General features: G+C 40.4%; 1 long non-coding RNA gene across 1 annotated transcript; it reads right to left on the bottom strand.

Annotated features, from left to right (window-relative positions):
• Positions 1-25985: 25985 nt before the first annotated feature.
• LOC139748607 (uncharacterized) lies at positions 25986-70715 on the bottom strand. Its single transcript, XR_011712783.1, has 5 exons — positions 70598-70715; positions 31744-31886; positions 27994-28178; positions 26884-26979; positions 25986-26502 (listed from the first exon to the last, which is right to left on the bottom strand). It is a non-coding gene; the product is annotated as an uncharacterized lncRNA (long non-coding RNA).
• Positions 70716-72089: the final 1374 nt, after the last annotated feature.

The raw sequence follows: 72089 nt of genomic DNA, 5'->3' as shown, positions 1-72089 counted from the left end.
CCACTGACAGCACGTCAACCCCGGTATACCACATCGCTCCAATTCACTCTATTCCTTGCCCTCCTTTCACCCTCCTGCATGTTCAGGCCCCGGTCACTCAAAATCTTTTTCACTCCATCTTTCCACCTCCAATTTGGTCTCCCACTTCTCCTCGTTCCCTCCACCTCCGACACATATATCCTCTTGGTCAATCTTTCCTCACTCATTCTCTCCATGTGCCCAAACCACTTCAAAACACCCTCTTCTGCTCTCAACCACGCTCTTTTTATTTCCACACATCTCTCGTACCCTTACATTACTTACTCGATCAAACGACCTCACACCACACATTGTCCTCAAACATCTCATTTCCAGCACATCCACCCTCCTGTGCACAACTCTATCCATAGCCCACGCCTCGCAACCATACAACATTGTTGGAACCACTAGTCCTTCAAACGTACCCATTTTTGCTTTCCGAGATAATGTTCTCAACTTCCACACATTCTTCAAGGCTCCCAGGATTTTCGCCCCCTCCCCCACCCTATGATTCACTTCCGCTTCCATGGTTCCATCCGCTGCCAGATCCACTCCCAGATATCTAAAACACTTTACTTCCTCCAGTTTTTCTCCATTCAAACTTACCTCCCAATTGACTTGACCCTCAACCCTACTGTACCTAATAACCTTGCTCTTATTCACATTTACTCTTAACTTTCTTCTTTCACACACTTTACCAAACTCAGTCACCAGCTTCTGCAGTTTCTCACATGAATCAGCCACCAGCGCTGTGTCATCAGCGAACAACAACTGACTCACTTCCCAAGCTCTCTCATCCACAACAGACTTCATACTTGCCCCTCTTTAAAAAACTCTTGCATTTACCTCCCAAACAACCCCATCCATAAACAAATTAAACAACCATGGAGACATCACACACCCTTGCCGCAAACCTACATTCACTGAGAACCAATCACTTTCCTCTCTTTCTACACGTACACATGCCTTACATCCTCGATAAAAACTTTTCACTGATTCTAACAACTTGCCTCCCACACCATATATTCTTAATACCTTCCACAGAGCATCTCTATCAACTCTATCATATGCCTTCTCCAGATCCATAAATGCTACATACAAATCCATTTGCTTCTCTAAGTATTTCTCACATACATTCTTCATAGCAAACACCTGATCCACACATCCTCTACCACTTCTGAAACCACACTGCTCTTCCCCAATCTGATGCTCTGTACATGCCTTCACCCTCTCAGTCAATACCCTCCCATATGATTTACCTGAGATAAATATAAAATATATATATATATATATATATATATATATATATATATATATGTACAGAGCATCAGATTGGGGAAGAGCAGTGCGGTTTCAGAAGTGGTAGAGGATGTGTGGATCAGGTGTTTGCTTTGAAGAATGTATGTGAGAAATACTTAGAAAAGCAAATGGATTTGTACGTAGCATTTATGGATCTGGAGAAGGCATATGATAGAGTTGATAGAGATGCTCTGTGGAAGGTATTAAGAATATATGGTGTGGGAGGCAAGTTGTTAGAAGCAGTGAAAAGTTTTTATCGAGGATGTAAGGCATGTGTACGTGTAGGAAGAGAGGAAAGTGATTGGTTCTCAGTGAATGTAGGTTTGCGGCAGGGGTGTGTGATGTCTCCATGGTTGTTTAATTTGTTTATGGATGGGGTTGTTAGGGAGGTAAATGCAAGAGTCCTGGAAAGAGGGGCAAGTATGAAGTCTGTTGGGGATGAGAGAGCTTGGGAAGTGAGTCAGTTGTTGTTCGCTGATGATACAGCGCTGGTGGCTGATTCATGTGAGAAACTGCAGAAGCTGGTGACTGAGTTTGGTAAAGTGTGTGGAAGAAGAAAGTTAAGAGTAAATGTGAATAAGAGCAAGGTTATTAGGTACAGTAGGGTTGAGGGTCAAGTCAATTGGGAGGTGAGTTTGAATGGAGAAAAACTGGAGGAAGTGAAGTGTTTTAGATATCTGGGAGTGGATCTGTCAGCGGATGGAACCATGGAAGCGGAAGTGGATCATAGGGTGGGGGAGGGGGCGAAAATTTTGGGAGCCTTGAAAAATGTGTGGAAGTCGAGAACATTATCTCGGAAAGCAAAAATGGGTATGTTTGAAGGAATAGTGGTTCCAACAATGTTGTATGGTTGCGAGGCGTGGGCTATGGATAGAGTTGTGCGCAGGAGGATGGATGTGCTGGAAATGAGATGTTTGAGGACAATGTGTGGTGTGAGGTGGTTTGATCGAGTAAGTAACGTAAGGGTAAGAGAGATGTGTGGAAATAAAAAGAGCGTGGTTGAGAGAGCAGAAGAGGGTGTTTTGAAATGGTTTGGGCACATGGAGAGAATGAGTGAGGAAAGATTGACCAAGAGGATATATGTGTCGGAGGTGGAGGGAACGAGGAGAAGAGGGAGACCAAATTGGAGGTGGAAAGATGGAGTGAAAAAGATTTTGTGTGATCGGGGCCTGAACATGCAGGAGGGTGAAAGGAGGGCAAGGAATAGAGTGAATTGGAGCGATGTGGTATACAGGGGTTGACGTGCTGTCAGTGGATTGAATCAAGGCATGTGAAGCGTCTGGGGTAAACCATGGAAAGCTGTGTAGGTATGTATATTTGCGTGTGTGGACGTGTGTATATACATGTGTATGGGGGGGGTTGGGCCATTTCTTTCGTCTGTTTCCTTGCGCTACCTCACAAACGCGGGAGACAGCGACAAAGTATAAAAAAAAAATATATATATTTATCCCTGGGGATAGGGGATTAAGAATACTTCCCACGTATTCCCTGCGTGTCGTAGAAGGCGACTAAAAGGGGAGGGAGCGGGGGGCTGGAAATCCTCCCCTCTCAGATTTTTTTTAATTTTCCAAAAGAAGGAACAGAGAATTGGGCCAGGTGAGGGTATTCCCTCAAAGGCCCAGTCCTCTGTTCTTAACGCTACCTCACTAATGCGGGAAATGGCAAATAGTTTGAAAGAAAGATATATATATATATATATATTTTATTTTATTTTTTTATTATACTTTGTCGCTGTCTCCCGCGTTTGCGAGGTAGCGCAAGGAAACAGACGAAAGAAATGGCCCAACCCCCCCCCATACACATGTATATACATACGTCCACACACGCAAATATACATACCTACACAGCTTTCCATGGTTTACCCCAGACGCTTCACATGCCTTGATTCAATCCACTGACAGCACGTCAACCCTGGTATACCACATCGCTCCAATTCACTCTATTCCTTGCCCTCCTTTCACCCTCCTGCATGTTCAGGCCCCGATCACACAAAATCTTTTTCACTCCATCTCTCCACCTCCAATTTGGTCTCCCTCTTCTCCTCGTTCCCTCCACCTCCGACACATATATCCTCTTGGTCAATCTTTCCTCACTCATTCTCTCCATGTGCCCAAACCACTTCAGAACACCCTCTTCTGCTCTCTCAACCACGCTCTTTTTATTTCCACACATCTCTCTTACCCTTACGTTACTCACTCGATCAAACCACCTCACACCACACATTGTCCTCAAACATCTCATTTCCAGCACATCCATCCTCCTGCGCACAACTCTATCCATAGCCCACGCCTCGCAACCATACAACATTGTTGGAACCACTATTCCTTCAAACATACCCATTTTTGCTTTCCGAGATAATGTTCTCGACTTCCACACATTCTTCAAGGCCCCCAGAATTTTCGCCCCCTCCCCCACCCTATGATCCACTTCCGCTTCCATGGTTCCATCCGCTGCCATATATATATATATATATATATATTATATTTTATTTTATTTTGCTTTGTCGCTGTCTCCTGCGTTTGCGAGGTAGTGCAAGGAAACGGACGAAAGAAATGGCCCAACCCACCCCCATACACATGTATATACATACACGTCCACACACGCAAATATACATACCTATACATCTCAATGTACACATATATATACACACACAGACACATACATATATACCCATGCACACAATTCACACTCTGCCTTTATTCATTCCCATCGCCACCTCGCCACACATGCAATACCATCCCCCTCCCCCCTCATGTGTGCGAGGTAGCACTAGGAAAAGACAACAAAGGCCCCATTTGTTCACACTCAGTCTCTAGCTGTCATGCAATAATGCCCGAAACCACAGCTCCCTCTCCACATCCAGGCCCCACACAACTTTCCATGGTTTACCCCAGGCGCTTCACATGCCCTGATTCAATCCACTGACAGCACGTCAACCCCGGTATACCACATCGCTCCAATTCACTCTATTCCTTGCCCTCCTTTCACCCTCCTGCATGTTCAGGCCCCGGTCACTCAAAATCTTTTTCACTCCATCTTTCCACCTCCAATTTGGTCTCCCACTTCTCCTCGTTCCCTCCACCTCCGACACATATATCCTCTTGGTCAATCTTTCCTCACTCATTCTCTCCATGTGCCCAAACCATTTCAAAACACCCTCTTCTGCTCTCTCAACCACGCTCTTTTTATTTCCACACATCTCTCGTACCCTTACATTACTTACTCGATCAAACCACCTCACACCACACATTGTCCTCAAACATCTCATTTCCAGCACATCCACCCTCCTGTGCACAACTCTATCCATAGCCCACGCCTCGCAACCATACAACATTGTTGGAACCACTAGTCCTTCAAACGTACCCATTTTTGCTTTCCGAGATAATGTTCTCAACTTCCACACATTCTTCAAGGCTCCCAGGATTTTCGCCCCCTCCCCCACCCTATGATTCACTTCCGCTTCCATGGTTCCATCCGCTGCCAGATCCACTCCCAGATATCTAAAACACTTTACTTCCTCCAGTTTTTCTCCATTCAAACTTACCTCCCAATTGACTTGACCCTCAACCCTACTGTACCTAATAACCTTGCTCTTATTCACATTTACTCTTAACTTTCTTCTTTCACACACTTTACCAAACTCAGTCACCAGCTTCTGCAGTTTCTCACATGAATCAGCCACCAGCGCTGTGTCATCAGCGAACAACAACTGACTCACTTCCCAAGCTCTCTCATCCACAACAGACTTCATACTTGCCCCTCTTTAAAAAACTCTTGCATTTACCTCCCAAACAACCCCATCCATAAACAAATTAAACAACCATGGAGACATCACACACCCTTGCCGCAAACCTACATTCACTGAGAACCAATCACTTTCCTCTCTTCCTACACGTACACATGCCTTACATCCTCGATAAAAACTTTTCACTGATTCTAACAACTTGCCTCCCACACCATATATTCTTAATACCTTCCACAGAGCATCTCTATCAACTCTATCATATGCCTTCTCCAGATCCATAAATGCTACATACAAATCCATTTGCTTCTCTAAGTATTTCTCACATACATTCTTCATAGCAAACACCTGATCCACACATCCTCTACCACTTCTGAAACCACACTGCTCTTCCCCAGTCTGATGCTCTGTACATGCCTTCACCCTCTCAGTCAATACCCTCCCATATAATTTACCTGAGATAAATATAAATATATATATATATATATATATATATATATATGTATATATATATATATATATATATATATATATATATATATATATATATATATATATATATATTCCCTGGGGATAGGGGAGAAAGAATACTTACCACGTATTCCCTGCGTGTCGTAGAAGGCGACTAAAAGGGAAGGGAGCGGGGGGCTGGAAATCCTCCCCTCTCCTTTTTTTTTTTTTTTCTTTTTTTTTTTTTTTTTTTTTTTTTCTCCAAAAGAAGGAACAGAGAAGAGGTCCAGGTGAGGATATTCCCTCAAAGGCCCAGTCCTCTGTTCTTAACGCTACCTCGCTATCGCGGGAAATAGCGAATAGTATGAAAAGAAAAAATATATATATATATATATATATATATATATATATATATATATATATATATATATATATATATATATATGGGGAAGAGCAGTGTGGTTTCAGAAGTGGTAGAGGATGTGTGGATCAAGTGTTTGCTTTGAAGAATGTATGTGAGAAATACTTAGAAAAGCAAATGGATTTGTATGGTGCATTTATGGATCTGGAGAAGGCATATGATAGAGTTGATAGAGATACTCTGTGGAAGGTTTTAAGAATATATGGTGTGGGAGGCAAGTTGTTAGAAGCAGTGAAAAGTTTTTATCGAGGATGTAAGGCATGTGTACGTGTAGGAAGAGAGGAAAGTGATTGGTTCTCAGTGAATGTAGGTTTGCGGCAAGGGTGTGTGATATCATGGTTGTTTAATTTGTTTATGGTTGGGGTTGTTAGGGAGGTAAATGCAAAAGTTTTGGAAAGAGGGGTAAGTATGCAGTCTGTTCTTGATGAAAGAGCTTGGGAAGTGAGTCAGTTGTTGTTCGCTGATGATACAGCACTGGTGACTGATTCATGTAAGAATCTGCAGAATGGTGACTGAGTTTGGTAAAGTGTGTGAAGAAAGAAGAAAGCTGAGAGTAAATGTGAATAAGAGCAAGGTTATTAGGTGCAGTAGGGTTGAGGGACAAGTCAACTGGGAGGTACGTTTGAATGGAGAAAAACTGGAGGAAGTAAAGTGTTTTAGATATCTGGGAGTGGATTTGGCAGCGGATGGAACCATGGAAGCAGAATTGAATCATAGGGTGGGGGAGGGGGTGAAAGTTCTGGGAGCGTTAAAGAATGTGTGGAAGTCAAGAACATTATCTCGGAAAGCAAAAATGGGTATGTTTGAAGGAATAGTGGTTCCAACAATGTTATATGGTTGCGAGGCATGGGCTATGGATAGAGTTGTGCGGAGGAGGGTGGATGTGCTGGAAATGAGATGTTTGAGGACAATATGTGGTGTGAGGTGGTTGGTCGTGTAAGTTTTGAAAGGGTAAGAGAGATGTGTGGTAATAAAAAGAGTGTGGTTAAGAGAGCAGAGGAGGGTATTTTGAAATGGTTTGGGCACATGGAGAAAATGATTGAGGAAAGATTGACCAAGAGAGTATGTGTCAGAGGTGGAGGGAACAAGAATTGGGAGACCAAATTGGAGGTGGAAAGATGGAGTGAAAAAGATTTCAAGTGATCGGGGCCTGAACATACAGGAGGGTGAAAGGCATGCAAGGAATAGAGTGAATTGGAACGATGTGGTATACTGAGGTCGACTTGCTGTCAATGGATTGAACCAGGGTATGTGAAGCGTCTGGGGTGAACCATGGAAAGTTCTGTGGGGCCTGGATGTGGAAAGGGAGCTGTGGTTTCGGTGCATTATTACATGACAGCTAGAGACTGAGTGTGAACGAATGGGGCCTTTGTTGTCTTTTCCTAGTGCTACCTCGCTCTCATGAGGGGGAGGGGGTTGTTATTCCATGTGTGGCGAGGTGGCGATGGGAATAAATAAAGGCAGACTATGAATTATGTACATGTGTATATATGTATATGTCTGTGTGTGTATATATAAGTGTACATTGAGATGTATAGGTATGTATATTTGCATGTGTGGTCGTGTATGTATATACATGTGTATGTGGGTGAGTTGGGCCATTCTTTCGTCTGTTTCCTTGCGCTACCTCGCTAATGCGGGAGACAGCAACAAAGCAAAATAATAAAATAAAAAATATATATCTTTCTTTCTTTCATACTATTCGCCATTTCCCGCATTAGCGAGGTAGCGTTAAGAACAGAGGACTGGGCCTTTGAGGGAATATCCTTACCTGGCCCCCATCTCTGTTCCTTCTTTTGGAAAATTAAAAAAAAAAAAAATGAGAGGGGAGGATTTCCAGCCCCCCGCTCCCTTCCCTTTTAGTTGCCTTCTACGACATTCAGGGAATACGTGGGAAGTACTCCTTCTCCCCTATCCCCAGGGATAGAATATATATATATATTTATTTATTCATTTTGCGTTGTTGCTGTCTCCCGCGTTAGCGAGGTAGCTTCGTAAAGGGTAAAGGGGAAGAGTCTTTTGGAAGTGTCTTAGGAGTAAAGTCAGGGGTTGGTGAGTGGACAAGAGCAAAGGAAGGAGTAGCACTACTCCAGAAGCAGGAGTTGTGGGAGTATGTGATAGAATGTAAGAAAGTAAACTAGATCAATATGGGTAAAACTGAAAGGGGATGGAGAGAGATGGGTGATTATTGGTGCCTGTGCACCTGGTCATGAGAAGAAAGATCATGAGAGGCAAGTGTTTTGGGAGCAGCTGAGTGAGTGTGTTAGCAGCTTTGATGCACAAGACCAGGTTATAGTGATGGGTGATTTGAATGCAAAGGTGAATAATGTGGCAGTTGAGGGTATAATTGATGTACATGGGGTGTTCAGTGTTGTAAATGGAAATGGTGAAGAGCTTGTAGATTTATGTGCTGAAAAAGGACTGGTGATTGGCCAGAGAATATTGGATTACTCGTTAATAGATAGGCAGGTAAAATAGAGACTTTTGGATGTTAATGTGCTGAGAGGGGCAACTGGAGGGATGTCTGATCATTACCTTGTGGAGGTGAAGGTGAAGATATGTAAAGGTTTTCAGAAAAGAAGAATGTTGGAGTGAAGAGAGTGGTGAGAGTAAGTGAGCTTGGAAAGGAGACTTGTGTGAGGAAGTACAGAGACATTGAGTGCAGGAGGGAAAAAGATGAGAGCAAATGACGTAAGGGGAGTGGGGGAGGATTAGGATGTATTTAGGGAAGCAGTGATGGCTTGTGCAAAAGATGCATTTGGCATGAGAAAGGTGGGAGGCGGGAAGATTAGAAAGTGTAGTGAGTGGTGGGATGAAATAAGATTGTTAGTAAAAGAGAAGAGTGAATGTTGGGGTGAAGAGGGTGGTGAGAGTAAGTGAGCTTGGGAAGGAGACCTGTGTGAGGAAGTACCAGGAGAGACTGAGTACAGAATGGAAAAAGGTGAGAACAATGGAAGTAAGGGGAGTGGGGGAGGAATGGGATGTATTTAGGGAATCAGTGATGGATTGCGCAAAAGATGCTTGTGGCATGAGAAGAGTGGGAGGTGGGTTGGTCACAAAGGGTAGTGAGTGGTGGGATGAAGAAGTAAGAGTATTAGTGAAAGAGAAGAGAGAGGCATTTGGACAATTTTTGCAGGGAAAAAATGAAATTGAGTGGGAGATGTATAAAAGAAAGAGACAGGAGGTCAAGAGAAAGGTGCAAGAGGTGAAAAAAAAAGGGCAAATGAGAGTTGGGGTGAGAGAGTATCATTAAATTTTAGGGAGAATAAAAAGATGTTCTGGAAGGAGGTAAATAAAGTGCGTAAGACAAGGGAGCAAATGGGAACTTCAGTGAAGGGCGCAAATGGGGAGGTGATAACAAGTAGTGGTGATGTGAGAAGGAGATGGAGTGAGTATTTTAAAGGTTTGTTGAATGTGTTTGATGACAGAGTGGCAGATATAGGGTGTTTTGGTCGAGGTGGTGTGCAAAGTGAGAGGGTTAGGGAAAATGATTTGGTAAAAAGAGAATAGTGAAAGCTTTACGGAAGATGAAAGCCGGCAAGGCAGCAGGTTTGGATGGTATTGCAGTGGAATTTATTAAAAAAGGGGGTGACTGTATTGTTGACTGGTTGGTAAGGCTATTTAATGTATGTATGACTCATGGTGAGGTGCCTGAGGATTGGCGGAATGCGTGCATAGTGCCATTGTACAAAGGCAAAGGGGATAAGGGTGAGTGCTCAAATTACAGAGGTATAAGTTTGTTGAGTATTCCTGGTAAATTATATGGGAGAGTATTGATTGAGAGGGTGAAGGCATGTACAGAGCATCAGATTGGGGAAGAGCAGTGTGGTTTCAGAAGTGGTAGAGGATGTGTAGATCAGGTGTTTGCTTTGAAGAATGTATGTGAGAAATACTTAGAAAAGCAAATGGATTTGTATGTAGCATTTATGGATCTGGAGAAGGCATATGATAGAGTTGATAGAGATGCTCTGTGGAAGGTATTAAGAATATATGGTGTGGGAGGAAAGTTGTTAGAAGCAGTGAAAAGTTTTTATCGAGGATGTAAGGCATGTGTACGTGTAGGAAGAGAGGAAAGTGATTGGTTCTCAGTGAATGTAGGTTTGCGGCAGGGGTGTGTGATGTCTCCATGGTTGTTTAATTTGTTTATGGATGGGGTTGTTACGGAGGTAAATGCAAGAGTTTTGGAAAGAGGGGCAAGTATGAAGTCAGTTGGGGATGAGAGAGCTTGGGAAGTGAGTCAGTTGTTGTTCGCTGATGATACAGCGCTGGTGGCTGATTCATGTGAGAAACTGCAGAAGCTGGTGACTGAGTTTGGTAAAGTGTGTGGAAGAAGAAAGTTAAGAGTAAATGTGAATAAGAGCAAGGTTATTAGGTACAGTAGGGTTGAGGGTCAAGTCAATTGGGAGGTGAGTTTGAATGGAGAAAAACTGGAGGAAGTGAAGTGTTTTAGATATCTGGGAGTGGATCTGGCAGCGGATGGAACCATGGAAGCGGAAGTGGATCATAGGGTGGGGGAGGGGGCGAAAATTCTGGGGGCCTTGAGGAATGTGTGGAAGTCGAGAACATTATCTCGGAAAGCAAAAATGGGTATGTTTGAAGGAATAGTGGTTCCAACAATGTTGTATGGTTGCGAGGCGTGGGCTATGGATAGAGTTGTGCGCAGGAGGATGGATGTGCTGGAAATGAGATGTTTGAGGACAGTGTGTGGTGTGAGGTGGTTTGATCGAGTGAGTAACGTAAGGATAAGAGAGATGTGTGGAAATAAAAAGAGCGTGGTTGAGAGAGCAGAAGAGGGTGTTTTGAAGTGGTTTGGGCACATGGAGAGAATGAGTGGGGAAAGACTGACCAAGAGGATATATGTGTCGGAGGTGGAGGGAACGAGGAGAAGAGGGAGACCAAATTGGAGGTGGAAAGATGGAGTGAAAAAGATTTTGTGTGATCGGGGCCTGAACATGCAGGAGGGTGAAAGGAGGGCAAGGAATAGAGTGAATTGGAGCAATGTGGTATACCGGGGTTGACGTGCTGTCAGTGGATTGAAGCAAGGCATGTGAAGCATCTGGGGTAAACCATGGAAAGCTGTGTAGGTATGTATATTTGCGTGTGTGGACGTATGTATATACATGTGTATGGGGGGGTTGGGCCATTTCTTTCGTCTGTTTCCTTGCGCTACCTCGCAAACGCGGGAGACAGCGACAAAGTATAATAAAAAAAAAAAATAAATAGTAAAAGAGAATAAAGAGGCATTTGGATGATTTTTGCAGGAAAATAGTGCAAATGACTGGGAGATGTATAAAAGAAAGAGTCAAGAAAAAGGTGCAAGAAGTGAAAAAGAGGGCAAATGAGAGTTGGAGTGAGACAGTATCATTAAATTTTAGGGAGAATGTTAAGATGTAAGGCAAGTGAACAAACGGGAACATCAGTGAAGGGGGCAAATGGGGAGGTAATAACAAATAATGGTGAAGTGAGACAGAGTGAGTATTTTGAAGGTTGTTCGATGTGTTTGATGATATATTGGCAGATATAGTGTTTTGGTCGAGGTGGTGTGCAAAGTGAGAGGGTCTGGGAGAATGATTTGGTAAACAGAGAAGAGAGAGTGAAAGCTTTGCAGAAGGTGAAAGCCGGTAAGGGGATGGGTTTCAATGTTATTGCAGTGGAATTTACTATAAAAGGGGATTACTGTGTTGTTGACTGGTTAGTGAGGATATTCAATGTATGTATGGTTCATGGTGAAGTGCCTGAGGATTGGTGGATAAAGGTGAGTGTTCAAATTTCAGAGTATAAGTTTGTTGAGTATTCCTGGGGAAATTTTATGGGAGTGTATTGATTGAGAGGGTGAAGGCATGTACAGAGTATCAGTTTGGGGGAGAGCAGTGTAGTTTCAGAAGTGGTAGAGGATGTGTGGATCAGATGTTTGCTTTGCAGAATGTATGTGAGAAATACTTAGAAAAACAGATGGACTTGTATGTAGCATTTATGGATCTGGATAAGGCATATCATAAGAGTTGATAGAGATGATCTGTGGAAGGTATTAGGAGTATATGGTGTGGGAGGTAAGTAGCTAGGAGCAGTGAAAAGTTTTTATTGAGGATGTAAGGCATGTGTACGAGTAGGAAGAGAGGAAAGTGATTGGTTCCCAGTGAATGTCGGTTTGCAGCAAGGATGCGAAATGTATCCATAGTTGTTTAATTTGTTTATGGATGGGGTTGTTAGGGAGGTGAAAGCAAGAATTTTGGAGAGAGGGATCAGTATGCAGCCTGGTGTAGATGAGAGGGCTTTGGAAGTGAGTCAGTTGTTCGCTGATGATACAGCACTGGTTGCTGATTCGTGTGAGAAACTGCAGAAGCTGGTGACGACTGAGCTTGGTAAAGTGTGTGAAAGAAGAAAGCTGAGAGTAAATGTGAATAAGAGCAAGGTTATTAGGTTCAGTAGGGTTGAAGGACAAGTAAATTGGGAAGTGAGTTTGAATGGAGAAAAACTGGAGGAAATAAAGTGTTTTAGACACCTGGGAGTGGATTTGGCAGCAGATGGAACCATGGAAGTGGAAGTGATTCACAGGGTTGGGAGGGGGCGAAGGTTCTGGGAGCGTTGAAGAATGTGTGGAAGGCAAGAACATCATCTTTGAGAGCAAAAATGGGTATGTTTGAAGGAATAGTGGTTCCAACAATGTTATATCGTTGGGAGGCATGGGCTATATATAAAGTTGTGCAGAGGAGGATGGATGTGTTGGAAATGTTTGAGGACAATATGTGGTGTGAGTTGGTTTGATCAAGTAAGTAATGAAAGGGTGAGAGAGATGTGTGGAAAAAAAAAGAGTGTGGTTGAGAGAGCAGAAGTGGGTGTATTGAAATGGTTTGGTCACATGGAGAGAATGATTAAGGAAAGATTGACAAACAGGATATATGTGTCAGAGGTGGAGGGAACGAGAAGTGGGAGACCAAACTGGAGCTGGAGGGTTGGAGTGAAAAAGATTTTGAGCGATCGGGGCCTGAACGTACAGGAGGGTGAAAGGTGCGCAAGAAATAGAGTGAATTGGAATGATGTGCTATACTGGGGTCGACGTGCTGTCAGTGGATTGAACCAGGGCATGTGAAGCATCTGGGGTAAACCATGGAAAGTTTTGTGGGGCCTGGATGTGGAAAGGGAGTTGTGGTTCCGGTGCATTATACATGACAGCTAGAGACTGAGTGGGAACAAATGTGGACTTTAGTCCTTTCCTAGCGCTACCTCGCGGGAGAGAGGGGATGCTATTTCATGTGTGGTGGGGTGGCAACGGGAATGAATAAAGGCAGCAAGTATGAATTGTGTGCATGTGTATATATGCACATGTCTGTGTATGTATATATATGTATATGTTAAAATGTATAGGTATGTATATGTGCGTGTGTGGACGTGTATGTATATACATGTGTATGCGGGTTGGTTGGGCCATTCTTTTGTCTGTTTCCTTGCGCTAATTCGCTCACATGGGAGACAGCGATAAAGTGTAATAAATATATATATATTTATGTATTTTTATTATACTCTGTCGCTGTCTCTGTTTCATTACTTACTCGATCAAACCACCTCACACCACATATTGTCCTCAAACATCTCATTTCCAGCACATCCACCCTCCTCCGCACAACTCTATCTATAGCCCACGCCTCACAACCATATAACATTGTTGGAACCACTATTCCTTCAAACATAGCCATTTTTGCTTTCCAAGATAACGATCTCGCCTTCCACACATTTTACAACGCTCCCAGAATTTTCGCCCCCTCCCTCACCCTATGATTCACTTCCACTTCCATGGTTCCATCCGCTGCCAAATCCACTCCCAGATATCTAAAACACTTCACTTCCTCCAGTTTTTCTCCATTCAAACTTACCTCCCAATTGACTTGTCCCTCAATCCTACTGTACCTAATAACCTTGCTCTTATTCACATTTACTCTCAGCTTTCTTCTTTCACACACTTTACCAAACTCAGTCACCAGCTTCTGCAGTTTCTCACCCGAATCAGCCACCAGCGCTGTATCATCAGCGAACAACAACTGACTCACTTCCCAAGCTCTCTCATCCACAACAGACAGCATACTTGCCCTTCTCTCCAAAACTCTTGCATTCACCTCCCTAACAACCCCATGCATAAACAAATTAAACAACCATGGAGACATTACGCACCCCTGCCGCAAACCAACATTCACTGTGAACCAATCTCTTCCTACACATACACATGCCTTACATCCTCAATAAAAACTTATCACTGCTTCTAACAATTTACCTCCCACACCCATATATTCTTAATACCTTCCACAGAGTATCTCTATCAACTCTATCATATGCCTTCTCCAGATCCATAAATGCTACATACAAATACTTTTGCTTTTCTAAGTATTTCTCACATGCATTTTTCAAAGCAAACACCTGATCCACATATCCTCTACCACTTCTGAAACCACACTGCTCTTCCCCAGTCTGATGTTCTGTACATGCCTTCACCCTCTCAATCAATACCCTTCCATATAATTTCCCCGGAATACTCGATAAACTTATACCTCTGTAATTTGAGCACTCACTCTTATCCCCTTTGCCTTTGTACAATGGCACTATGCAAGCATTCTGCCAGTCCCTAAAATTTAATGATACTCTCTCACCCCAACTCTTATTTTCCCTCTTTTTCACCTCTTGCACCTTACCAACCAGTCAACAATACAGTCACCCCCTTTTTTAATAAATTCCACTGCAATACCATCCAAACCTGCTGCCTTGCCGGCTTTCATCTTCCGCAAAGCTTTTACCACCTCTTCTCTGTTTACCAAATCATTCTCCCTAACTCTCTCACTTTGCACACCACCTCGACCAAAACACCCTATATCTGCCACTCAATCATTAAACACTTTCAACACATCTTCAAAATACTCACCCCATCTCCTTCTCACATCACCACTACTTGTTATCACCTCCCCATTAGCCCCCTTCACTGATGTTCCCATTTGTTCCCTTGCCTTACGTACTTTATTTACCTCCTTCCAAAACATCTTTTTATTCTCCCTAAAATTTCATGATACTCTCTCACCCCAACCTCATTTGCCCTCTTTTTCACCTCTTGCACCTTTCTCTTGACCTCCTGCCTCTTTCTTTTATATATCTCCCAGTCATTTGCATTATTTCCTTGCAAAAATCATCCAAATGCCTCTCTTCTCTTTCATTAATAATCTTACTTCTTCATCCCACCACTCACTACCCTTTCTAAACTGTCCACCTTCCACACTTCTCATGCCACAAGCATCTTTTGCACAAGCCATCACTGCTTCCCTAAATACATCCCATTCCTCCCCCACTCCCCTTACGTCCTTTGTTCTCAACTTTTTCTATTCTGTACTCAGTCTCTCCTGGTACTTCCTCACACAAGTCTCCTTCCCAAGCTCACTTACTCTCACCACTCTCTTCACCCCAACATTCTCTCTTCTTTTCTGAAAACCTCTACAAATCTTCACTTTCGCCTCCACAAGATAATGATCAGACATCCCTCCAGTTGCACCTCTCAGCACATTTACATCCAAAAGTCTCTCTTTTGCACACCTATCACTTAACACATAATCCAGTAACGCTCTCTGGCCATCTCTCCTACTTACATACGTATACTTATGTATATCTCTCTTTTTAAACCAGGTATTCCTCAATAAAACTTTTCACTGCTTCTAGCAACTTACCTCCCACACCATATATTCTTAATACCCCCCACAGGGCATCTCTATCAACTCTCTATCATATGCCCTCTCCAGATCCATAAATGCCACATACAAATCCATCTGTTTTTCTATTTCTCACATATATTCTTCAAAGCAAACACCTGATCCACACATCATCTACCACTTCTGAAACCACACTGCTCTTCCCCCAATCTGATGCTCTGTACATGCCTTGACCCTTTCAATCAATACCCTTCCATATAATTTCCCAGGAATACTCAACAAACTTAAACCTATGTAATTTGAACACTCACCTTTTTCCCCTTTGCCTTTGTACAATGGCACTGTGCATGTGTACAAGTAGGAAGAGAGGAAAGTGATTGGTTCCCAGTGAATGTTGGTTTGCGGCAGGGGTGCGTGATGTCTCTATGGTTGTTTAATTTGTTTATGCATGGGGTTGTTAGGGAGGTGAATGCAGTTTTGGAGAGAGGGGCAAGTATGCAGTCTGTTGTGAATGATAGGGCTTGGGAAGTGAGTCAGATGTTGTTCGCTGATGATACAGTGTTGGTGGCTGATTCGGGTGAGAAACTGCAGAAGCTGGTGACTGAGTTTGGTAAAGTGTGTGAAAGAAGGAAGCTGAGAGTAAATGTGAATAAGAGCAAGGTTATTAGGTTCAGTAGGGTTGAGGGACAAGTCAGTTGGGAGGTAAGTTTGAATGGAGAAAAACTGGAGGAAGTGAAGTGTTTTAGATATCTGGGAGTGGATTTGGCAGCAGATGGAAGGGGAAGTGAGTCACAGAGTGGAAGAGGGGGCGAAGGCTCTGGGAGCGTTAAAGAATGTGTGGAAGGTGAGAATGTTATCTCGGAGAGCAAAAATGGGTATGTTTGAAGGAATAGTGGTTCCAACAATGTTATGGTTGTGAGGCATGGGCTATAGATAGGGTTGTGCAGAGTAGGGTAGATGTGTTGGAAATGAGATGTTTGAGAATATGTGGTGTGAGGTGGTTTGATCGAGTAACTAATGAGAGGGTAAGTGAGATGTTTGGTAATAAAAAGAGTGTGGTTGAGAGAGCAGAGGAGGTTGTATTGAAATGGTTTGGTCACATGAAGAGAATGAGTGAGGAAAGATTGACAAAGAGGATATATGTGTCGGAGGTGGAGGGAATGAGGAGAAGTGGAAGTGGAAAGATGGAGTGAAAAAGATTTTGAGCGATCAGGGCCTTAAAATTCAGGAGGATGAAAGGTGTGGAAGGAACAGAGTCAATTGGAACGTTGTGGTATACCAGGGTCGATGTGCTGTCAATGGATTGAACCAGGGCATGTGAAGCATCCGAGGTAAACCATGGAAAGTTTTAAGGGGCCTGGATGTGGAAAGGGAGCTGTGGTTTCGGTGCAGTACACATGATAGCTAGAGACTGAGTGTGAACGAATGTGGCCTTTGTTATCTTTTCCTAGTGCTACTTCACACACACATGGGGAGAGGGGGGGGTGCCATTTCATGTGTGGCGGGTTGGTGGTGGGAGTGGATGAATGTAGCATGTATGAATGTTATTTTTTCCTTTATTTATAATACTTTGTCGCTGTCTCCTGCGTTAGCAAGTTAGCGCAAGGAAACAGACGAAAGAATGGCCCAACCCACCCACGTACACATGTATATACATACACATCCACACAAGCACATATACATACCTATACATTTCAACGTATACATATATATACACACACAGACATATACATATATACACATGTACATAATTCATACTTGCTGCCTTTATTCATTCCCGTCTCCACCCCATCACACATGAAATGACACCCCTCTCCCCCTGCTTGCATGCGAGGTAGCCCTAGAAAAAGACAACAAAGGCCACATTCATTCACACTCAGTCTCTCGCTGTCATGTATAATGCACCGAAACCACAGCTCCCTTTCCACATCCAGGCCTCAACTTTCCATGATTTACCCTAGACACTTCACATGCCCTGGTTCAATCCATTGACAGCACATCGACCCCGGTATACCACATAATTCCAATTCACTCTATTCCTTGCACGCCTTTCACCCTCCTGCATGTTCAGGCCCCAGTGGCTCAAAAATCTTTTTTATGCCATCCTTCCACCTCCAGTTTGGTCTCCCACTTCTCCTCATTCCTTCTACCTCTGACACATATATCCTCTTTGTCAATCTTTCCTCACTCATTCTCTCCATGTGACCAAACCATTTCAATACACCCTCTGCTTTCTCAACCATACTCTTTATATTACCACACATCTCCCTTACCTTTTCATTACTTACTCAATCAAACCTCCTCATACCACATATTGTCCTCAAACATTCCATTTCCAACACATCCACCCTCCTCCGCACAACCCTATCTATATCCCATGCCTTGCATCCATATAACATTGTTGGAACCACTATTCCTTCAAACATACTCATTTTTGCTTTCTGAGATAACGTTCTCACCTTCCACACATTCTTCAACGCTCCCAGAACCTTCACCCCCCCCCCCACCCTATGATTCACTTCTGCTTCCATGGTTCCATATGCTGCTAAATCCACTTCCAGATATCTAAAACACTTCACTTCCAGTTTTTCTCCATTCAAACTTACCTCCCAATAAACTTGTCCCTCAACCCTGCTGAACCGAATAACCTTGATCTTATTCACATTTACTTTCAGCTACCTTCTTTCATACACGTTACCAGACTCAATCACCTACTTCTGCAGTTTCTCACCCGAATGAGCCATAAGTGCTGTATCATCAGCGAACAACTAGTGACTCACTTCCCAAGCCCTCTCCTCCACAACAGACTTGCATACTTGCCCCTCTCTCCAAAACTCTTGCATTCACCTCCCTAACCACCCCACCCATAAACATATTAAACAACCATGGACACCATGCACCCCTGCCGCAAACCGACATTCACTGGGAACCAGTCACTTTTCTCTCTCCCTACTTGTACACCTGCCTTACATCCTTGGTAAAAACTTCTCTTTGCTTCTAGCAACTTACCTCCCAAACCATATACTCTTAATACCTTCGACAATGCATCTCTATCACCCCTATCAAATGCCTTCTCCAGATCCATGAATGCTACGTACAAATCCAATGTATGTATGTATGTATGTATGTATGTATGTATTTCTCACATACATTCTTCAAAGCAGACACCTGATCCACACTTCCTCTACCACTTCTGAAACCACACTGCTCTTCCTCAATCTGATGCTCTGTACATGTCCTTACCCTCTCAATAAATACTCTCACGTATAATTTCCCAAGAATACTCAACAAACTTATACCTGTGGAATTTGAACATTCACCTTTATCCCCGGTTTTCATCTCCCACAAAGCTTTCACTACCTCTTCTCTGTTTACCAAACCTTTCTCCCTGACCCCTCTCACTTCGTACACCACCTCGACCAAAACACCCTGTATCTGCCACTCTATCATCAAACATATCCAACGAACCTTCAAAATACTCACTCCATCTCCTTCTCACTTCACCACTACTTGTTATTACCTCCCCATTAGCCCCCTTCACTGATATTCCCATTTGTTCTCTTGTCTTATGCACTTTATTTACCTCCTTCCAAAACATCTTTATATTTTCCCTAAAATTTAATGGTATTGTCTCACCCCAACTCTCATTTGCCCTCTTTTTCACCTCTTGCACCTTTCTCTTGACCTCTGGCCTCTTTCTTTTACACATCTCCCAGTCATTTGCACTACTTCCCTGCAAAAATTGTGCAAACGCCTCTCTCCTCTTTCACTAACAATCTTACTTCTTCTTCCCAAACCTCCCTACCCTTTCTAATCTGCCCACCTCCCACCTTTCTCATGCCACAAGCATTTTGCACAAGCCATCACTGCTTCCCTAAATACATCCCATTCCTTCCCCACTCCTCTTACGTCATGTGCTCTCACCTTTGCAATTCTGCTTTCAATCTCTCCTGGTACTTCCTCACATAAGTCTCCTTTCCAAGCTCACTTACCCTCACCCACTCTCTTCACCCCAACATTTCTCTCTTTTATTTTCTGAAAACCTCTACAAATCTTCACCTTCGCCTCCAAAAGATAACAATCAGACATCCCTCCAGCTGTCCCTCTCAGCTCATTAACATCCTAAAGTATCTCTCACACACCTATCAATTCACATGTAATCCTATAATGCTCTCTGGCCATCTCTCCTACTTACATAGGTATACTTATGTATATCTCTCCTTTTAAACCAGATATTCCCTATCCCCAGTCCCTTTTCAGCACACAAGTCTACAAGCTCTTCACCATTTCCATTTACAACACCAAACACCCCATGTACACCAATTATACCTTCAACTGCCACATTACTCACCTTTGCATTTAAATCACCCTTCACTATAACCCAGTCTGCATCAAAGCTGGTAACACACTCACTCAGTTGCTCCCAAAACACTTGCCTTTCATGATTTTCCTCTCATGACCAGGTGCATATGCCCCAATAATCACCCATCTCTCTCCATCCACTTTCAGTTTTCCCCATAGCTTCATTTCACTCAGAGCCAAAACATCCAGGTTCCTTTCCTCAAACATACTACCTATCTCTCCTCTTTTCTCATCTTGGTTACATCCACACACATTTAGACACCTCAATCTGAACCTTTGAGGAGGATGAGCACTCCCCGCATGGCTCCTTCTGATCCCCTTTTAGAAGTTAAAATATAAGTTAAAAGTTAAAATATAAGGAGGGGAGGGTTTCTAGCCCCCCACTCCCACCCACTTTAGTTGCCTTCTATGACACTCAGGGAATATGTGGGAAGTATTCTTTCTCACCTATCCCCTGTTCTTTAAGATTAAACCTCCCTACAACTCAGGAGATGCAAACCCTGTGCTCTAGGGCAGCCTACCCACTGGGCCTAGGCAGTTGGGCTTGTTATCCCACCTGGGCCCCACGAGAGCCAGGCTCCCTCTTTCTTCTGTCACCATGCAGTGCAAGGTCTGTTGACCATCTCTCCTATGTGGTTCATCTGGTCCCCCTCCCTTTGTGCATATTGGTGAATCTTTCATCATTGCATTCAACATCTCTAAAGACTTTTGACAGTGTAGTAAAAGTCTTTTCTTCTCTCTTCCTTAACATAAAGCGTTATCAAGTCAATCCACTGCAGTAGCCATTGAAGCTACTTATCCCTTTTATTCTATCAACAGGGTTCTATCCTATTGACTATTTTCTATCTTCTCTCCATACCTGATCTTTTTCTTCAGCATCTTATGTAATTCCTTTTTACACTGATGATTCCACTGTACATACTTCAACTCAATTTTCTTCCCATCCTCATTCAAATTCTCATCCTTTATCTCATTCTGAACACTTATACTCTCCTTATTCTGACATCTTGGAAAGGAGAAGTGGAAACTAGGTTATTTTGGTAGTACTAAAGTGTAGTCCTTACCAATATCTCCTTCCAAATGTGCCCTGTTTCAAAACACCACAACTCATCCCAACAATAAATATGTTGATAACTATATCTTACACTGTCGTAGAAACCTCACATAATAATTTTACAAGATTTGCTTCCCAAAAGCTAGAGGAGTTTTACAGGTGCTGTAATTATTTCTTTTGTGAGTAGCCTCTTTATATCCAGAGGGACTTTTATATGCCTCAGTATGGGAAACTGCTCTTAGCATAGGTACTGCTTCCTCTGCCAGTTTATTTATTAGCTAGCATGGAATCAAAAGCCTTCCATTTCATTGATTGATCAGGGTTCATCTCTCCAGCCATCACTCACTGTGTGCTATTATGTTGCTGCCCATTCCACGTGCTGCAGCTATAATTTTGGCCGCTGCTCTTGTGAACTGTTTGCATGCCCTTACAACCAAGACTTGGGCCTTTGACTGATACCATCTTCCCTTGAACAGCAGAGCTGCCTTTCTTCCTACAATCAAACTATCCTCTTTCTGTAGCTTTTCTGCATTTAAGAGTCAAGTACACCAAAGCTTGAAAACTTGAGTTCTGGTATACATGGACCACTTGCTGTCATATGAACCTGCAATAGGAAACCAAGGAAAGGTCTGTGGAGCTTGGTTGTAGCCACAGACTGGATGCAAGCAAATAAGGCTTTTCTTTGTACCTAACACTTCTTCCTTGACATGTGAAACGACTAACTAGTATGGAAAAAAAAACATTTATGAATTGCAAGAGATGGGTTATAGTTAATGCTTATGCACCTGGCCAAAAGAAGAAACATGATGAGAGACAAGTGTTTTGGAAGTAGCTGAGTGAGTGTGTCCGCATTTTCGATGCTAGAGATTGGGTATTTAGTGATGGGTGATTCATGTGCAAGAATGAGTAATGAGCCAGGTGAAAAGAGAGAATACAGGCAGAAAAAGGGATGAAAGTGACTGGGCTATGTTGGTGCAGAGTAAATTTAAGGGTAAAGCATGTCATATGCATGTCTGAATATGATGGTATCGGTGGATTATAAGGCTGTTAAAGTGGCAGGATTGAAAACTTTGGAAATGGATGCCGAAGTGTACAGGAGAGGGTTTAGGGACACCAGGAAAACTAATTGGAAAAATTCATCTTGAGGTGGCTAGAGTGTGGAATGAAATTTGACAGGTGGTGCAAGTCTGAGGAAGCAGAGACAAGGGATGAAAGAAGACAACTAATCCTGTTGGAACATTTCAAAAGTATTGTTCGCCATGAAATAAATTATGAAATAAGTAAGAGTACAGTGAAGAATGTGATGGATGCAGCCTGGATAGCTGACCAGTTAGACATGGCACACAAAATGTATAAGGGAGAGATGTCCCGTAAATGAAGTGGAATAAGACAGAGTAGTAGGCACGGTTATGACGAAGCTTATAGATATCAGAACAATTCAAATGTTTAGCAGCCTAGTCACCATATTTTCTGGAAGGTCCACCTATGTACACAAAACAATGTTGGGCACAAATTCCAGACAAACACAATACTGGTATTCAAGATCTCTTTCAGTCATGACCCTTATGTTAGTAAGCAAGAGAGACTACCAATGAAATGTTTAGGATGTGGAGAATTTGGTCTGTAGGATTAACTGTTACTTGGAAATAGATGCAGGATATTAGTGATGCAAGAAGTAAGGAATACAGTGTGAAAAAATTAAAATCTGTAAATCATGAACCATATATTACTGAAGGAAAGGTTGGGATGAAAAGTAGTCCTGAGAGGAAAATTTTGATTTTGAGAGATACTGGAGCACATCAGAGTTTAATTCTGAAAGATGTATTAAAGCTGACAGAGGAGTCATACTCTGGGGAAAAAATAGATGTAAGAGGGTTATGGTTAGGCAAGACTATCCCATTGCATTATGTAAATCTTGAGAGTGGATTTGTGAGTGGCCGTGTGAAAGTTTGGATGAGTGAGAAATCTCATATACCTGAAATACACATGCTATTGGGGAATGATTTGGCAGGTGACAATTTAGTTCCAGAGCTTGAGTGATAATACATTTGATGTAGAGACTGCTGTGAAAGTGAACTACATGACATAGAAATGTAGAGAATACCTCTGAGCAGTATTAGACATAGTAATGTGCAGTATAGTGAAATTGTTTATCCAGCATGTGTTGTAACCAGGTCAGTGTTAAAGAAAGCAGTTGAATATGACTGGTGATATATTTGATCAAGAAGAGTCTGTAACCAGAGATAATACAGTGGAATTTGGAAATGAGAAGAGCACTGTGGAATTAAAATTTGATGCATTATGTTTCCATATTTTATTATGGACAAGGAGTTGACAAAGTTACAGAAGAGTGATGAGAGTTTGAAGGAATGTTGGAGTGAAGCTGCTAGAAATGGGAGAGTGGTGTGTCATTTGGATTTTATATACAAAATGGTGTGTTAATGAGAAATTGGAGGCTTGCTTATGTTCCAGCATCTGATCACTGAGAGGTCAGAAAGCAGACTGTTGTTCCAAAGAATTGTAGGGTACATGTTATTACTTCTGTTTCCCCTTTTAGAAAGTCAAAATGCAAGGAGGGGAGGGTTTCTAGCCCCCCACTCCTGTCCCCTTTAGTCGCCTTCTACGACACATGAGGAATGCGTGGGAAGTATTCTTTCTTCCCTATCCCCAGGGATAGGGGAGCTGTGGTTTCGGTGCATTATTACATGACAGCTAGAGACTGAGTGTGAACGAATGGGGCCTTTGCTGTCTTTTCCTAGTGCTACCTTGCACACATGAGGGGGGGAGGGGGTTGTTATTCCATGTGTGGCGAGGTGGCGATGGGAATAAATAAAGGCAGACTATGAATTATGTACATGTGTATATATGTATATGTGTGTGTGTGTATGGGCATTTATGGATACATATGTGTATACGAGTGGATGAGCCATTCTTCATCTGTTTCCTGGTGCTACCTCGCTGATGTGGAAAACAGCAATTATGTATAAATAAAAAATAAATTTTTATCATTCTTTACAAATTATGGGAGACAAGGAGCATGTACGAGAATACAGAAATTAATAGGAAGTACTTGTATGCAAGAGTAGAAAAGTAATAAAATGTGATTTTTCTTTCTCTCTCTCTTTCTCTATACATATATATATATATATATAATATATAAAATATATAAAGGAAGACCATTGTACTGGGAGTAAATTGTTATATTTATGCTGAGAGAGCACGTTTATTTTATGTTGGTGTAAATATATTTTTGTAATTTTTATAGTTTGGATGTTTGGTATTTAACTAGTGTTGGATGGAAAAGAATGTGAGAGGGTCAGGGAGAATGAGTTGGTAAACAAAGAAGATGTAGTGAAAGCTTTGCGGAAGATGAAAGCCAGCAAGGCTGCGGGTTTGGATGGTATTCCTGTGGAATTTATTAAAAAAGGGAGTGACTGTGTTGTTGACTGTAGAGGATATTCATATATTATTTACTTGTCGGTCCTCCGCATTAGCGAGGTATGCAAGGAACAGACGATAGAATGCCCATTTACCCACGCCATACAGTGTAAATACATACACGTTCAAACATTAAGTATATACTAAATTCGTTAATATATACACCAGAACATTATACATAGGGTACATGTAATTGCATAGTTGCTTTATCATTCCAGCACCCGCAGATGAAATAACCCTCGCCTCGCATTGCGAGTAGTGCTAGAGAAAGACAACAAAGGCACTTCGTTCACATATTCTCTAGCTGTCATGTATAACACCGAAACACAGCCCTCCACATCAGGCCCCATTGAACTTTCAGTTTACCAGATGCTAACATGCCGGGTTCAATCCATTGACAGACGTCGACCCTGGGTATACCACATGTTCCAATTCACTCTATTCCTTGCACCTTCACCCTCTGCATGTTTAGCCAATACTCAACTTTTTCACTCAGTTTCCACTCAATTGGCTCCACTTCTCATCCTCCACCTCTGGACACAATAGTCTATTTGGCATCTTCCTCACTCATTCTCTCCATGTGACCAAATCATCTCAAAACACCCTCTTCTGCTCTCAACCACACTCTTTTTATTACCACACATCTCTCTTACCACCTCACACCACATATTGTCCTCAAACATCTCATTTCCAGCACAGCCACCCTCCTCTGCACAACTCTATCTATAGCCCACACCTCGCAGCCATATAACATTGTTGGAACCATTATTCCTTCAAACATACCCATTTTTGCTTTCCGAGATAATGTTCTCAACTTCCACACATTCTTCAATGCTCCCAGAACTTTCGCCCCCTCCCCCACCCTATGATTCACTTCTGCTTCTATGGTTCCATCCACTGCCAAATCCACTCCCAGTTATCTAAAACACTTCACTTCCAGTTTTTCTCCATTCAAACTTACCTCCCAACTGACTTGTCCCTCAACCCTACTGTACCTAATAACCTTGCCCTTATTCACATTTACTCTCAGCTTTCTTCTTTCACACACTTTACCAAACTCAGTCACATAAAACCATTAATTTTGCTAGTAATGGCACTCTGAGCAAATACCTGACCTGTTTCTGGTACACCTGTGAATTTACTGTCACTGACAAGCGAGTCTTCACACATACATAGTAAATATACATAAAAGATTGCTGAGGGGCAGTAGGTTAATTTGAAAGGGTTATCTTAAATAACTGACTTAAACAGGTTAGAGTATGAGAAGAGTGTATGCCTAGAGGATAAGACAAGTCTGCCCTATGACAGAATAGATGTGTGACCGGTTGGATCACACGTGTGATCAGTGTGACCAAAAGGCATCACTCAGTTTCCTGTTATGCTTAATCAACAAAATAAAGGCATTTATGTGTATGTTTATGACCACTGGAAACGATATAGCTCAGCCTTCTTATTCTATATGAATATGCTAAATGTACATGGACTATGTATACGGCTTGGCTATATATATATATTCAGTGGTCTTGTCTAAGTACCCGAGTTTATTCTGAATAATTATATAAAATTATAAGTACTTGTGTTAAAATACTGAATATTACTAAGATACCATGATCCTAACTTATTCATAAGTCTTAGTAGGGGAATACAATTGAAGAAAACAAAACAGACCACCCCAATAAGTAAGTCTCAGACCTGCTACATGACTTACTTAAGGCTTTGATTCTTTTTAATTAATCCATTCACCATACCACAAATATCATGTAAAAAAAAAAAATCACTAGTCCTTAATATTGTCCACATGAGACTTCTCTGACTTCCCTTTTCAAGGTAAAGTTCATCCTTGTTCATCGGCATTCAGATTTAATTTGGGAGCTTATGGTCAGGGAGTCTTCTATAAGTTATGGCAAGTTGATATCTCCCAGTGTTGACATTGGTACAAGTACATTTGTTGAAGCATTGAATTTCAATAACCAACTTGCTTTGCAGCTACAGCTTCCAGCTTGAGAGCATGACCCAAACTTGTAGGTAACTAACACTCCTGGAAAGTACATAGGAATATTAATATCTAAAACTTCCACAAAAAGGTTGGGTCAATACTCAAGAAACAAATTTACATCCATCAGACATAATGACATTTATCATCCTCCACTCAAACATGGATAAATTTAATGAATGTATGGGCAAAAGATATGAAGGGGATACCTTAAGGGTTTGGCTTTCTTTACAGTGTAACATCATTTGAACTTGGTTAAGGCCATTTTATAAAAATCTTCAGAAACTAAAATATCTGGATACTGTATTACAACTTCTACATGAGAATGATGCACTAATGAAGGGAAAGGCTTGACATGATATGGTTTATACATCTACTCTTGGACCAAAGAAACTTGAATTAATGGCGTCTCAGGAATTACTATACCTTCAAAAAATTAGAAAATCCTTTCTAGATGATGGTTAGGTACTAGAGGTTTGTAGTGCAATGTGACCTGAGTTGGATCCGTAAGGTGAGCCAATTCTGCGAGTGGAAACATAACAGGAGTAATAACTTCAGGAGTAGATAATACAGTATGCTGGTTGATCATAACATGAGTCAACTAATTACGGCGAGCAACTTAAAAACTTGATCAACTGTAGGTTTTAAGTAGTCAAAAAAGTTGCTTTCTATATCTTCCACTAACTCAATGAACTAATCTAACTGAACAGCATATTGATAAGTCTTCTTTGCTTGAGTTCTGGGATTTATGAATGCTCGACTGATTTTCTAATTTCCACTCACCAGTCCTGTTTCAGTACACACAACTCCACAGCCTGTTACCCCATACCTCCAATCTTCAACTGCCACATTACTCACTTTTGCATTCAAATCAATTGCAATTTGAGGATGATACTGTTCTGATAGCAGTCTTTAGAGAGAAACTCCTGAAAGGTGTGAGAGCTTGCGCAAATGTATGAACGGAGAAAGTTGATAATGAATGTGAACAAAAGTAAAAGGTAACAGGAGAAGGAGACAGGATGATATGAGAGTATGTTTGAATGGGGAGGACCTGGATGACATAGAATGCATTAGGTGCCCAGGGGTAAGAATTGGCAGAGGATGTAACCATAGTGGATGAAGCGAGTCAAAAGCTGGAGGAAAGGGCTCAAGGCCTTAGTGCAATGAGGAGTGCGAAAAGTCAGTGTCAATTAGGGCAAATATGAATGTGCCTGAAGGGAAAGTAGTTCCAATAATGTATGGCTGAGCTTCAGGCAGGCCTTGAATACAAAACAGAAAAGGGTGGACTTGCTGAAAATTAAATGCCCAAGCACAATGACTGATGTGAAGCAGGTTGGATGTGTAAGAAATGATAGGGTAAGAGGAGTGCAATAAGTACATAATGACTATAACAGCTGAAATGGTTCAGATGCATGAAGAGAATAAACAAAGATCACCTGGCTGACTAAGAAATTCTACAGGAGAGAATTACAGAAAGAAGTACTTAAGATGAGATATTACCAGAGGAAGCATTTGCATATAACACTCACCACGTACCTTGTTAGGTATGGTTATGCTGTATCTCTGCACCTTGTTAGGTATGGTTAGGCTGTATCTCTCCACAGCCACTCCTTTAATCTATTTGTCAATTCTAGATTCATCTACAACTGACTTCAGCCATAGTTCTAATCTTTTAAAACATTTCACTTATCACTCTATGCATTTTCTTCAATCTTCTGGATCTGCAATGAACAATCTCATGTTTCTTTGGGGGACATTCATGTATACATCTATCTATAGCTCTGATGCCCCGCATCATGGCCATGGTCACAGAAAAAGAGTCACCACTTATCCAGCCTTAAATGCCTCGCTTGCATACACCATTCCCTGCATTTTTTGACCACTTCTCTCTCTCCCTCCAGTACTCTTCCACTCTTATTATACACTCTCCTTGTAAACTCTCCATCTTGCATTCTTTCCACATGCCCAAACCACCTCAAAGTAATACACTTCTATCACTCTACAATTTATTCTTTTTGCATCCCCTGCCACAGCACATCTTTCATACATCCCCTTACTTCTTTCTTCATTCCATCTAGTCATACCACATGGTCCTCCCAAAATAGCTCATTTCCACATCCTGGATTCATCACTTCTGTAACTCATTCTGTAACTCATTCTGTGTCTATGTTTTGGCTGCAGATGTCGGGTCAAGAGGAATACTCTGTCCCTTAAACCTAGGGTCAAGAGGACTATGCTCTCCCTAAAACCTTTTTTCACTCCCAGACTTACACCTATACCCTTCATTATTCCATTAAACTTAATGAAGATAGCTCATAAATACTTAACTTCTCTCACCTCTTCCAGTCTTTCATCCCCCCCCCCCAAAAAAAAAAAAACATACAACAGTTTAGTACACTTTTTTCTTTCACTATGGGGTTTTGCAAACCCTATACTTTCACTCTGTTTCCTTTCAAACACCATTACTTGCATTTACCCTCAATCTGCAACCCTTCTTCACTCAGCAAACAACACAGTATCATCCACAAACAGGCTTGCCACTAACCACCATACCTAACCATTACATTCCATCTCTGCACCAATTTTCCCCAGGATTATCAGCAGTCTGGCCCTCTATATCTAGCTAAGAGCCACTCAGTTTCCTTCTCATAAAAATTTTAAAAAATGCTGTCATTGGCATGGCTGAGGATGACTGACTGTAAGGATAAATTATCATCTCAGCCACCACCAAGGCTCAGTAGGGAACCTTGAAATTTGGGCACAAAAATGAGTAAATATTTGCCTACAGGCATCACTCAGTTTGTGTAAATACCAATCTGGAGACATTACAGGGTTCATAATCTTATTAATATTCACATTAACTCTCATCTTCCTCCTTTCAATCACTCTCAATGCAACACCAATTTTTGCAGCCTCTAACTCAAGTCTGCCTACAGATCTGTGTCATCAATGAACAGCTGTCCCCTGAAAAAAAGACTATTTCGGCCTCTCTCACCAAGGCCTAACATTTACTTATATCACCATCCCATCTATACAGAGATTAAAAAACCAAGATGTCATCACACATCCATGCTGCAGACCCACCTCCATCAGGAACCACTCACCCTCCTTCCTTGCTACTCGCACACATGCCTTACTCCTAATAAAATATTTTCACTATGTACTTCACAGCTTTCTTTCCATATCATTATTTGTTAACATCTTCCACCAGATCTCTGTTAACCCTATCATACTCTTTTCCCACATCTATAATTGCCACGTGCAAATCCCTCTTTCTTCCCATGTATTTCTCACAAATTCCTCAATGCATACATCCTCCATCATTCCACAGCGAATATCACTCCTCTCCAATCTGATGTTCTGAGCATGCTATCACCCACTCAAACACTACTCTCCCATAAATCTTACCAGTTACACTTATTACTTATGTTTTGCTTTTGTCCCCCTTGCCTTCATATATGGGCATAACACGTGCAGTTTGTTAGTCACAACGAACCTCATCTTGAACCATTCATACATTGGTAAAACAAACAACCAACCAACCAACAACAATACAGTCACACCCTTTCTTGAGAAATTACTGCAATCACCTCCACTACAGCCACCTTGCCACACCATCTCAGTCCAGGCTTTCATAACTCCTCTTTTCACCTCATCATTTAACATAGACTAAAACTCTACATACTTTTAATCCCATGCACACTAAATTCATAACCCTATAATCTACATTTTTAAAAATCTTCAAAATACTCGATCTCTTTTTCACCTCTTCTATGCCTGTTACCAACTTCTCACCTGCTCCCTTTAAGGTCACTTGCGTTTGTATTTTTTCTCTTTACACTACTTGCCTTTGAAGTTTTTTCTTATTTTCCCTTTAATCAATTTAATATTCTCATCTCTCTCATTTGCCCTTTTTCAGCTCCCAAAACTTCCACCTGACCTCCCACCAGTCTCTCTTCTATACCTCCCAATTCTTTACATTTCTTCCTTGCAGACATCATCCATACACTCCATACACTATCTTTTCTTTTTCACTCAATTCATCCATACGCTTTTCTTTTTCACTCAATTCATCCATACGCTTTTCTTTTTCACTCAATTTACCTTCCTCATCCCAACACTCAACACCCTTTCTCATACACCCACATCCCATCTTTAGTGTACCGCACCCTTTATCTCCCAGTTTCATTTTTCCCCACTTTAACACTTTTCGACAAGGATGACGAGGCCTTAACAACATGAATTCCAGCACGGGCCTCCAACACAGGCAATCTGGATGAGTCTGCCAGACATAAGTTTACTGTTTTGGTTAGCATAACAATACTCTTGAGTTCATGAGTTAGGTAAGATGTTTCTGAAGGGGAAATGAGTAAAAATCAAAAAGGAATGATAAGAAATAAAACGTTCTACATATTTTGACAAGTATAAGATAAATGGTAAGTGAAAGAGTTGGACAATTATAGACATATAAGCATTAATCATCAGTTTATAGACATATTCATAAGCCCTACTTATGCATCTATAATGTAATTACTTCCCATGATAATTACTGAGATAGGTAAGACATTTCTGAAGGGAACTGTGCAAAAGTAGCATCATTAGTGCCTGAGGGTGTTAAGACATTTAACTCGATCTCTTGGTATCTCAGTACACAAGCTACTTTTCAATGCTCATTTGCTACTTCTCTCCCACACACTTCTGCTTTATGTAAAAGCCACAAAGCTCTACAATTATTTCCCACAATAATTCATGAGTTAAGAAAGACATTTCTGAAGGGAACTGTGTATAAGTAGCATCATTAGTGCCTGAGGGTGTTAAGACATTTAACTTGATATCTTGGTATCTAAGTACACAAGCTACTTTTCAAAGCTCATTTGCTACTTCTCTCCCACACATCACTTCTGCTTTATGTAAAACCACAAAGCTCGATCATTATTTCCTGCAATAATTCATGAGTTAAGCAAGACATTTCTGAAGGAAACTGAGTAAAAGTAGCATCACTGGTGCCTGTTGGTGTTAAGGACACACTTCATGCAATCTCTTGGTATCTCTGTAAGCAAGCTACTTTTCTATGCTGACTCACCATTTCTCTCCCATATACAACTTCTGCTTTATTTAAAACCACAAAACTCTTCACACTCACTTCTACAAAATTCTCAAACATCTCACCTGCTGCCCTCGTCAGCATGTTTACATCCTACAAACTCTACATGTCTGCTAATTAGCACAATTGAATAAGGCCAACAAGAAAAATAAGTCAAATACAAGTATAGGCACACAGCTTACCTGAAACACAGTCCACCACCACAAGGGCACCATTAGTGACATCAAGGACTCCTGTAACCTCTAATGAGAAACCAGGAAAATCAAATCCAATCTCTCATCTCTCTCTTTCTGGTCTGACAGCTTGAAAGTATATGGTGATGGAACTGCAAAAGATTTTAGAAGTTAATCCACATAACCACATTACCTCGAAGATGAATGCTTGGACATTCAGTTAATTGTGCCTGAATCTGTAAGATTCACTGATCACTCAAGCAAACAAGTTACTGATCATACTTTAACAAGTTTTAAAATGAAATATTACCTTCCCACTTCTGGGAAAAGTTTTCTGTGCGTCTTACACATCAATGCCTAAATTTTCTTAACCCATGACAGCAGAAGGGCTAGTTTACCAGCATTTTTGGCTTCTTACAAATTTTACTTAAGCACTATTTAATACATCTGGTAAAAAAATTGTTTTAACAATTAAGCACCCTCACTTAGACACTTATATATGTCCTATACAAACATCATTTTTACTTTGAAAACACAACACCAGAAGGCATAAATAGTTTTCAGTTTAATATAATTACTAGTTTATCCCTGCTACCAGGTCATCCACAGTAAGAAGTTAACCATTTCACTCTCATCATTAGGATACAAATGAACCTACCCAAACACAAAAATGCATCAACAATAATAATTCTAAAATTCTAAGAGAGGGAGCAAATACCCATATCCAGTATCTGAAAATTAGAAAGCAATTACTGTCCAGGAACAGCAGAAAACTTGCCCCCATCTTTATATTTACATGTAGCAATTGGCTCTGATGCAGCAAGTCTCAACACTCTTTCTCCCCTATCCCTGGGGATAAGGAAGAAAGAATACTTCCCATGTATTCCCTGCGTGTCGTAGAAGGCGACTAAAGGGGACAGGAGTGGGAAGCTGGAACCCCCCCCCCATTGTATTTTGTAATTTCTAAAAGGGGGAACAGAAAAGGGAGTCAAGCAGGGAGTGGTCATCCTCTTTGAAGGCTCAGATTGAGGTGTCTGAATGTGTGTGGATGTAACCAAGAAGAGAAGAAAAGAGAGACAGGTAGTATGTTTGAGGAAAGGAACCTGGATGTTTTGGCTCTGAGTGAAATGATGCTCAAGGGTAATGGGGAAGAGTGATTTGGGAAAGTCTTGGGAGTAAAGTCAGGGGTTAGTGAGAGGACAAGAAAGTAAATTCTAGATCATTATGAGTAAAACTGAAAGTGCATGGAGAAGAGATGTGTGATTATTGGTGCCTATGCACCTGGCCATGAGAAGAAAGATCATGAGAGGCAAGTGTTTTGGGAGCAGTTGAGGTAGTGTATTAGCAGCTTTGATGCACGAGATCAGGTTATAGTGATGGGTGATTTAAAAGCGGTGAGTAATGTGGCAATTAAGGGTATAATTGGTGTACATAGGGTGTTCAGTGTTGTTAATGGAAATGGTGAAGAACTTGTGGATTTGTGAGATGAAAAAAGACTGGTGACTGGGAATACCTGGTCTAAAAAGAGAGATAAAAACAAATATACATATATGAGTAAAAGAGATGGTCAAAGGGCATTATTGGATTACATGTTAATATATTGGCATGTAAAAGAGAGACTTTTGGATGTTAATGTGCTTAGAGGGTCAGCTGGAGGGATGTCTGATCACTATCTCATGGAGGCAAAGGTGAAGAATTGTAGAGGCTTTCAAGAAAGAAGAGAGAATGTTAGGGAGAAGAAATAGATGAGAGTAAGTGAGCTTGGAAAGGGGACTTGTGTGAGGAAGTATCAGGAAAGATTGAGAGTAGAATGGCAAAAGGTGAGAGCAAATGATGTGAGGGGAGTAGGTGAGGAATGGGATGTATTTAGGGAAGCAGTGATGGCTTGTGCAAAAGATGCATGTGGTATGAGAAAGGTGGGAGATAGGCATAATAGAAAGGGTAGTGAGTATTGGAATGAAGAAATAAGGTTCTAGTGAAAGAGAAAAGAGAGGCATTTGGCTGATATCTGCAGGGAAGTAGTGCAAATGACTGGGAGAAGTATAAAAGAAAGTGGCAAGAGGTCAAGAGAAAGGTGCAAGAGTTGAAAAAGAGGGCAAATGAGAGTTGGGGTGAGTGTCATTAAATTTTAGGGAGAATAAAAAGATGTTTTGGAATGAGGTAAATCACATGCATAAGACAAGAGAACAAATGGGAGCATCGGTGAAGGGAGCAAGAGGGGGAAAAGATAACAGGTAGAGAAGGAGTGAGAAGATGGAATGAGTATTTTGAAGGTCTGTTGAATGTGTCTGATGATAGAATGGCAGATGTAAGGTGTTTGGGTCAGGGTGGTGTATGAAGTGAGAGGGTCAGGAAGAATGATTTGGTGAAGAGAGTGAAAGAGAGTGAAAGCTTTGCAGAAGATGAAATCTGGTAAGGCGGCGGGTTTGGATGGTGTTGCAGTGGAATTTACTAAAAAGGGGTGACTGTGGTGCTGACTGGTTGGTAAGAACATTCAGTGTATGTATGGACTATGGTGAAGTGCCTTAGGAATGGCGGAATGCATGCATAGTGCCTTTGTATAAAGAAACAGGGGATAAAGGGGATGTTCATACTACAGAGGCATAAGTTTGTTGAGTCTTCTGGGAAAATTACATGGGAGGGTATTGACTGAGAGGGTAAAGGCATGTACAGAACATCAGATTGGGGAGGAGCAGTGTGGTTTCCAAAATGGTAAAGGATGTGTGGATCATGTGTTTTCTTTGAAGAATGTATGTGAGAAATACTTAGAAAAACAAATGGATTTGTATGTAGCATTTATGGATCTGGAGAAGGCATATGATAGGGTTGATAGAGATGCGTTGAGGAAGGTTTTAAGCGTTTATGGTGTGGGAGGTAAGATGCTAGAAGCAGTGAAAACTTTTACCAAGGATGTAAGGCATGTGTACGAGTACGAAGAGAGGAGAATGACTGGTGTCCAGTGAATGTCAGTCTGTGGCAGGGGTGTGTGATGTCCCCATGATTGTTTACTATGTTTATGGATGGGGTGGTTAGGGAGGCAAATGGAGAGGTAAATGGAGAGAGGGACGAGTATGCAGTCTGTTATGGAGGAGAGGGCCTGGGAAGTGAGTCAGTTTGTGTTCGCCAATGATACAGCTCTGGTGGCTGATTCATGTGAGAGACTGCAGAAGTTGGTGACCGAGTTCAGAAAAGTGTGTGAAAGAAGAAAGCTGAGAGTAAATGTGAATAAGAGCAAGGTTATTAGGTTCAGTAGGGTTGAGGAACAAGAAAATTGGGATGTAAGTTTAAATGGAGAAAAATTGGAGGACATGAAGTGTTTTAGATATCTGGGACTGGACTTAGCTGCGGATGGAACCATGGAAGTGGAAGTGAGTCACAGGGTGGGAGAGGGGGTGAAGGTTCTGGGAGTGATGAAGAATGTGTGGAAGAAGAGAACATTAACTTAGCAAAATTGGGTATGTTTGAAGGAATAGTAGTTCCAATAATGTTATAAGGTTGCAAGGCATGGGCTATAGATAGGGTTGTACGGAGGAGGGTGGATGTGTTGGAAATTAAATTTTTGAGGGCAATATGAGTTGTGAGGTGGTTTGATCGAGTAATGTAAGAGTATGGTTGAGAGAGCAGAAGAGAGTGTGTTGAAATGGTTTGGACATATAAAGAGAATGAGTGAGGAAAGATTGATGGAGAGGATATATGTGTCAGAGGTGGAGGGAACAAGGAGAAGCAGGAGACCATATTGGAGGTGGAAGGATGGAGTGAAAGAGATTTTGAGCAATTGGGGACCGAACATACAGGAGGGTGAGAGGTGTGCAAGGAACAGAGTGAATTGGAACGATGTGATATACCGGGGTTGACGTGCTGTCAATGGACTGAACCAAGGCATGTGAAGCATCTGGGGTAAACCATGGAAAGGTCTGTGGGACCTGGATGTGGATAGGGAGCTTTGGTTTCGGTGCATTACACATGACAGCTAGAGACTGAATGTGAACGAATGTGGCCTTGTTGTCTGTAATCCTGGTGCTACCTTGCTGGAGCGGGGGACAGCGATGCTGTTTTCCTGTGGAGCAGGGTAGTGACAGGAATGGATGAAGGCAAGCATGAACATGTAAATGTGTAAATATGTATTGTCTGCACATGTATGTATATGTTGATATGGATATGTGCGTATGTGGGGGTTTATGTATATATTCATTCATTTATATTTACTATACTTTGTCGCTGTCTCCCGCGTTAGCGAGGTACTGCAAGGAAACAGACGAGAGAATGGCCCAACCAACCCACATACACATGTATATACATACACGTCCACACACAGCAAATATACATACCTATACATCTCAACGTATACATATATATACACACACACAGACATCTATATATATACACATGTACATAATTCACACTGTCTGCCCTTATTCCCATCACCACCCAGCCACACATGAAATGAAAACCCCCTCCCCCTGCATGTGTGCAAGGTAGCTCTAGGAAAAGACAACAAAGGTCACATTCGTTCACACTCAGTCTCTAGCTGTCATGTATAATGCACCAAAACCACAGCTTCCTTTCCACATCCAGGCCCCACAAAACTTTCCATGGTTTACCCCAGATGCTTCACATGCCCGGTTCAATCCGTGACAGCACGTCGACCCCGGTATACCACATCGTTCCAGTTCACTCTATTCCTTGCGCGCCTTTTCACCCTCCTGCATGTTCAGGCCCTGATCACTCAAAATCTTTTTCACTCCATCTTTCCACCTCCAATTTGGTCTCCCACTTCTCCTCAGTTCCCTCCACCTCTGACACATATATCCTCTTGGTCAATCTTTCCTCACTCATTCTCTACATGTGACTAAACCATTTCAAAACACCCTCTTCTGCTCTCTCAACCACACTCTTTTTATTACCACACATCTCTCTTACCCTTTCATTACTTACTCGATCAAACCACCTCACACCACATATTGTCCTCAAACATCTCATTTCCAGCACATTCACACTCCTCTGCACCCATTTCTGCTCTCCAAGATAACGTTCTCGACTTCCACACATTTTTCAACTCTCCCAGACCCATCCCCAACGATTCACTTCTGCTTCCATGGTTCCATCCACTGCCAAATCCACTCCCAGATATCTAAAACACTTCACTTTCTCCAGTTTTTCTCCATTCAAACTTACCTCTCAATTGACTTAACCCTCAACCTTGCTCTTATTCATATTTACTCTCAGCTTTCTTCTTTTACGCACTTTACCTAATTCAGTCACCAGCTTCAGCAGTTTCTCACCTAAATCAGCCACCAGCGCTGTATCATCAGCAAACAACAACTGACTCACTTCCCAAGCTCTCTCATCCACAACAGACTGCATACTTGCCCCTCTTTCCAAAACTCTTGCATTCACCTCCCTAACAACCCCATCCATAAACAAATTAAACAACCATGGAGACATCTTGCACCCTTGCCGCATGTAACAAACAAACCAACACGTACACATGCCTTACATCCTCGATAAAAACTTTTCACTGCTTCTAACAACTTACCTCCTACACCATATATTCTTAATCCCTTCCACAGAGCATCTCTATCGACTCTATCATATGCCTTCTCCAGATCCATAAATGCTACATACAAATCCTTTTGCTTTTCTAAGTATTTCTCACATACATTCTTCAAAGCAAACACCTGATCCACACATCCTCTAACACCTTTGATACCACACTGCTCTTCCCCAATCTGATGCTCTGTACATGCCTTCACCCTCTCAATCAATACCCTCCCATATAATTTCCCAGGAATACTCAACAAACTTATACCTCTGTAATTTGAGCACTCACTCTTATCCCCTTTGCCTTTGTACAATGGCACTGTGCAAGCATTCTGTCACTCCTCAGGCACCTCACCATGTCATACATAATTAAATAACCTTACCGACCAGTCAACAATACCAGTCACCCCCATTTTTAATAAATTCCACTGCAATACCATTCAAACCTGCTGCCTTGCATCTTCCACAAAGCTTTTACTACCTCTTCTCTGTTTACCAAATCATTCTCCCTAACCCTCTAACTTTGCACACCACCTCGACCAAAACACCCTATATCTGCAACTCTATCATCAAACACATTCAACACACCTTCAAAATACTCACTCCATCTCCTTCTCACATCATCACTACTTGTTATCACCTCCCCATTAGCCCCCTTCACTGATGTTCCCATTTGTTCCCTTCTCTTACGCACTTTATTTACCTCCTTCCAAAACATCTTTTTTTTTTTTTTTTTTTTTTTTTTTTTTTTGTCTCCCGCGTTTGCGAGGTAGCGCAAGGAAACAGACAAAAGAAATGGCCCAACCCACCCCCATACACATGTATATACATACGTCCACACACGCAAAACATACCTACACAGCTTTCCATGGTTTACCCCAGACGCTTCACATGCCCTGATTCAATCCACTGACAGCACGTCAACCCCGGTATACCACATCGCTCCAATTCACTCTATTCCTTGCCCTCCTTTCACCCTCCTGCATGTTCAGGCCCCGATCACACAAAATCTTTTTCACTCCGTCCTTCCACCTCCAATTTGGTCTCCCTCTTCTCCTCGTTCCCTCCACCTCCGACACATATATCCTCTTGGTCAATCTTTCCTCACTCATTCTCTCCATGTGCCCAAACCATTTCAAAACACCCTCTTCTGCTCTCTCAACCACCCTCTTTTTATTTCCACACATCTCTCTTACCCTTACGTTACTTACTCGATCAAACCACCTCACACCACACATTGTCCTCAAACATCTCATTTCCAGCACATCCATCCTCCTGCGCACCACTCTATCCATAGCCCACGCCTCGCAACCATACAACATTGTTGGAACCACTATTCCTTCAAACATACCCATTTTTGCTTTCCGAGATAATGTTCTCGACTTCCACACATTCTTCAAGGCTCCCAGAATTTTCGCCCCCTCCCCCACCCTACGATTCACTTCCGCTTCCATGATTCCATCCGCTGCCAGATCCACTCCCAGATATCTAATATACTTTACTTCCTCCAGTTTTTCTCCATTCAGACTCACCTCCCAATTGACTTGACCCTCAACCCTACTGTACCTAATAACCTTGCTCTTATTCACATTTACTCTTAACTTTCTTCTTTCACACACTTTACCAAACTCAGTCACCAGCTTCTGCAGTTTCTCACAAGAATCAGCCACCAGCGCTGTATCATCAGCGAACAACAACTGACTCACTTCCCAAGCTCTCTCATCCCCAACAGACTTCATACTTGCCCCTCTTTCCAAACTCTTGCATTCACCTCCCTAACAACCCCATCCATAAACAAATTAAACAACCATGGAGACATCACACACCCCTGCCGCAAACCTACATTCACTGAGAACCAATCACTTTCCTCTCTTCCTACACGTACACAAGCCTTACATCCTCGATAAAAACTTTTCACTGCTTCTAACAACTTGCCTCCCACACCATATATTCTTAATACCTTCCACAGAGCATCTCTATCAACTCTATCATATGCCTTCTCCAGATCCATAAATGCTACATACAAATCCATTTGCTTTTCTAAGTATTTCTCACATACATTCTTCAAAGCAAACACCTGATCCACACATCCTCTACCACTTCTGAAACCACACTGCTCTTCCCCAATCTGATGCTCTGTACATGCCTTCACCCTCTCAATCAATACCCTCCCATATAATTTACCAGGAATACTCAACAAACTTATACCTCTGTAATTTGAGCACTCACTCTTATCCCTTTGCCTTTGTACAATGGCACTTGCAAGCATTCTGCACTCCTCCAGGCACCTCACCATGTTTTTTATTTTTGCTCTTGCATCTTCCCTTTACTACTCTTCTCTTTTAAATCATTCCCTTCTATTTCCCCTACAAAACCCATATCTGCCTCTTACTTCTTCAAATACTCTTCATCTCCTTCTCACTCACCTTTGCTCTAGCCATGTCGTCCTCGCTTTCATAGCGCAAAAACGACAATAGATGCTCACCCACCCATCACATGCTTCCTAATAATCCACACTCGCACTCCTACTCCTGTCTCTTTCCTTTTACCCTTCTGACCTTCACATGCTGTTCATCCACTGACACAATCGTCAACCTCCGTTACACTACTCAATCACTCTCTACTTCTTCCATCACTTCACCTCCTCTTTTACAGCCCACCTCACAAATCTTTCTCTCCCCAAGCATCTTTCCATCCTCCACTGATCTCCTCTAATCTCCTTTCCCCACCCGATCACATAATCCATTGTCTCTCTCCATCTTCCTTCTGTACACAAACCTTGTCATACACCTCTTCTAGCTCTCTCACACCTCTTTATCCCACATCCTCTTTTCTACTATAACTTACTATCAAGACATCCTCACATCCACACTTTCACAAACATCTCTTTCCAGCACACATCCTCCTGCTGCACACTCATCCATAGTCCTCACGCCTCGCAAATACAAGCATTCTTAACACACCTCATGCATACCAATTTTCTCTCCATAACTGTTCTCGACTCCACACATCTTATCAAACTCCAACACACTCATTTCAGCTGCTCCCAAAACACTTGCCTCTCATGAACTTTCTTCTCATGCCCAGGTGCATATGCACCAATAATCACCCATCTCTCTTCATCCACTTTCAGTTTTACCCATATCAATATAGAGTTTACTTTTTTACACTATCACATACTCCCACCACTCCTGTTTCAGGAGTAGTGCTACTTCTTCCCTTGCTCTTGTCCTCTCAGTAACCTCTGACTTTACTCCTAAGACATTCCCAAACCACTCTTCCCCATTACCCTTGAGCTTCGTTTCACTCAGAGCTAAAACATCTAGGTTCCTTTCCTCAAACATACTACCTATCTCTCCTTTTTTCTCATCTTGGTTACATCCACACACATTTAGACACCCCAATGTGAGCCTTTGAGGAGGATGAGCACTCACCACGTGACTCCTTCTGTTTTCCCGTTTAGAAAGTTAAAATACAAGAAGGGGAGGGTTTCTAGCCCCCTGCTCCCGTCCTCTTTAGTCGCCTTCTACGACACATGAGGAATGCGTGGGAAGTATTCTTTCTCCCCTATCCCCAGGGATAGGGGAGATATATGAGTATATGAGTGAATGGATCATTCTTTGTCTGTTTCCTGGTGCTACCTTGCTGATGCGGAAACTGATTATGTAAAATAAATAAATAGCAACTGGCTCTGATGCAGCAAGTCTCAACACACACATACAGCAATAAGTCTGGTCCTAATTTTAGACCATAGTAATTCTCTGCATATCTAAGTCAAATCAAACAAGACTAAAACCTAAGTGACCAAACAAGATTTCTGGGGAAAATATTCTCTCAAGAAAGTCTTTATGTATCTCGATACTATACCAAAAGCCTTCCTACCTCAACATTTCCTCAAAACCTATCTTGTGGTTGAGTTTGGGTGTGTATGTGAAAGGAGGAAGGTGAGAGTAAATTCGAATAAAAGCAAGTTTATCAGGCTCAGCAGGACATAGGGACAAGTTGGTTGAAGTGTGAATTTGTATGGAGAGAATTTGAAAGAGGTGAAGTATTTTAGACGACTATGAGAGGACACAGCAATGAATGGAGCCACAGAAGCTTAAGTGAGTCATAGGGTGGTTGAGGGGATGAAGTTTACAGGAGAACTGAGGGATGTGTGGAAAGAGAGGTCGTTATATGGACAGGCAAAAATGGGTACGTTTGAAAGCATAGTAGTCATATGGGGCATAGATAAGGATGTTCATTGTATGGGAGATGTGTTGGAAATTAAATGTCTGGGGACAACATGTGGTGTGAGGTGGTTTGACTAAGTTATGAAAGGGGAAGAGAGAGAGGTGTTGTGATAAGACAAGCATGGATGAGAGAGCTAAAGAGGGTGTGCTGAAATGTTTGGTCATATGGAAAGAATGAGTAAAGAAAGGTTGACAAAGAGGATGTATGTGTCAGAGAGGGAGATGGAAGGATTGAGTGAAAAATATTTTGAGTGACCAGGGTAAAGACATGCTGGAAGTTGAAAGGCATGTGCGAGATAGAGTGAACTGGAACAATGTGCAAAACATTAGGCAATGTGATATCAAGGGCATGCAAGACCCAGCCGTGGGTAGGGGACTAAGGTTACAGTGCATTGTACATGACTAGGTAACTAGAGAACTGATGTAAGTAATTGTTGCCTTTTTTATCTGTTCCTTGCACTACAACACTAATGCAGGACATGGAGGACAAGTATGAAAGAAAAAACTATCTTGCTGGAAACCACTCCAATTAGTGCAGCTTTTTAGATATAACTAAGATTTTTACTTAGTTAAAGTAGTTTGAGCAAGAAGTTCATAACAATGCTCATCATTTAAGAGAGGAAGAAACTGAAACAAATCAAGCTTTTACTTTTGTTAAAAATGTGCCCACAAGAACTGTGTTTAATCCAGAGCAGTTAAGAACCTGGACAAGTTTTCAGCCTAAAACCAATCACACAGTGAAGCCCCTTACCTCACAGGGGTTGTACTGGCTTAGAAAAAAAAATACCACAGCATCCAATATTCAAAAGCATTCTCACAAGAAAAGGGACCCCATCTACAATACACGGGTGTCTGCACCACAATATTACTAACTGTAACTGGCTACAGAGATGTAGACATCAATTTATAATGTTCCATATACATCATCTACAGAATCTAACAATGCTATTGACCTACTTAAATAATATAATTGAATAACATCCGGTTACTAACTTCATTTACCTCAACAAGTGTCACCCATACACAATGGTTTAAATTCCACAAGTGGTTATGGAAATAGTTGAACTTCAAGATGTTACATGATCCTATCAACAAAGGCAATGAAGATGACAGTTTGTTAGTTATCTGATGTGCATTTTCTGTTAGCAATTCCTTCAATCCTCAAAAACCATTTGCTTCCAGATTTGGACAAACTTTATGAACCATCCGAACTATGAAATAAGGTTCTACAAAGCTCCACAAGAAATTCATGTCTGCTACTTCAGAGATACAACTGTGCAACAAGGGAAAAAATGAGTACAAATTTCTTTCAGCACTTTACCAACTATACTCTCATTTCAAAGCAAATTCTGCAGAAATTCACACTAATAAATTCCATTTAAACTGATAACTTAGAAATAATTTCTTTCTTCAACATATGGTTAGAGTCATTAGTTACCATGTTTTCAAATTATTAGAGAATTATGACAACAATCATTTAATTCTTTTCTTTAGTTATGCCGTCTACTTGATAAAGATTTCAAACAGCTCTGAAAAATGTTGGATATATCTCATACTAGATAAATTAGCTGTGGAAGAAAACCTTTTAGTTATCATAATAATATCAGAGCTGCAGGGAAAATATTTTATCAAAACAATCACACCAATTTTCCTTGCCTAACACCACAGCCGGGAAATCTTCCTTGTCATCCAACCTAAGTATAACTCAATAAAATATGGACAGTAATGAAAATACTGAATGACAATATGAATGCTTATTAGCCATATTCAAAAATCCGATATTCTATAACACTTTCTGTGAAAATTCATTAGCTTCACCCAAAGCTAAGTCGTCATGTTTCCAGTTGCTTTTCTTCTTTAGGGTAACAAAACATTTAACCAGCATCCCAACTAAAGTATATACCGATTTTTCTTTCATATCACAGCAAAATATTTAGAAGAAACGTTTTGTGCATGTCTGACATGAAACAATGCTTGCACATTTTTAGCAAACTAATTTCAAGGAAGCTAGCTAGGTGCTGTCCATACTTCTCTATCAATATTCTCTTACCATCCATCTCTGAGTTATATAATGATTGGCAGGGACGGGGAGGCTATGCCCCCTTCATTTGACTAAACTGATTTCATTTATTCATTAACTCAGTTCCACATCCAAACTAACTTTGAGAAATAACATCATTTAGGTCATCTATAATTCATTCTAATTATAGAATTACCAGTGAAGCATTATGTCAATAAACAATAAATAAGGCATTTAGAATACCTAAGAATTATCAATATGGATCTAAAGCTTGTCATACTTAGCATGGAGCTCCACATCCACTCTACCCTAAAATATTATTCTTGCCTATCACTGGAAACATCCCTGTAAAGTAATATAATTTTTTTTCTATCAGTAGTTCTATTCTAACTGGGTTGGATAGGTTATACTATGTTGCTTTCACCGCAAAACAGCAAGAAGTACAGCATGACACTGGAAGTAAATGTGACCAGCCCTGTCACTGTTGAACACACAACTAAAGATACTCAATCGCTGTCAAAAAGTAGCCATTAAACAATTTACCCAAGCACCATGCATGAAATTACTCAACCAGTTTGCTATTCTAGTAAAATGCAAAAGAAAATATGGGGTTACAATCAAATCTATAAAATTCTGAAAAATCTACAGAACTTATGAAAACCTCACCTAACCTCAAAATTTACCTTAATTTTGAATATTCTGGTCAAAATATATCAATCTTGCTCATGATACTGCACCAACAATGTAGTGGCGGATGTAAAAAGATGAAAGTAAGATTCTTAGTATATATATATAATGGTACATTCTATCATTTCAAGTACAATTGGGGGATCTTATATGTCAGATCAAATAAGTATATCACTTACTCATCCATCAGATAACACTTTCCCTTATACACACAATTCTTACTGACTTTCCTTACTAAGTTTTACAATACTGTTCAATACATAAATCAAGCTCAACAATTCTCTAAACACTACAACTGTATTGCAGAACACAATCCTTAAACATTCATAGATAATAGTGAAGCAGATATACACTGGTAAATTACCATTATCGAACCTCAGCACATTTCCTGCATTTAAATATGGCAATCAAAACACTATCTCTGGAATGATAGGATTCATCATTGAAAATATACAGTGCAAACAGGTGTGACAGAAGTCACTTTCCAAACTTAAATGATGAGGACTATGAATATAAATATATATAAAAAAAAATGTGTGGACTTTCCTAACTTCCTCAAATCAAAATTTATATCATCTTGGGTCTTTGAAAATGAGTAACTGATGTACGTCCTGTGGGTTTTTTTTTTTCTTTTTGACATTTGCTAATATCTTTCATGAAGTAACTGATTGCTCCCAGCCAAGGCAATTTCCAACCATCACAATATGAATGTCAACAACCATCAATATTATTCAATAACAGGATCAATCAATAGTTTTTACCAGCAAGGAGGATATCTTCCTCATTTACAAATTACCAATTTTACCTCTGGTTCTGTTACTTTTCTATTTCTCATTCTACAATGTACAAACTTCAACCAAACTGTCCTCCTATCACCTAATCATCTAGCCTTTACTTGACTAGGTGGTAGTGATCAATATCTGCTGTATACAGTGTGCAAAAAAGACCAGACTTATAATTTTCAGTGCATGACAGTATCAGTTTTCCTTGCCCAACTGTAAAGATGTACACCAGCATTTCCCAGCTAAAGTATATGCATGTCTGACATGAAGCAATGCATGCACATTTTCAGCAAACAGTAATTTCAAGGAAGCCAGCTCGGTATTATCCATACTTTTCTATCAATATTTTCTTATAGTCCATCTCCGAGATATCACTGGAAAGTGCAAGGAGGCTACGCCGCCTTCAACTGACTAAACAGATTTCAGTCATTTATAAACTAAGCTCCACATCTAAGCTAGCTTTTCAGAAACATTTACATCATTATGTTTTAGGTCATTTATAATTCATTCTAATTACAAAATTACCAGTGGAGCATTGTCAATAAACTATAAGGCATTAAAATACCCTAGAAAATATCAATATGGATGTAAAGCTTAACATACTTAGCTCGGACCTACACACTCACTCTACCCCAGAATATCATTCTTGACTATTATTGAAAACATCTGTGTACAGTAATATAATTTTTTCTATCAGTAGTTCTATTCTAATTGGATTGGATAGGTTATATATGGGTAAAATTGAAAGTTGATGGAGAGAGGTGGGTGATTATTGGTGCATATGCACCTGGGCATGAGAAGAAAGATCATGAGAGGCAAGTGTTTTGGGAGCAGCTGAATGAGTGTGTTAGCGGTTTTGATGCACGAGACCGGGTTATAGTGATGGGTGATTTGAATGCAAAGGTGAGTAATGTGGCAGTTGAGGGAATAATTGGTATGCATGGGGTGTTCAGTGTTGTAAATGGAAATGGTGAAGAGCTTGTAGATTTATGTGCTGAAAAAGGACTGATGATTGGGAATACCTGGTTTAAAAAGCGAGATATACATAAGTATACTTATGTAAGTAGGAGAGATGGCCAGAGAGCGTTATTGGATTACGTGTTAATTGACAGGCGTACGAAAGAGAGACTTTTGGATGTTAATGTGCTGAGAGGTGCAACTGGAGGGATGTCTGATCATTATCTTGTGGAGGCTAAGGTGAAGATTAGTATGGGTTTTCAGAAAAGAGGAGTGAATGTTGGGGTGAAGAAGGTGGTGAGAGTAAGTGAGCTTGGGAAGGAGACCTGTGTGGGGAAGTACCAGGAGAGACTGTGTACAGAATGGAAAAAGGTGAGAACAATGGAAGTAAGGGGAGTGGGGGAGGAATGGGATGTATTTAGGGAATCAGTGATGGATTGCGCAAAAGATGCTTGTGGCATGAGAAGAGTGGGAGGTGGGCTGTTTAGAAAGGGTAGTGAGTGGTGGGATGAAGAAGTAAGAGTATTAGTGAAAGAGAAGAGAGAGGCATTTGGACAATTTTTGCAGGGAAAAAATGCAATTGAGTGGGAGAAGTATAAAAGAAAGAGACAGGAGGTCAAGAGAAAGGTGCAAGAGGTGAAAAAAAGGGCAAATGAGAGTTGGGGTGAGAGTATATCAGTAAATTTTAGGGAGAATAAAAAGATGTTCTGGAAGGAGGTAAATAGGGTGCGTAAGACAAGGGAGCAAATGGGAACTTCAGTGAAGGGCGTAAATGGGGAGGTGATAACAAGTAGCGGTGATGTGAGAAGGAGATGGAGTGAGTATTTTGAAGGTTTGTTGAATGTGTCTGATGACAGAGTGGCAGATATAGGGTGTTTTGGTCGAGGTGGTGTGGAAAGTGAGAGGGTTAGGGAAAATGATTTGGTAAACAGAGAAGAGGTAGTAAAAGCTTTGCGGAAGATGAAAGCCGGCAAGGCAGCAGGTTTGGATGGTATTGCAGTGGAATTTATTAAAAAAGGGGGTGACTGTATTGTTGACTGGTTGGTAAGGTTATTTAATGTATGTATGACTCATGGTGAGGTGCCTGAGGATTGGCGGAATGCGTGCATAGTGCCATTGTACAAAGGCAAAGGGGATAAGAGTGAGTGCTCAAATTACAGAGGTATAAGTTTGTTGAGTATTCCTGGGAAATTATATGGGAGGGTATTGATTGAGAGGGTGAAGGCATGTACAGAGCATCAGATTGGGGAAGAGCAGTGCGGTTTCAGAAGTGGTAGAGGATGTGTGGATCAGGTGTTTGCTTTGAAGAATGTATGTGAGAAATACTTAGAAAAGCAAATGGATTTGTATGTAGCATTTATGGATCTGGAGAAGGCATATGATAGAGTTGATAGAGATGCTCTGTGGTAGGTATTAAGAATATATGGTGTGGGAGGCAAGTTGTTAGAAGCAGTGAAAAGTTTTTATCGAGGATGTAAGGCATGTGTACGTGTAGGAAGAGAGGAAAGTGATTGGTTCTCAGTGAATGTAGGTTTGCGGCAGGGGTGTGTGATGTCTCCATGGTTGTTTAATTTGTTTATGGATGGGGTTGTTAGGGAGGTAAATGCAAGAGTCCTGGAAAGAGGGGCAAGTATGAAGTCTGTTGGGGATGAGAGAGCTTGGGAAGTGAGTCAGTTGTTGTTCGCTGATGATACAGCGCTGGTGGCTGATTCATGTGAGAAACTGCAGAAGCTGGTGACTGAGTTTGGTAAAGTGTGTGGAAGAAGAAAGTTAAGAGTAAATGTGAATAAGAGCAAGGTTATTATGTACAGTAGGGGTGAGGGTCAAGTCAATTGGGAGGTGAGTTTGAATGGAGAAAAACTGGAGGAAGTGAAGTGTTTTAGATATCTGGGAGTGGATCTGGCAGCGGATGGAACCATGGAAGCGGAAGTGGATCATAGGGTGGGGGAGGGGGCGAAAATTTTGGGAGCCTTGAAAAATGTGTGGAAGTCGAGAACATTATCTCGGAAAGCAAAAATGGGTATGTTTGAAGGAATAGTGGTTCCAACAATGTTGTATGGTTGCGAGGCGTGGGCTATGGATAGAGATGTGCGCAGGAGGATGGATGTGCTGGAAATGAGATGTTTGAGGAAAATGTGTGGTGTGAGGTGGTTTGATCGAGTAAGTAACGTAAGGGTAAGAGAGATGTGTGGAAATAAAAAGAGCGTGGTTGAGAGAGCAGAAGAGGGTGTTTTGAAATGGTTTGGGCACATGGAGAGAATGAGTGAGGAAAGATTGACCAAGAGGATATATGTGTCGGAGGTGGAGGGAACGAGGAGAAGAGGGAGACCAAATTGGAGGTGGAAAGATGGAGTGAAAAAGATTTTGTGTGATCGGGGCCTGAACATGCAGGAGGGTGAAAGGAGGGCAAGGAATAGAGTGAATTGGAGCGATGTGGTATACAGGGGTTGACGTGCTGTCAGTGGATTGAATCAAGGCATGTGAAGCGTCTGGGGTAAACCATGGAAAGCTGTGTAGGTATGTATATTTGCGTGTGTGGACGTGTGTATGTACATGTGTATGGGGGGGGAGGGTTGGGCCATTTCTTTCGTCTGTTTCCTTGCGCTACCTCGCAAACGCGGGAGACAGCGACAAAGTATAAAAAAAAAAAAAAAAAAGGTTATACTACGTTGCTTTAACCACAACACAGCAAGAAGTACGGCATAACAATGGAAGTAAATGTGACCAGCCCTGTCACTAACACACAGCAAAAAATACTCAATTACTGACAAACAGTAGCCACTAAACAATTTACCCGAGCACCAGGCATGAAACTACTCAACCAATTTGGCAATCGACTGAAATGCAAAAGAAAATATGGTGTTACAATGAAATCTATAAACTTTTGAAAAATTGACAGAACTTATGAAGACCTCACATAACCTCAAGATTTACCTTAATTTTGAATATTCTGGTCAAAATATATCAATCTTGCTCATGTTACTGCACCACCAATGTAGTGGCGGATGTAAAAATATGAAAGTATGATTCTTAGCATATATAACAGTACATTCTATCATTTCAAGTATAATTGGGGGATTTTATAAGTCATTTCAAATAAGTATATCACTTACTCATCCATTACACAACACTTTCCTCAATATACACAACACTTACTAACTTTCCTAAGTTTTACAATACTGTTCAATATAAAATCCAAATCAAGCTCAACAAATCTCTAAATACTACAACTGCATTGCAGAACACAATCGTTAAACATTCATAGATAATAGTGAAGCAGATGTACACTGGTAAATTACCATTATCGTACCTCAGCACATTTCCTGCATTTAAATATGGCAATCAAAACACTATCTCTGGAATGGTAGGGTTAATCATTAAAAATAAACAGAGCAAACAGGTGTAACAGAAGTCACTTTCCAAACTCAATTGAAGAGGACTATGAATATAAATATATATATAAAAAAAAGTTGACTGGTTGGTAAGGTTATTCAATGTATGTATGATTCATGGTGAGGTGCCTGAGGATTGGCGGAATGCTTGCATAGTGCCATTGTACAAAGGCAAAGGGGATAAGAGTGAGTGCTCAAATTACAGAGGTATAAGTTTGTGGAGTATTCCTGGTAAATCATATGGGAGGATACTGATTGAGAGGGTGAAGGCATGTACAGAGCATCAGATTGGGGAAGAGTAATGTGGTTTCAAAGTGGTAGAGGATGTGTGGATCAGGTGTTTGCTTTGAAGAATGTATGTGAGAAATACTTTGAAAAGCAAATGGATTTGTATGTAGCTTTTATGGATCTGGAGAAGGCATATGATAGAGTTGATAGAGATGCTCTGTGGAAGGTACTAAGAATATATGGTGTGGGAGGCAAGTTGTTAGAGGCAGTGAAAAGTTTTTATCAAGGATGTAAGGCATGTGTACGTGTAGGAAGAGAGGAAAGTGATTGGTTCTCAGTGAATGTAGGTTTGCGGCAGGGGTGTGTGATGTCTCCATGGTTGTTTAATTTGTTTATGGATGGGGTTGTTAGTGAGGTGAATGCAAGAGTTTTGGAAAGAGGGGCAAGTATGCACTCTGTTGGGGATGAGAGAGCTTGGGAAGTGAGTCAGTTGTTGTTCGCTGATGATAAAGCGCTGGTGGCTGATTCATGTGAGAAACTGCAGAAGCTGGTGACTGAGTTTGGTAAAGTGTGTGAAAGAAGAAAGTTAAGAGTAAATGTGAATAAGAGCAAGGTTATTAGGTACATTAGGGTTGAGGGTCAAGTCAATTGGGAGGTAAGTTTGAATGGAGAAAAACTGGAGGAAGTAAAGTGTTTTAGATATCTGGGAGTGGATCTGGCAGTGGATGGAACCATGGAAGCGGAAGTGAATCATAGGGTGGGGGAGGGGGCAAAAATCCTGGGAGCCTTGAAGAATGTTTGGAAGTCGAGAACATTATCTCAGAAAGCAAAAATGGCTATGTTTGAAGGAATAGTGGTTCCAACAATGTTGTATGGTTGCGAGGCGTGGGCTATGGGTAGAGTTGTGCGCAGGAGGGTGGATGTGCTGGAAATGAGATGTTTGAGGACAATATGTGGTGTGAAGTGGTTTGATCGAGTAAGTAATGTAAGGGTAAGAGAGATGTGTGGAAATAAAAAGAGCGTGGTTGAGAGAGCAGAAGAGGGTGTTTTGAAATGGTTTGGGCACATGGAGAGAATGAGTGAGGAAAGATTGACCAAGAGGATATATGTGTCGGAGGTGGAGGGAACGAGGAGAAGTGGGAGACCAAATTGGAGGTGGAAAGATGGAGTGAAAAAGATTTTGTGTGATCAGGGCCTGAACATGCAGGAGGGTGAAAGGCGTGCAAGGAATAGAGTGAATTGGATCGATGTGGTATACCGGGGTCAATGTGCTGTCAATGGATTGAATCAGGGCATGTGAAACGTCTGGGGTAAACCATGGAAAGTTCTGTGGGGCCTGGATGTGGAAAGGGAGCTGTGGTTTCGGGGATTATTACATGAACAGCTAGAGACTGAGTGTGAACGAATGGGGCTTTTGTTGTCTTTTCCTAGCGCTACCTCGCACACATGAGGGGGTGGGGGATGTTATTCCATGTGTGGCGAGGTGGCGATGGGAATAAATAAAGGCAGACAGTATGAATTATGTACATGTGTATATATGTATATGTCTGTGTGTGTATATATATGTGTACATTGAGATGTATAGGTATGTATATTTGCGTGTGTGGACGTGTATGTATATAAGTGTGTATGGGGGTGGGTTGGGCCATTTCTTTCATCTATTTCCTTGCGCTACCTCGCAAACGCGGGAGGCAACGACAAAGCAAAATAATAATAATAATATAAAAAAAAATGTGAACTTCCCTAATGTCCATAATCAAAATCTATATCATCTTGGGGCCTTTGAAAATGAGTAACTGATGTACATCCTGTGTTTTTTTTTTACTTTTGCTTACATGTTTCATGAAGTAATTGATTCCTCCCAGCCAAGGCAATTTCCAACCATCACAATATGAATATTAACAACCAGCAATATTATTCAATTAAATGACAGGATCAATCAATAGTTTTTACCAGCAAGGAGGTTATCTTCCTCATTTACAAATTACCAATTTTACCTCTGGCTCTGCTACTTTTCTGTACTTCTCATTCTACAATTACAAACTTCAAACAAACTGTCCTCCTTTTATTCTATTAACTATCTTTACTTGACTAAGAGGTAGTGATCAGTATCTGCTGTATGCAGTGTGCAAAAAGACCATACTTATAATTTTCAGTGCAAGAGAGTATCTGTTTTCCTTGCCCAACTGTAAAGATGTACACCAGCATTTCCCAGGTAAAGTACGTGCATGTCTGACATGAAGCAATGCAAGCACATTTTCAGCAAACAGTAATTTCAAGGAAGCCAGCTAGGTATTATCCATACTTCTCTATCAATGTTTTCTCATCGTCCATCTCTAAGTTATTATTGGAGGGGGAAGGGAGGCTACGCCTCCTTCAGTTGACTAAACAGATTTTAGTTATTTATTAACTCAGCTACACATCCAAACTAGCTTTAAGAAATAGCTACATTGTTATGTTTTAGGTTATTTATAAATCATTCTAATTACAAAATTACCAGTGGAGCATTATGTCAATAAACAATAAAGCATTAGAATACCCAAGAAAATATCAATATGGATCTAAAGCTTACCATACTTAGCTCGGACCTCCACGGTCACACTACCCTAGATTATTACTCTTGACTATTATTGTAAACATCGGTGCATATTTTTTCTATCAGTAGTTCTATTCTAATTGGGTTGGATAGGTTATACTACGTTGCTTTAACCACAATACAGCAAGAAGTACAGCATGACACTGAAAGTAAATGTGACCAGCCCTGTCATTGTTTAACACAGCAAAAGATACTCAATTACTGACAAACAGTAGCTGCTAAACAATTTAGCAGAGCACCAGGCATGAAACTACTCAACCAGTTTAGTAATCTATTGAAATGCAAAAGAAAATATGGGGTTACAAAGAAATCTATAAACTTTTGAAAAATCAACAGAACTTATGAAACCTCACCTAACCTCAAGATTTACCTCAATTTTGAATATTCTGGTCAAAATGTATCAAACTTGCTCATGACACCACCACCAATGTAGTGGCAGATGTAAAAATATGAAAGTACAATTCTTAGTACACATAATGGTACATTCTATCATTTCAAGTATAATTAGGGATTTTATAAGTCATTTCAAGTAAGTATATCACCTACTCATCCATTAGATAACATTTTCCCTAATATACACAACTCTTACTGACTTTCCTTACTATATTTTACAATACTGTTCAATATAAATGAAACTCCAAATCAAGCTCAACAATTCCCTAAATACTACAACTGCATTGCAGAAGATAATCTATAAACATTCATAGATAATAGTGAGGCAGATACACACTAGTAAATTACCATTATCATACCTCAGCATGTTTCCTGTATTTAAATATGGCAATCAAAACACTATTTCTGGAATGGTAGGATTCTTCACTAAAAATAAACAGAGGAAACAGGTGTAACAGAAGTCACTTTCCAAACTCAATTGATGAGGACTATGAATATATATATATATTTTTTTTTTTTTTTTTTTTTTTATACTTTGTCGCTGTCTCCCGCGTTTGCGAGGTAGCGCAAGGAAACAGACGAAAGAAATGGCCCCCCCCCCCATACACATGTACATACACACGTCCACACACGCAAATATACATACCTACACAGCTTTCCATGGTTTACCCCAGACGCTTCACATGCCTTGATTCAATCCACTGACAGCACGTCAACCCCTGTATACCACATCGCTCCAATTCACTCTATTCCTTGCCCTCCTTTCACCCTCCTGCATGTTCAGGCCCCGATCACACAAAATCTTTTTCACTCCATCTTTCCACCTCCAATTTGGTCTCCCTCTTCTACTCGTTCCCTCCACCTCCGACACATATATCCTCTTGGTCAATCTTTCCTCACTCATTCTCTCCATGTGCCCAAACCATTTCAAAACACCCTCTTCTGCTCTCTCAACCACGCTCTTTTTATTTCCACACATCTCTCTTACCCTTACGTTACTTACTCGATCAAACCACCTCACACCACACATTTTCCTCAAACATCTCATTTCCAGCACATCCATCCTCCTGCGCACATCTCTATCCATAGCCCACGCCTCGCAACCATACAACATTGTTGGAACCACTATTCCTTCAAACATACCCATTTTTGCTTTCCGAGATAATGTTCTCGACTTCCACACATTTTTCAAGGCTCCCAAAATTTTCGCCCCCTCCCCCACCCTATGATCCACTTCCGCTTCCATGGTTCCATCCGCTGACAGATCCACTCCCAGATATCTAAAACACTTCACTTCCTCCAGTTTTTCTCCATTCAAACTCACCTCCCAATTGACTTGACCCTCACCCCTACTGTACCTAATAACCTTGCTCTTATTCACATTTACTCTTAACTTTCTTCTTCCACATATATATATATATATATATATATATATATATATATATATATAAAAATATGTGTGGACTTCCCTAACTTCCCTAATCAAAATTGATATCATCTCGGGTCTTTGAAAATGAGTAAGTGATGTACATCCTGTGTTTTTTTGACATTTGCTAACATGTTTCATGAAGTAACTGATTCCTCCCAGCCAAGGCAATTTCCAACCATCACAATATGAACGTTAACAACCAGCAATATTATTCAATGACAAGATCAATCAATAGTTTTTACCAGCTAGGAGGATACCTTCCTCATTTACAAATTACCAATTTTACCTCTGGCTCTGCTACTTTTCTGTATTTCTCATTTTACAATGTACAAACCTCAACTAAACTGTCCTCCTATCACCTTATTACCTATCATTTACTTGACTGAGTGGTAGTGATCAATATCTGTTGCATGCTGAGTGCAAAAAGACCATACTTATACTTTTCACTGCATGAGAGTATCTGTTTTCCTTGCCTAACTGTAAAGATGTACACCAGCATTTCCCAGCTAAAGGAAGTGCATGTCTGACATGAAGGAATGCTTGCACATTTTTAGCAAACAGTAATTTCAAGGAAGCTAGCTAGGTATTATCCATACTACTCTATCAATGTTTTCTTGTAGTCCATCTCCAAGTTATTATTGGAAGGGGCAAGGAGGCTATGCCCCATTCAGTTGACAAAACAGATTTCATTATTCATCAACTCAGCTACACATCTAAGCTAGCTTTTGAGAAATAGTTACATCATTATGTTTTAGGTCATTCATAAATTGTTAATTACAAAATTACCAGTGGAGCATTATGTCAATAAACAATTGATAAGGCATTAGAATATCCAAGATATTATCAATATGAATCTAAAGCTTACCATACCTAGCATGGAGCTCCACACCCACTCTACCATAGAATATTATTCTTGACTATTACTGGAAACATCCATGTACAGTAATATAATATTTTTCTATTAGTAGTTCTATTCTAATTGGGCTGGATAGGTTATACTACATTGCTTTTACCACAACTCAAGCAAGAAGTACAGCATGACACTAGAAGTAAATGTGACAGCCCTGTCACTGTTTAACACACAGCAAAAGATGCTCAATTACTGTCAAACAGTAGCCGCTAAACAATTTACCAGAGCACCAGGCATGAAACTACTCGACCAGTTTAGTAATCTATTGAAATGCAAAAGACAATATGGGGTTACAATCAAATCTAAAAAATTTGGAAAAATCAACAGAACTTATGAAAACCTCACCTAACCTCAAGATTTACCTTAATTTTGAATATTCTGGTCAAAATATATCAATTTTGCTCATGACACTGCACCACCAATGTAGTGGCAGATGTAAAAAGATGAAAGTACAATTCTTAGTACACATAATGGTACATTCTATCATTTCAAGAATAACTGGGGGATTTCATGCCACTTCAATTAAGTATATCACTTACTCATCCATTAGATAAAACTTTCCCTAATATACACAACCCTTACTGACTTTCCTTACTATATTTTACAATACTGTTCAATATAAAACTCCAAATCAAGCTCAATTCTCTAAACACTACAACTGCATTGCAGAACACAATCATTAAACATTTATTGAAAATAGCGAGGCAGATACACACTAGTAAATTACCATTATCGAACCTCAGCACGTTTCCTGTATTTAAATACGGCATTCAAAACACTATTTCTGGAATGGTAGGATTCATCATTAAAAATGTACAGAGCAAGCAGATGTAACAGAAGTCACATTCCAAACTCAAATGATGAGGACTACAAATACAAAAATGATCTGTGGACTTCCCTAACTTCTATAATCAAAATTGATATCATCTCGGGTCTTTGAAAATATGTAATTGATGAACGTCCTGTGTTTTTTCGACATTTGCTAACATGTTTAATGAAGTAACTGATTCTTCCCAGCCAAGGCAATTTCCAAACATAACAATATGAACGTTAACAACCAGCAATATTATTCAATGCCAAGATCAATCAATAGTTTTTACCAGCAAGGAGGATATCTTCCTCATTTACAAATTACCAATTTTACCTCTGTATTTCTCATTTTACAATGTACAAACTTCAACCAAACTGTCCTCCTATCACCTTATTAACTACCCTTTACTTGACTGAGTGGTAGTGATCAATATCTGTTGCATGCAAAGTGTAAAAAGACCATACTGTAAAGATGTACACCAGCATTTCCCAGCTAAAGGACGTGCATGTCTGACATGAAGCAATGCTTCCACATTCTTAGCAAACAGTAATTTCAAGTGAGCTAGCTAGGTATCATCCATACTTCTCTGTCAATATTTTCTTATAGTCCATCTCCAAGTTATCATTGGAAGAGGCAAGGAGGCTAGGCCCCCCTTCAGTTGACAAAACAAATTTCAGTTATCTATTAACTCAGCTACATATCTATGCTAGCTTTTGAGAAATACTTACATCATTATGTTTTAGGTCATTCATAATTCATTCTAGTTACAAAACTACCAGTGGAGCATTATGTCAATAAACTAAAAGGCATTAGAATAACCAAGAAAATATCAATATGGATCTAAAGCTTACCATACTTAGCATGGAGCTCCACACCCACTCTACCATAGAATATCATTCTTGACTATCACTGAAAAAAATCTGTGTACAGTAATATAATTTTTTCTATCAGTAGTTCTATTCTAATTGGATTGGTTAGGTTTTATATGGGTTAAAATTGGAACAGTTGATGGAGAGTGGTGGGGTGATATTATTGGTGCATATGCCACTGGGCATGAGAGGGAAAGATCATGAGAGGCAAGTGTTTTGGGAGCAGCATGAATGAGTCGTGTTAGCGGTTTTGATGCACGAGGGCCCGGGGTTTAGTGATGGGTGATTTGGGAAAGCAAAGGTGAGTATTGTGGCAGTTGAGCGGAATAATTCGGTATGCAGGGTTGTTTCAGTGTTGTAAAGGAAATGGTGAAGAGCTTGTGATTTAGATTCATTGTGCTGAAAAAAGGAATGATGATGGAATACCTGGTTTAAAAAGCTTGAGATATACATTAATGTATATTATGTAAGTAGGATGAGATGGGCAGAGAGCGTTATTGGATTACGTGTTTAATTGACAGGCGTACGGAAAGTGAGACTTTTGGATGTTATGTGCTGAGAGGTGCAATGGAGGGATGTATGATCATTATATTGTGGAGGCTAATGGTGAAGCTTAGTATGGGTTTTCAGAAAAGAGGAGTGAATGTGGGGTGAAGAGGTGGTGAGAGTAAGTGAGCTTGGGACGGAGGACCTGTTCTGTGGGGAAAGGACCAGGAGAGGACTGTGTACAGAATGGGGAAAAAAGGGGAGAACAATTTGGGAAGGGAAGGGGAAATGGGGGAGGAATGGGATGTTTTCTTTCAGGGAATCTGTGATGGATTGCGCAAAAGATGCTTGTGTGCATGAGTAGGTGGGAGGTGGGCTGTTTAGAATGGGTAAGTGAGTGGTGGGTATGAAGAAGTAAGAGTATTAGTTGAAGAGGAGAAGAGAGGCATTTTTGGGCAATTTTTGCCTGGGGAAAAAAATGCAATTGAGTGGAGATGTATAAAAGAAAGAGAAAGGAGGTCAAGAGAAAGGTGAAAGAGGTGAAAAAAAGGGCAAATGAGAGTTGGGTTGAGAGTAATACAGAAATTTTAGGGAGAATAAAAAGATGTTCTGGAAGGAGTAAATTAGGGTGCGTAAGACAAGGGAGCAAATGGGAACTTCAGTGACGGGCGTAAATGGGGAGGGGGATAAAAAGTGCGGTGATGTGAGAAGGAGATGGATGTGAGTATTTTGAAGGTTTGTTGAATGTGTCTGATGACGTAGTGGCAGATATAGGGTGTTTTGTCGAGGTGGTCGTGAAAGTGAGAGGGTTAGGGAAAATTGATTTTGGTAAAAAAGGGAAGATGGTAGTAAAAGCGGTTGGGGGGGGGAATTTGGGGGAAAAAAAGCCGGCAAGGCAGAGGTTTGGATGGTATGGCAGTGGAATTTATTAAAAAGGGGGTAAACTGTATTGTTGACTGGTTGGTAAGGTTATTTAATGTATGTATGACTCCGGGGTAGGTGGCTCTGAGGTTTGGCGGAATGCGTGGCATAGTGCCATTGTACAAGGCAAAGGGGTAAGAGTGAGTGCTCAAATTACAGAGGTATAAGTTTGTTGAGTATTCCTGGGAATTTATATGGGGGGTATTGATTGAGAGGGTGAAGGCATGTACAGAGCTCAGTATTGGGGAAGAGGCGTGTGGTTTCAAAGTGGTAGAGGATGTGTGGATCAGGTGTTTGCTTTGAAAAATGTATGTGAGAAATACTTAGAAAAAGCAAATGGATTTGTATGTGCATTTATGGATCTGGAAAAGGGCATATGATAGAGTTGATAGAGATGCTCTGTGGAAGGAAATAAGATTATATGGTGTGGGGGCAAGTTGTTAGAAGCAGTGAAAGTTTTTATCAAAGGATGTAAGGCATGTGTACGTGTAGGAGAGAGGAAAGTGTTTGGTTCTCAGGAATGAAGGTTTGCGGCAGGGGGTGTGTGATGTCCCCATGGTTGTTTAATTTGTTTATGGATGGGGTTGTTAGGGAGGTAAATGCCAAGAGTTTGGAAAGAGGGGCAATTTATGAATTTCTGTTGGGGATGAGAGAGCTTGGGAAGTGAGTTCAGTTGTTGTTCGCTGATGATAACAGCGCTGGTGGCTGATTCATGTGGAAATTTGCAGAAGCTGGTGACTGAGTTTGGTAAAGTGTGTGGAAGAAGAAAGTTAAGAGTAAATGTGAATAAGAGCAAGGTTATTATGGGCAGTAGGGTGAGGGTCAAGTCAATTGGGAGGTAAATTTGAATGGAGAAAAACTGGAGGAAGTAAGTGTTTTAGATATCTGGAGTGGATCTGGCAGCGGATGGAACCATGGAAGCGGAAGTGGAATCATTAGGGTGGGGAGGGGGCGAAATTTGGGAGGGCCCTTTAAAATGTGTTTGGAAGTCGAGAACATTATCTCGGGAAAGCAAAAATGGGTATGTTTGAAGGAATAGTGGTTCCAACAATGTTGTATGGTTGCGAGGGTGGGTATGGATAGAGATTTGTGCGCAGGAGGATGGATGTGCTGGAAATGAGATTTTGAGGAAAATGTGTTTGGTTTTTGAGGTGGTTTTATCGAGTAAGTAAGTAAGGGTATGAGAGATGTGTGGAAATAAAAAGAGGTGGTTGAGAGGCAGAAGGGGTGTTTTGAAATGGTTTGGGCAATGGAGAGAATGGTGAGGAAAGATTGACCAAGAGGATTTGTGTGGAGGTGGAGGGAACAGGAGAATGGGAGACCAAATTTGGGGGTGGAAAAATGGATGAAAAATTTTGTGTGATCGGGCTGAACATGCAGGGGGTAAAGGCGTGCAAGGAATAGAGTGAATTTGGGTCGATGTGGTTACCGGGGTCAGTGCTGTCAATGGATTGAATCAGGGCTTTTGAAACGTCTGGGGTAAAACCCCGGAAAGTTCTGGGGGCCCGGATGTGAAAGGGAGCTGTGGTTTCGGGGGTTTTACTACACTAGAGACGAGTGTGAACGATGGGGCTTTTTGTTGGCTTTTTCCTCGCTACCCCCGCACACATGAGGGGGTGGGGGGTGTTATTCCATGTGTGGCGAGGGGCAAAGGGAATAAATAAAGGCGACAGTATGAATTTTGTTTCATGTTTTATATGTAATGTCTGTGGTGTATATATATGTGTACTTGAGATGTATAGGATGGGATATTGAGTTTTGGGTTGTAAAGTATATAAGTGTGTATGGGGGGGGGTTGGGCCTTTCTTTCATCTATTTTCCCTTTCGCTACCCGCAAACGCGGGAGGCAACGAAAAAGCAAAAAATAAAATATAAAAAAAAAGGGGGAAATTTCCTAAATTTCCTAATCAAAAATTTTTATCACTTGGGCTTGAAAAAGATAATGAGTACACCGTGTTTTTTTTTTACTTTTGCTTACATGTTTCATGAAGTAATTTTATTCCCCCCAGCCAAGGCAATTTCCAACCATCACAATATGAATATTAACAACCAGCAATATTATTATTTAAATGACAGGATCAATCAATAGTTTTTCCCCGCAAGGGGTTATTTCCTCATTTACAAATTACCAATTTTACCTCTGGCTCTGCTACTTTTCTGTATTTTTCATTTACAATTCAAACTTCAAACAAACTGTCCTCCTTTTTATTCTATTAACTTCCTTTTCTTGACTAAGAGGTAGTGATCAGTATTGCTGTATGCAGTTTTTGTGAAAAAAGCCCCAATTTTATAATTTTCAGGGGTAAAGAGGTATCTGTTTTCCTTGCCCAACTGAAAAAAGATGTAACCACTTTCCCAGGTAAAGTAGTGCATGTCTGACATGAAGGAATGCTTGCACATTTTTAGCAAACAGTAATTTCAAGGAAGCTAGCTAGGTATTATCCATACTACTCTATCAATGTTTTCTTGTAGTCCATCTCCGAGTTATTATTGGAAGGGGCAAGGAGGCTATGCCCCATTCAGTTGACAAAACAGATTTCATTATTCATCAACTCAGCTACACATCTAAGCTAGCTTTTGAGAAATAGTTACATCATTATGTTTTAGGTCATTCATAAATTGTTAATTACAAAATTACCAGTGGAGCATTATGTCAATAAACAATTGATAAGGCATTAGAATATCCAAGATATTATCAATATGAATCTAAAGCTTACCATACCTAGCATGGAGCTCCACACCCACTCTACCATAGAATATTATTCTTGACTATTACTGGAAACATCCATGTACAGTAATATAATATTTTTCTATTAGTAGTTCTATTCTAATTGGGTTGGATAGGTTATACTACATTGCTTTTACCACAACTCAAGCAAGAAGTACAGCATGACACTAGAAGTAAATGTGACAGCCCTGTCACTGTTTAACACACAGCAAAAGATGCTCAATTACTGTCAAACAGTAGCCGCTAAACAATTTACCAGAGCACCAGGCATGAAACTACTCGACCAGTTTAGTAATCTATTGAAATGCAAAAGACAATGTGGGGTTACAATCAAATCTAAAAAATTTGGAAAAATCAACAGAACTTATGAAAACCTCACCTAACCTCAAGATTTACCTTAATTTTGAATATTCTGGTCAAAATATATCAATCTTGCTCATGACACTGCACCACCAATGTAGTGGCAGATGTAAAAAGATGAAAGTACAATTCTTAGTACACATAATGGTACATTCTATCATTTCAAGAATAACTGGGGGATTTCATGCCACTTCAATTAAGTATATCACTTACTCATCCATTAGATAAAACTTTCCCTAATATACACAACCCTTACTGACTTTCCTTACTATATTTTACAATACTGTTCAATATAAAACTCCAAATCAAGCTCAATTCTCTAAACACTACAACTGCATTGCAGAACACAATCATTAAACATTCATTGATAATAGTGAGGCAGATACACACTAGTAAATTACCATTATCGAACCTCAGCACGTTTCCTGTATTTAAATACGGCATTCAAAACACTATTTCTGGAATGGTAGGATTCATCATTAAAAATGTACAGAGCAAGCAGATGTAACAGAAGTCACATTCCAAACTCAAATGATGAGGACTACAAATACAAAAATGATCTGTGGACTTCCCTAACTTCCATAATCAAAATTGATATCATCTCGGGTCTTTGAAAATATGTAATTGATGAACGTCCTGTGTTTTTTTGACATTTGCTAACATGTTTAATGAAGTAACTGATTCTTCCCAGCCAAGGCAATTTCCAAACATAACAATATGAACGTTAACAACCAGCAATATTATTCAATGCCAAGATCAATCAATAGTTTTTACCAGCAAGGAGGATATCTTCCTCATTTACAAATTACCAATTTTACCTCTGTATTTCTCATTTTACAATGTACAAACTTCAACCAAACTGTCCTCCTATCACCTTATTAACTACCCTTTACTTGACTGAGTGGTAGTGATCAATATCTGTTGCATGCAAAGTGTAAAAAGACCATACTGTAAAGATGTACACCAGCATTTCCCAGCTAAAGGACGTGCATGTCTGACATGAAGCAATGCTTCCACATTCTTAGCAAACAGTAATTTCAAGTGAGCTAGCTAGGTATCATCCATACTTCTCAGTCAATATTTTCTTATAGTCCATCTCCAAGTTATCATTGGAAGAGGCAAGGAGGCTAGGCCCCCCTTCAGTTGACAAAACAAATTTCAGTTATTTATTAACTCAGCTACATATCTAAGCTAGCTTTTGAGAAATACTTACATCATTATGTTTTAGGTCATTCATAATTCATTCTAATTACAAAACTACCAGTGGAGCATTATGTCAATAAACCATAAGGCATTAGAATAACCAAGAAAATATCAATATGGATCTAAAGCTTACCATACTTAGCATGGAGCTCCACACCCACTCTACCATAGAATATCATTCTTGACTATCATTGGAAACATCCGTGTACAGTAATACAATTTTTTTTCTATCAGTAGTTCTATTCTAATTGGGTTGGATAGGTTATACGAAGTTGCTTTCACCATTAACACAGCAAAAAGTACGACATGACACTGGAAGTAAATGTGACCAGCCCTATCAGTGTTTAAAACACAGCAAAAGATACTCAATCACTGTCAAACAGTAGCCGCTAAACAATTTAACAGAGCACCAGGCATGAAACTACTTAACCAGTTTGTAGCAAAAGAAAATATGGGGTTACAATGAAATCTATAAACTTTTGAAAAATCAACAGAACTTATGAAATCTCACCTGACTGCAATATCTACCTTAAGTTTGAATATTCTGGTCAAAATATAGCAATCTTGCTCATGACACCGCACCACCAATGTAGTGGCGAATGTAAAAAGATGAAAGTATGATTCTTAGTATATATGACAGTACATTCTATCATTTCAAGTATAATTGGGGGATTTTATAAGTCAGTTCAAATTAGTATACCACTTATTCATCCATTTGATAATTACAAATTTACCAGAGGGGCATTACATCAATAAACAATAAGGCATTAGAATACCCAAGAAAATATCAATATGGATCTCAAGCTTACCATACTTAGCATGGAGCTCCACACCCACTCTACCCCAGAAATTATTCTTGACTATTATTGGAAACATCCACGTACAGTAATAATTTTTTTTTCTCTGTCAGTAGCTTTATTTTAAATGGGTTGGAATGATTATACTATGTTGCTTTTACCACAACACAGCAAGAAGTATGGCATGACACTGGAAGTAAATGTGACCAGCCCTGTCACTGTTTAACACACAGCAAAAGATACTCAATCACTATCAAACAATAGCCGTTAAACAATTTACCTGAGCACCAGACATGAACTACTCAACCAGTTTAGTAATCTATTGAAATGCAAAAGAAAATATGAGGTTACAATGAAATCTATAAATTTTTGAAAAATCGACAGAACTTTTGAAAACCTCACCTAACCTCAAGCTTTACCTTAATTTTGAATATTCTGGTCAAAATATACCAATCATGCTCATGTTACTGCACCACCAATGTAGTGGCAGATATAAAAAGATGAAAGAATGATTCTTAGTATATATAACGGTACATCTATCATTTCAACTATTAGTGGGGGATTCTATGTTATTTCAAATAAGTATATCACTTATACATTACATGACACTTTCCCTGATATACACAACTCTTACTGATTTTCCTTAATATATTTTAAAATACGCTTCAATATAAAACTCCAAATCAAGCTCAACAATTCTCTAAACACCATGACTGCATTGCAGAACACCATAAAACATTCATAGATAATAGCATAGCAGATATACACTGGTCAATTATCATTAGCTTACCTCAGCACGTTTCCTGCATTTAAATATGACAATCACAACACAATCTCTGGAATGGTAGGATTCATCATTAAAAATAAACAGAGCAAACAGGCGTGACAGAAGTCATTTTCCAAACTCAAATGATAAGGTGTCTAAATGTGTGTGGATGTAACCAAGATGAGTAAAAAGGAGAGATAGGTAGTATGTTTGAGGAAAGGAACCTGGATGTTTTGGCTCTGAGTGAAACAAAGCTTAAGGGTAAATGGGAAGAGTGGTTTGGGAATGTCTTGGGAGTAAAGTCAGAGGTTGGTGAGAGGACAAGAGCAAGGTAAGGAGTAGCACTACTCCTGAAACAGGAGTGGTGGGAGTATGTGATACAGTGTAAGAAAATGAACTCTAGATTCATATGGGTAAAACTAAAAGTGGATGGAGAGAGATGGGTGATCATTGGTGCATATGTACCTGGGCATGAGAAGAAAGATCATGAGAGGCAAGTGTTTTGGGAGCAGCTGAATGAGTGTGTTAGTAGTTTTGATGCATGAGACTGGGTTATAGTGATGGGTGATTTGAATGCAAAGGTGAGTAATGTGGCAGTTGAGGGAATAATTGGTGTACAGAGGGTGTTCCGTATTGTAAATGGAAATGGTGAAGAGCTTGTAGACTTGTGTGCTGAAAAAGGATTGGTGATTGGGAATACCTGGTTTTTAAAAAGAGAGATATACATAAGTATATGTACGTAAGAAGGAAAGATGGCCAGAGAGCATTATTGGATTACATGTTAATTGACAGGAGCACGAAAGAGAGACTTTTGGATGTCAATGTGCTGAGAGGTGCAACTGGAGGGATGTCTGATAATTATCTTGTGGAGGCAAAGGTGAAGATTTGTAGAGGTTTCTAGAAAACAAGAATGTTGGGGTGAAGAGTGGTGAGAGTAAGTGAGCTTGGGAAGGAGACTTGTCTGAGGAAGCATCAAGAGATACTGAGTACAGAATGTTTCCAGTCTGAGAGCAAAAGATGTATGGGGAGTGGGGAAGGAATGGGATGTATTTAGGGAAGCAGTGATGGACTGCGCAAAAGATGCTTGTGGCATGAGAAGCATGGGAGGTGGGTAGATTAAAAAGGGTAGCGAGTGGTGGGATGAAGAAGTAAGATTATTAGTGAAAGAGAAGACAGAGGCATTTGGACGATATTTGCAGGCAAACAGTGCAAATGCTGGGAGATGTATAAAAGAAAGAGGCAGGAGGTCAAGAGAAAGGTGCAAGAGGTGAAAAAGGGGGCAAATGAGAGTTGGGGTGAGAGAGTATCATCAAATTTTAGGGAGAATAAAAAGATGTTTTGGAAAGAGGTAAATAAAGTGCATACGACAAGAGAACAAATGAGAATATCAGTGAAGGGAGCTAATGGGAAGATAATAGCAAGTAGTGGTGATATGAGAAGGAAATGGAGTGAGTTTTTGAAGGTTTGTTGAACGTATTAGTATTAGATGATAGAGTGGCAGGGAGAATGATTTGGCAAACAGACAAGAGGTAGTAAAAGCTTTGTGGAAGATGAAAGCCAGCAAGGCGGCGGGTTTGGATGGTATTGCAGTGGAATTCATTAAAAAAAAGGGGGTGACTGTGATGTTGACTGATTGGTAAGGATATTTAATGTATGTATGGCTCATGGTGAGGTGCCTGAGGACTGGCAGAATGCATCCATAGTGCCATAGTACAAAGGCAAAGGGGATAAAGGTGAGTGCTCAAATTACAGAGGTATAAGTTTGTTGAGTATTCCTGGGAAATTATATGGGAGGGTATTGACTGAGAGGGTGAAGGCAAGTACAGAGCATCAGATTGGGGAAGAACAGTATGGTTTCAGAAGTGGCAGGGGATGTGTGGATCAGGTGTTTGCTTTGAAGAATGTATGTGAGAAATACTTAGAAAAACAAATGGATTTGTATGTAGCATTTATGGATCTGGAGAAGGCATATGATAGAGGTGATAGAGATGCTCTGTGGAAGGTATTAAGAACATATGGTGTGGGAGGCAAGTTGCGAGAAGCAATGATAAGTTTTTATCGAGGATGTAAGGCACGTGTACGAGTAGGAATAAAGAAACTAATTGGTCCTCAGTGAAAGTCACTTTGCGGCAGGGGAGCATGATGTCTCCATGGGAGTTTAATCTGTTTATGGATGGGGTTGTTAGGGAGGTGAATGCAAGAGTTTTGGAGAGAGGGGCAAGTATGCAATCTGTTGTGGATGAGAGGGCTTGGGAAGTGAGTCAGTTGTTGTTCGCTGATGATACAGCGCTGGTGGCTGATTCAGGTGAGAAACTGCAGAAACTGGTGACTGAGTTTGGTAAAGTGTGTGAAAGAGAGCTGAGAGTAAATGTGCAAGAGCAAGGTTATTAGATTCAGTAGGGTTGAGAGACAAGTCAATTGGGAGGTAGGTTTGAATGGAGAAAAACTGGAGAAAGTGAAGTGTTTTAGATATCTGGGAGGGGATTTGGCAGCAGATGGAACCATGGAAGTGGAAGTGAGTCACAGGGTGGGGGAGGGGGCGAAAGATCTGGAAGTGATGAAAAGTGTATGGAAGGCAAGAACATTATCTCGGAAAGCAAAAATGGGTATGTTTGAAGGAATGGTGGTTCCTACAATGTTATATGGTTGCGAGGCATGGGTTATAGATAGAGTTGTGTGGAGGAGGGTGGATGTGTTGGAAATGAGATGTTTGAGGACAATATGTGGTGTGAGGTGGTTTGATCGAGTAAGTAATGAAAGGGTAAGAGAGATGTGTGGTAATAAAAAAAATTGTGGTTGAGAGAGCAGAAGAGGGTGTACTGAAATGGTTTGGTCACATGGAGAGAATAAGTGAGGAAAGATTGACAAAGGATATGTGTGTCTGAGGTGGAGGGAACGAGGTGAAGTGGGCGACCAAATTGGAGGTGGAAGGATGGAGTGAAAAAGATTTTGAGCGATCAGGGCTTGAACATGCAGGAGGGTGAAAGGCGTGCAAGGAATAGAGTGAATTGGAACAATGTGGTACACTGGGGTCGAGGTGCTGTCAATGGATTGAACCAGGGCATGTGAAGTGTCTGGAGTAAACCATGGAAAGTTTTGTAGGGCTTGGATGTGGAAAGGGAGCTGTGGTTTCGATGCATTATACATGACAGCTAGAGACTGAGTGTGAACAAATGTGGCCTTTCTTGTCTTTTCCTAGCGCTACCTCGCGCGCATGTGGGGGGGAGGGGGTTGTTATTTCATGTGTGGCCGGATGGCGACGGGAATGAATAAAGGCATCAAGTATCAATTATGTACATGTGTATATATGTATATGTTGAAATGTATAGGTATATATATGTGCATGTGTGGACGTATATGTATATACATGTGTATGTGGGTGGGTTTGGCCATTCTTTCATCTGCTTCCTTGCGCTACTGCACTGACACGGGAGACAGCAACAAAGTGTAATAAATAAATAAAAAAATGAATATAAAAAAATGTGTGGACTTCCATAACTTCCTAAATCAAATTTTACATCATCTCAGGTCCTTGAAAGTGAGTAGCTGATGTACGTCCTGCATGTTTTTTGACATTTGCTATCATGTTTCATGAAATGTGACTGATTCCTCTCAGCCGAGGCAATTTCCAACCATCACAATATGAACATTAACAACCAGCAATATCATTCAATGACAAGATCAATCAATAGTTTTCACCAACAAGGAGGATATCTTCCTCATTTACAAATTACAAATTCTAGCTCTGGCTCTACTACTTTCCTGTACTTCTCATTCTACAACATACAAACTCCTATACCAACAAAATACCAACTCCTATCACATTATCTAGCCTTTACTTGACTGAGTGGTAGTGATCAATATCTGTTGCAAGCAGTGTGCAAAAGAGACTATACTTATACTTTTCAGTGCATGACAGTATCTGTTTTCTTTGCCCAACTGTAAAGATTTACACCAACGTTTTCCAGCTAAAAGGACGTGCATGTCTGACATGAAGCAATGCAGGCACATTTTTAGCAAACTAATTTGAAGGAAGCTAGCTAAGTATTATCCATACTTCTCTATCAATATTTTCTCACTATCCATCTCTTGATTTACTGACTGGAAGGGGCAGGGATGCTATGGCCCCTTCAGTTGACTAAACAGATTTTAGTTATATATCAACTCAGCTTAGGGATGAGAGAGCTTGGGAAGCGAGTCAGTTGTTGTTCGCTGATGATACAGCGCTGGTGGCTGATTCATGTGAGAAACTGCAGAAGCTGGTGACTGAGTTTGGTAAAGTGTGTGAAAGAAGAAAGTTAAGAGTAAATGTGAATAAGAGCAAGGTAATTAGGTTCAGTAGGGTTGAGGGTCAAGTCAACTGGGAGGTAAGTTTGAATGGAGAAAAACTGGAGGAAGTAAAGTGTTTTAGATATCTGGGAGTGGATCTGGCAGCGGAGGGAACCATGGAAGCGGAAGTGGATCATAGTGTGGGGAGGGGGCGAAAATCCTGGGAGCCTTGAAGAACGTGTGGAAGTCGAGAACATTATCTCGGAAAGCAAAAATGGGTATGTTTGAAGGAATAGTGGTTCCAACAATGTTGTATGGTTGCGAGGCATGGGCTATGGATAGAGTTGTGCGCAGGAGGATGGATGTGCTGGAAATGAGATGTTTGAGGACAATGTGTGGTGTGAGGTGGTTTGATTGAGTAAGTAACGTAAGGGTAAAAGAGATGTGTGGAAATAAAAAGAGTGTGGTTGAGAGAATAGAAGAGGGTGTTTTGAAATGGTTTGGGCACATGGAGAGAATGAGTGAGGAACGATTGACCAAGAGGATATATGTGGCGTAGGTGGAGGGAACGAGGAGAAGTGGGAGACCAAATTGGAGGTGGAAAGATGGAGTGAAAAAGATTTTGTGTGATCAGGGCCTGAACATGCAGGAGGGTGAAAGGAGGGCAAGGAATAGAGTGAATTGGATTGATGTGGTATACAGGGGTTGACGTGCTGTCAGTGGATTGAATCAGGGCATGTGAAGCGTCTGGGGTAAACCATGGAAAGCTGTGTAGGTATGTATATTTGCGTGTGTGGACGTATGTATATACATGTGTATGGGGGTGGGTTGGGCCATTTCTTTCGTCTGTTTCCTTGCGCTACCTCGCAAACACGGGAGACAGCGGCAAAAAAAAAAAAAAAAAAAATCAACTCAGCTACACATCCAAACTACCTTTGAGAAATAGCTACATCATTATGTTTTAGGTCATTTATAATTCGTTCTAATTACAAATTTACCAGAGGAGCATTGTGTCAATAAACAATAAGACATTAGAATACCCAAGAAAATATCAATTTGGATCTATAGCTTACCATACTTAGCATGGAGCTCCACATCTAGTCCATCCCACAATATTATTCTTGACTATCATTTTGCCTATCATTGGAAACATCTATGTATAGTAGTACAATTCATTTCTATCAGAAGTTCTAACTTGGTTGGTTAGGTTATACTACACTGCATTTACCGCAACACAGCAAGAAATACAACATGACACTGGAAGTAAATGTGACCAGCCCTGTCACTGTTTAACACAACAAAAAATACTCAATCACTGTCAAACAGTAGCCGCTAAACAATTTACCAGAGCACCAGGCATGAAACTAGTTAACCAGTTTGCTAATCTATTGAAATGCAAAAGAAAATATGGGGTTACAATCAAATTTATAAAATTTTGAAAAATCAACAGAACTTATGAAAACCTCACCTAACCTCAAGATTTACCTTAATTTTGAATATTCTGGTCAAAATATATCAATCTTGCTCATGTTACTGCACCACCAATGTAGTGGCAGATGTAAAAAGATGAAAGTACAATTTTTAGGATATATAACAGCACACTCTATCATTTCAAGTATAATTGGGGGATTTTATAAGTCATTTGAAAAAGTATATTACTTATCCATCAGATAACACTTTTCCTAATATACACACCTCTTACTGACTTTCCGTACTAATATTTACAATACTGTTCAACATAAAACTCCAAATCAAGCTCAACCATTCTCTAAACACCACAACTGCATTGCAGAACACCATCATTAAACATTCATAGATATGAGTCAAGCAGATATACACTGGTCAATTACCACAATCTTACCTCAGCACGTTTCCTGCATTTAAATATGACAATTAGAACACTACCTCTGGAATGGTAAGATACATCATTAAAAATAAACAGAGCAAACAGGTGCAACGGAAGATTATGAAGATAAATATATTGAAAAAAAAAATCGTGGACTTCCCTAACTTTCCTACTCAAAATTTATCTCATTTCGGATCTTTGAAAATGAGTAATTGATGTAGATCCTGTGTCTTCTAATATTGTTAACATGTTTCATGAAGTGTGGCTTGTGTCTTCTAATATTTGTTAACATCTCTCATAAAGTGTGGCTGATTCCTCCCAGCCGAAGCAATTTCCAACCAAAACAATATGAACGTAAACAACCAGCAATATTATTCAATGACAGGAACATTTTTTTTTTTTTTTTTTTACCAGCATGGAGGATATCTTCCTCGTTTACAAATAACAAATCTCAAAGCAGCTTCAAATACTGAGTGCTTCTGTTTAGCAAAGTTACAGTTATAAAGCAGGATTTGGAGCATATATTACCAAATGATGTCTACTATGGCCAACAAGTTTGGAGTATTAGGGGAAACTGTGGGTTTATTGTAATGGCAGGTCTATATTATACTCAAAATAACTGATCACTTCTAAAGCTCACCTGCCGAATAACCAGAGTAACAGAAATAGGCAGACATTAAAATCATCAGCGGCAGATGAGTCACGAGGTTGCTTGCTGTTGTCTTTGTTGACAATTGCCGCCATTTTGAACCGGTGGTGTTCGAGCCTGGGTCATTCGTGTGAGTCGTTTATTCGACTAAAACCATTGACAAATCTCGAATGATACGTTAGGTGAAGTTTTCATGAATTGCTTAATTTTCACTAAAATATTAGGTACTTTTCAGTTACTCCAATCTTCTGATATACCTTAATATTATTAACCTATGTTCAAAATAATAGTGTTCAAATTTGTTTCATTGAATCTTATCATTCAACACTAAACAGGAACTGTACACTAATATCAGTCCACTTAAAGTTAATGGTGATGCTTGGAAATAAAAAGAGCGTGGTTGAGAGAGCAGAAGAGGGTGTTTTGAAATGATTTGGTCACATAGAGAGAATGAGTGAGGAAAGATTGACCAAGAGGATATATGTGTCGGAGGTGGAGGGAACGAGGAGAAGAGGGAGACCAAATTGGAGGTGGAAAGAGGGAGTGAAAAAGATTTTGTGTGATCGGGGCCTGAACATGCAGGAGGGTGAAAGGAGGGCAAGGAATAGAGTGAATTGGATCGATGTGGTATACCGGGGTTGACGTGCTGTCAGTGGATTGAATCAAGGCATGTGAAGCGTCTGGGGTAAACCATGGAAAGCTGTGTAGGTATGTATATTTGCGTGTGTGGACGTATGTATATACATGTGTATGGGGGTGGGTTGGGCCATTTCCTTGCGCTACCTCGCAAACGCGGGAGACAGCGACAAAGCAAAAAAAAAAAAAAAAAACATATATATATATATATATATATATATATATATATATATATATATATATATATATATATATACCTCGCTGAGGCGGGAAATGGCGAATAGTATGAAAAAAAAGAAAAAAAATATATATATAATAATAAAAATAATAAGAAAATATATATATATATATATATGTATATATATATATATATATATATATATATATATATATATATATATATATATATTTTTTTTTTTTCGCTGTCTCCCGTGTTTGCGAGGTAGCGCAAGGAAACAGACGAAAGAAATGGCCCAACCCACCCCCATACACATGCATATACATACGTCCACACACGCAAATATACATACCTACACAGCTTTCCATGGTTTACCCCAGACGCTTCACATGCCCTGATTCAATCCACTGACAGCACGTCAACCCCGGTATACCACATCGATCCAATTCACGCTATTCCTTGCCCTCCTTTCACCCTCCTGCATGTTCAGGCCCCGATCACACAAAATCTTTTTCACTCCATCTTTCCACCTCCAATTTGGTCTCCCACTTCTCGTTCCCTCCACCTCCGACACATATATCCTCTTGATCAATCTTCCCTCACTCATTCTCTCCATGTGCCCAAACCATTTCAAAACACCCTCTTCTGCTCTCTCAACCACGCTCTTTT

Source organism: Panulirus ornatus, chromosome 5, assembly GCF_036320965.1.
Source record: "Panulirus ornatus isolate Po-2019 chromosome 5, ASM3632096v1, whole genome shotgun sequence".
Taxonomy (NCBI): domain Eukaryota; kingdom Metazoa; phylum Arthropoda; class Malacostraca; order Decapoda; family Palinuridae; genus Panulirus; species Panulirus ornatus.
This window is presented reverse-complemented; position numbering and strand designations above follow the sequence as displayed.